Here is a 72,089-nt window from a genome sequence, read left to right as displayed (position 1 = left end):
TGTTTTGGGTCGCCCTCCCAGGGCTGTGGCGTACTCGGTACCGAGCCAGTGTCAGGGCGATGTGTCACAGCAGCGGTGACCCGGTCCGTGGCCCTGGGCGCCCAAGTAATAGGGGAATGTAATGGTGGTATGTAATTAGATGAATCGTTCGTGACGCCACCTGTGGTGTTCGGCAAGTGAGATGTTAAGCCGACGCTGCATGCAGATCCGCTGGGACTGGTGGTATGGCACAGCAAAGATGTAAAAGCTCCCCACAGGTGAAGCTGTAGTCCCAGGGCAGTGTAGATGTGGCTGGAACGAGGATGTAGCAGTGCCGGAAAAGTAGGAAGCAGACAAGACACAGCGGGGTGCAATTTCTGTACCTTTACTTGATAACTGCAGTCCAGGATCCTGTTTACAGATGGTATTGGAGCAGGCTAGCCTGGAAGCAACTCAGTGATTCTCTCTCAGCAGATGGGCTGTGCAGTCTCCTTCCTAGCGCTTGTTTGAATGAAGTACTCCTAGTACTGAGTTACACTGAAGTTCCTCCTGTCAGATGTTCCCAAGAACCTTACTTGCACGGCAGACAGCTGTAGTCTATCTCGGGGACTCCTCTCTTCCTGAATCCCGGCTCTCTATCCAAGCTGCTGTTGTGCCTCAAGTCTTAGATGGGAGTAGGGCATTTACAGCCTCCTACCCCTCTGGTATCTGTTGTAAGATCATTAGTATCCATACAACCGTGGAGACCAAGCTCCAGTTCATGCGCTCTCTGAGGGAGCTCTCCTTTCCTAGCTCAACCTCCAGCTTCTCTCTCCACGTCTGTACACTTCACCCTACGCAGACTGACCACCCCTTTCTCTTGGCCCTCCGTGAGCACTCCTCCTCTTAATCCTGGTTCAGAGTTCCCCCTGCTGGCTTGGAGTGGAACTGTGTTGCATGAATGGATTGACTGCGAGAGAGACCCATCATTGCCTCCATGCCTGGCATTATCCTCCCCTGGAGGAAGGCAAAGCCAGTGTGGCGACCATACTCCTGGGGGTGCCACAGTTTCATGCTCTCTGCAAATGGCAATCGCCCTGCATGGTGTTGGGCTGTAAGCTCAACACCCACTTCTGGACGTCGGGCCCTCATACCATCCTCATGGAGTCTGTTTCTGACAGTATAAGTAGACACATGGATGTTAGTGGCCTGCTGGAGGCCATTTTGCAGGGCTCTGGCACAGCTCTCCCTGTTCCTCCTTGCACAAAGGAAGAGGTAGCGGTCCTGCTGTTGGGCTGTAGCGCTCCTACAGCCACCTCCACGTCTCCTGGTGTACTGGTCCTGTCTCCTGGTATCTTCTCCATGCTCTGGACACTATGCTGACAGACACAGCTACCCTTGTTGTCACAGCTCACATTGATCCACAGAGAACAACAAATAATTTCAGCGGATTCTTCCTACTTGGCAATTTATATCCATTTTATTGTTCCATCTTTAAAATGATACATTTGGCAGAAATCCTTATTATACACAGGGGGATTGAACAAAGGGCACACTGCTGCTATATGCGTGCAGACAACGTGTTTCGACCTTCTTAGGTCATCTTCTTGGTATCAAGACTGGGTGAGCTGGCTATAACTTTACTTATTTGGAGCTCACATTGATGTGCCATCCTGGATGAGCTGCACCGCCTGTGCAACTTCTGTGGGTTGTAGACACTGCCTTATGCTACTGTACAGTACATCTAAGTGTGAGAGCAATGACAAAATGCAAAAGTGACCAAAACAATAGCCAAAAAGCATGAAAACAGAGAAATGGTCTGTGGTCACCCCCTGCAGAACGTCTCCTTTATAGGGGTTGTCATGCTAAATGCCTATAATATCTATCTGTTGTTTGTTCCACTTGCACAAGAGCAGGATAAATTGATTCACAATCATATATAATTTAGGGGGGAATACAGACTACCCCCCTGGGGCCCTAATGATTTCTATGTATGACTGCAGGATCTGACTATAGAAGGCTTGTAGTCTATAACCATGGAGATACTACATAGGTCCTTATAGCAGCTGTATACATAAAATGACAGACTTCAGGCTTAGCAAGCATAATAAATTCAATGGCAAAGGTAATTCAATAAAAAAACTAACATAATGGAAAACACATTTTGAATTTCATTTTTATTAAAGAGACAAGGGAAATATAAAACATGTAATTCACGCAATGTGATATAATTTTTTTTCTCGATTTACCCAATATAGTAATTTCATTTTTCAGGTTCGCTTCCCATCTAGTTCCCTTATTCTCAATGAGCTATGTCAAATCCAGAGAAAATTACAATTTTAAGGTTAATTTTTTGTCTGAATTATAAATCACTTTTTTTTAATAGATTTTTAATTTACTGTTTTTTTTTTAATTAAAAGTAATTCAGAATATTTTTTTTTTTAAATGCAAAAAATATGACATTTAGAAACATACTCTTGGATAAAATATTCCAGATTTTGTCACTGGCCTCATTTTTTTTTTTTTTTTTTTTTTTTTAAGAAAAATAAGCATGAATACCAATATATCAGATTTCATGGGTGAAAAACACAAAGGAATGAAGAATCTATTTACTATCTGAGTGATCTGGATATAGTTATTGGAAGTATTAATGTACCTTATCTAGCAGAGTGTGGCATAGCGACAGTCTCGGCTGAATCCTCTGCAGATATGTAAATGCGCATTAGCAGCTGAATATCAGATTATGGAAATTCTTAGAAGAAAATTAAGGCTCGGAAAAGGAAAAGAAAAAAAAAAAAAAAAAAAAAGGACCCTTGTCGCTAAATCAGTTTTTGCTTTGAAGCTATCATTTTTTGACAACCGGTTGAGTGTAAAAATGTATAAATTAAATCTGTAAAGTTGGACAAGATGTAATTATTAAAATGATTTGTATTGCGAAAAAGAGAATTTAATATATGTAATCCCAAAGAGAGGTTATGAGCGGAGGTTTACAAGATGGTCTCTTGGGACAATAATATTGGGATGACTTGACTTTGCAAATGTTACTATTCATTGTACACCTATCAGACCCATATGATGAAATATGCGGTGAACAGTGGCGGCGGGCTTGTCAGCCGCCAATGTAATATTGCAAATGTAATCCCAGCTGCTCTCCCACTGATTGATGTAATAGTGTGTCAAGGTGTCTCAAGTACCAAAGACCCTTGAAATACTTTTACATGAAGGTGGAAACGGGGGGGGGGGGGGGGTAAAAGGCTATTCCCAACATTATAGGTTATCACCACTCAAAAAAGAGAGGTGAACACTAGTGGATATTTGGAGTTTGACTGCTAGTACTTCCATCAATCCTGAGAGAGGGACTGTGAAATGCTCCTTCAGAAAGGAGTGCTGGCCATCCATGTGCATCACTGCTCCACTAATTATTTGTATGGGTATGTAGGAGAACTCTACTTGATGATTTCCAGCAGTACCATAGAACTGGAGCAAGTTCAGAGAAGAGCTACCAGGATGGTGAGCGGACTGTAAACTATGTCCTACAAGGATCGGTTAAAGGATCTGGGAATGTTTAGCTGCAAAAAAGAAAGCTAAGAGGAGACTTAGTAGATGTCTACAAATATCTGAAGAGATGTCACAGTGTAGAGGGATCATCGTTATTCTCATTTGCACATGGAAACAGGAGGAGAAACGGAATGAAACTGAAAGGGAGAAGATACAGATTAGATATTAGAAAAAAACTTTTTGCCAGTGAGGGAGATCAATGAGTGGAACAGGTGGCCACAAGAGTTGGTAAGTTCTCCTTCAATGGAAGTCTTCAAACAGAGGCTGGACAGACATCTGTTTGAGCTGGGTTAGTGACTCCTGCATTGAGCAGTCCCTAAAAAAATTTCCCACACAGCAATGGCATAAAGTGAGACTAGGGACTTTTTTTTTTTTAAGTGGCGGAGGAATACAGTGCGGAAGGATACCTACCTTCCGTCATTGGATTCCTGCAGCCCGTAGAGAACGGCAGCATCATCTGATGCTGCAGTTCTCTACCCAAGATCGTCGTGGGACACACTCGTGGACTGCTTCGGATCGTGGGTGAGTATTTTTGTGGTTTGTTATGTTAATATTTATTCCGGAAAAGACAATGGCTTCGGGGAACAATGTGACAAGTATTGGTAAGTATGTTACTCTATGTTATATGTACTGTATGTCTATGTATGTATTGTATGAATGTATTGTATGTATGTAGTATATATGTGGTATGTATGTAGCATGTAGTATGTATGTAGTATGTATGTAGCATGCATGTAGCATGTAGTATGTATGTAGCATGCATGTAGTATGTATGTAGTATGTATGTAGCATGCATGTAGTATATATGTAGCATGTATGTAGTATGTATGTGGTATGTATGTAGCATGTAGTATGTATGTAGCATGTATGTAGTATATATGTAGTATGTATGTAGCATGTAGTATGTATGTAGTATGTATGTAGTATGTATGTGGTATGTATGTAGCATGTAGTATGTATGTAGCATGCATGTAGTATATATGTAGTATGTATGTAGCATGTAGTATGTATGTAGTATGTATGTAGTATGTATGTGGTATGTATGTAGCATGTAGTATGTATGTAGCATGCATGTAGTATATATGTAGTATGTAGTATGTATGTAGTATGTATGTGGTATGTATGTAGCATGTAGTATGTATGTAGCATGCATGTAGTATATATGTAGTATGTATGTAGCATGTAGTATGTATGTAGTATGTATGTAGTATGTATGTGGTATGTATGTAGCATGTAGTATGTATGTAGCATGCATGTAGTATATATGTAGTATGTAGTATGTATGTAGTATGTATGTGGTATGTATGTAGCATGTAGTATGTATGTAGCATGCATGTAGCATGCATGTAGTATGTATGTAGCATGCATGTAGTATGTAGCATGCATGTAGTATGTATGTAGTATGTATGTAGTATGTATGTAGCATGCAGTATGTATGTAGCATGTATGTAGTATGTATGTAGTATATATGTAGTATGTATGTAGCATATAGTATGTATGTAGCATGCATGTAGTATATATGTAGTATGTATGTAGCATGCATGTAGTATGTATGTAGTATGTATGTAGTATGTATGTAGCATGCAGTATGTATGTAGCATGTATGTAGTATATATGTAGTATGTATGTAGCATGCATGTAGTATGTATGTAGCATGTAGTATGTATGTAGCATGCATGTAGTATGTATGTAGCATGTATGTAGTATGTATGTAGTATATATGTAGTATATATGTAGTATGTATGTAGCATGTAGTATGTATGTAGCATGCATGTAGCATGCATGTAGTATGTATGTAGCATGCATGTAGTATGTATGTAGCATGCATGTAGTATGTATGTAGTATGTATGTAGTATGTATGTAGCATGCATGTAGTATATATGTAGCATGTATGTAGTATGTATGTGGTATGTATGTAGCATGTAGTATGTATGTAGCATGTATGTAGTATATATGTAGTATGTATGTAGCATGTAGTATGTATGTAGTATGTATGTAGTATGTATGTGGTATGTATGTAGCATGTAGTATGTATGTAGCATGCATGTAGTATATATGTAGTATGTATGTAGCATGTAGTATGTATGTAGTATGTATGTAGTATGTATGTGGTATGTATGTAGCATGTAGTATGTATGTAGCATGCATGTAGTATATATGTAGTATGTAGTATGTATGTAGTATGTATGTGGTATGTATGTAGCATGTAGTATGTATGTAGCATGCATGTAGCATGCATGTAGTATGTATGTAGCATGCATGTAGTATGTATGTAGCATGCATGTAGTATGTATGTAGTATGTATGTAGTATGTATGTAGCATGCATGTAGTATATATGTAGCATGTATGTAGTATGTATGTGGTATGTATGTAGCATGTAGTATGTATGTAGCATGTATGTAGTATATATGTAGTATGTATGTAGCATGTAGTATGTATGTAGTATGTATGTAGTATGTATGTGGTATGTATGTAGCATGTAGTATGTATGTAGCATGCATGTAGTATATATGTAGTATGTATGTAGCATGTAGTATGTATGTAGTATGTATGTAGTATGTATGTGGTATGTATGTAGCATGTAGTATGTATGTAGCATGCATGTAGTATATATGTAGTATGTAGTATGTATGTAGTATGTATGTGGTATGTATGTAGCATGTAGTATGTATGTAGCATGCATGTAGCATGCATGTAGTATGTATGTAGCATGCATGTAGTATGTATGTAGCATGCATGTAGTATGTATGTAGTATGTATGTAGTATGTATGTAGCATGCATGTAGTATATATGTAGCATGTATGTAGTATGTATGTGGTATGTATGTAGCATGTAGTATGTATGTAGCATGTATGTAGTATATATGTAGTATGTATGTAGCATGTAGTATGTATGTAGTATGTATGTAGTATGTATGTGGTATGTATGTAGCATGTAGTATGTATGTAGCATGCATGTAGTATATATGTAGTATGTATGTAGCATGTAGTATGTATGTAGTATGTATGTAGTATGTATGTGGTATGTATGTAGCATGTAGTATGTATGTAGCATGCATGTAGTATATATGTAGTATGTAGTATGTATGTAGTATGTATGTGGTATGTATGTAGCATGTAGTATGTATGTAGCATGCATGTAGCATGCATGTAGTATGTATGTAGCATGCATGTAGTATGTAGCATGCATGTAGTATGTATGTAGTATGTATGTAGTATGTATGTAGCATGCAGTATGTATGTAGCATGTATGTAGTATGTATGTAGTATATATGTAGTATGTATGTAGCATATAGTATGTATGTAGCATGCATGTAGTATATATGTAGTATGTATGTAGCATGCATGTAGTATGTATGTAGTATGTATGTAGTATGTATGTAGCATGCAGTATGTATGTAGCATGTATGTAGTATATATGTAGTATGTATGTAGCATGCATGTAGTATGTATGTAGCATGTAGTATGTATGTAGCATGCATGTAGTATGTATGTAGCATGTATGTAGTATGTATGTAGTATATATGTAGTATATATGTAGTATGTATGTAGCATGTAGTATGTATGTAGCATGCATGTAGTATGTATGTAGTTTTTTTTTTTTTTTTTTTTAACATTTAACACATTAGCCGGATGATGGGACTACTACTGTCCCATCATTGGCTAATGTGTCAATCACTGTCATGGTAGCAGGCATCGCCCGATGGGACTTGTAGTCCCATCGGACGATGCTTGCACAGACCCCCGGACATCAGCACAGCCCCCCGGCAGGCCGGCACAGCCCCCCCGGCAGGCCGGTACAGACCCCCACAGGGTGCACAGACCACCGGCAGGCCGGCACAGCCCCCCGGCAGGCCGGTACAGACCCCGGGCAGTCCACACAGCCCCCCGGCAGGCCGGCACAGCCCCCCGGCAGGCCGGCAGAGACCCCCGGAAGGCCCGAAATGACGGCGCATCATGATGCGCACACACCGCGCATCATGATGACGTCAGGCCGTCAATCAACTGAACTTCCGATTCCGATGCCGAATTCCGATATTGAAAAAATATCGGAAGTCGGTATCGGAATTCCGATACAGCAAGTATCGGCCGATACCCGATACTTGCGGTATCGGAATGCTCAACACTAGTTATGACCAAATGTGTTCAGCAACGCTTGGGTAAAAATATGTCTTATGAGGAAAGGTTGCAGGATTTGGGAATGTTTAGTTTGCAGAAGAGAAGACTGAGAGGAGACTTAATAGCTGTCTACAAATATCTAAAGGGCTGTCACATTGTAGAAGGATCAACTTTATTCTCATTTGCACAAGGAAAGACTAGAAGCAATGGGATGAAACTGAATGGGAGGAGACACAGATTAGATATTAGAAAAAAACTTTTTGACAGTTAGAGTGATCAATGAGTGGAACAGGCTGCCACGAGAAGTGGTGAGTTCTTCAATGGAAGTCTTCAAACAGAGGCTGGACAGACATCTGACTGGAATGATTTAGCAATTCCTGCTTTGAGCAGGGGGTTGGACCAGATGGCCCAGGAGGTCCCTTCCAACTCTACGATTCTATGATTCAATGTGTCACTAGCATTGGACCTACAGTACATTCAGCTTCACAAGATGGATCTTTACTGATGACCACCCAATCCACCAAATAGGAGATAAGGAATACATGTTCTTCCAATGGATTCCAGAGGCTGGACCCCGAGGTATGAGACATATGACATATCCACAGAATGTGTCCTTTATGGGAAATTCTCAGATTTTACTTTGTACCTTTTTGTTTTACTTTACTTTTCTTTTATGTTCTTGCTACTTTGCTTCTTTCTCACATTCTCTATTTTATTCTTTAACCTTTTTTTTTGTAGATATTTAATATTTAAAGAAAAAGAATAAGTCAAAAACTTAAACAAGGAAAAAAAAAATCTCATGCAGTAATTGTTAAAACTCGGAAAGCTGGAGAACTATTGGACCAACAATTACCATAATCCCCAAAACTGCTGTTATCAACACTGTTTCGCTTTTAAAGTTATCCGCAATCCAGTTTTTAGAAAAGAGGGAGAAAATCAGTCTGACATTTGAAGGACAATGCTAAAGTTAAACCGGAATTAATCAAAGTGCTCGGGGCTATTGATAAACTACTCCTGCAAAGTACTCAGTTATTTAATGGATTACCCAAGTCCAGAAAACATCTTTAATGGAAAAAAAAATCACCTTCACTTTACTGATTTGTTTGAAAAAGAGCAATTTATTTACTTTCCTTTTTTTTTTTTTTCAATTTTCTTTTATAACTTTTTGGGAATATACACGACATTTAAAAATAAATAAATAAATAAAAAAATAATATACAGCTCTGGAATAACAATCATGGTTATTCCACAAAATATTGATTTCTGAACTCTTCCTGAGTTAAAACATTAGTATTGTTGTTTCTAAATGATTATGAACTTGTTTTCTTTTCTGATTTATTTTCCCCTTTTCCAGCACTTAGTCTCCGCCACTACCCCGGGTCTATGTTTGGCGCTGCAGTTGATCACTGCAGTCAAGAGCTTGTGCCACATTCATCAGCAGAACCAGTCAGTTCAATGATTGGTGGCAACGCTGTCTAAGTGCCATCACTGCTGCAACCAAAGAAAATGTGTTAGTGGCAGAAACACAGCGCTGGACTTAGGGAGTGAAATTTTTTAAAATTTTTTTTATCAGTAACTGAACCTACGGCAAATGTTTCTTGAAAGGGGATGAATCCTTTAAATAGGTATATTCTAATTTTTCCTATACAGAGAAAAGTTGGCCATACCCACCAAAGTTCATGGGGACTTTTAGGGTGAGCCTTCACGGTCCGGATTGTCGGCGCTTTGGACGGACCGGAAACCACGCTCCGCCCAAAGTGCCGCCCCCTTCTGTACGCGCGGTGATTCAGGATGTGCTCATTGAGCGTCTCCGCAAGGTAAAGAGACATGCTGCGTTCTAAAAAGACGCGCTGCATGTCCGGTTTCCCGGGTGTGTCACCCGCGTATTAGGACGCATAGTGGAGACGGGGTTTCCTAAAATCCCATCCACTATGCTGTAACATCTGGACGCTGCAGATTGAACGCTGCGGCTGTGCACAGCGTTCAACCCACAGCTAATCCGGATGTAATCCTGAACGTGGAAACTCACCCTCAGAATTTTAGGTCTTGATTAGTGATGAGCGAGCATGCTGAGACAAGGTGTTATTCGAGCACACAACATAAACACAGTATTCGAGAATGCATTAGCACGCTCGCTCATCACTACTCATGATAATTTTATTTTTCAGGGAGAGAAGCCATTACAAGACATGTCTGGCCGCAGGTCACTAACATGTGCACGCTGGGCCAAAAAGAAAATCAGTAGAGAGGACTATTCAACTTACATCTATCAAAGATGTACGGGCAGCTTAAATGGTATTCCAGTTTTATGAAAACCCCTTTTGTCTGGTTGTAGTTTGTTTTTGTTTTTTTAAAAAAAAACTCTTTTTTTTAAAAAAAAAAATCTAATTTTGCTATTTTCACTCTCCCCGGGTATGGCACTGAGCCTCCGTCGCTTCCGGCGTCTGTTACTGTCTGCAGCACTGAAGTCACGCTGGCAGCTCTGCAGCCAATCACTGAGCTCAGCTGCTTATGTGGCGCCCCTGAGGGTTCAGTCGCCACAGAGGTACTGCACCTCCTCCTGAGGTGTGGCACCCCACCATTCAGGTAAGGTGGAGACTCCTGACCACACTCCAACACCTGCAACCCACACAACATAGTAGTGTAGCAAAGCACCTTTGGTGGCTCCCTGCTTGGAACACGAAGAGTGCTGGGAGGTGGGTGGAGCTTAGTCTGCACAAAGAGAGACTAGATTAGTCTGACGAGGTCAGTCTGCGAGAGAAGATCCCCTGAGTGGGATGGAAGAAGGAGGTGCTGCAGCAGACCTCAGTGACCTGGGTCTGCTGGCACAGGAAGGAGAGATTCAGAAAGCCTAATTCTCCATAAGAAAGGATTTGTACGGCACGTAAGGAGAAGAAGAGAACTAAGGATTAGGGTTAGAGGAGAACCCTTCCCAAGTTCTCAGCGCATGGCCGGGGTCCGGTCCCCGAGGTTGTATGGATACTAATGGTCCTGCGACAGACACCGGAGGAATAGAAGATGTCACCACTTTATTCTCTCACAAGACTTGGGGGCACAACAGCAACGAAAGTGAGCCGGGACTTAGTAGCAAGGAGTCCCCGAAGCAGGCTACAGCTGTCTGCTGTACAAGTAGAGTTCTAAGAACATCAGAAAGGAGGAACTCCAGTGTAAGTACTGTGAGTACTTCACTTTGAGCGCTAAGGAGGGAGACGTTCAGAAAAGGCACATATGTTGGCGGAGTGTTGAAACGGAGTACTTCATCTTGCCTTGGGGTTGGCTGAGCCCCTGACCCGGAGGACACGGCACCGAGGCGGGCACCTGTATGCACAACAGACTGTGAGTAAAGCTTTGGAACTACATGCCCTGGTGTCCTCCGCTTATTCCTGCGCCAACACACTCAGCACTGCTACATCACTGTGCCTGACACTGCACCATCTACGTCTCTTCACTACCTCTCCATCACACTGCCCTGGGACTACAGCCCTGCCTGTGGAGGACCACAACATCATTGCTGCACCACACCATCTGTCCCAGAGGATCTGTCTGCAGCGTCGGCTTAACATCTTCATTGCCGAACACCACAGGTGGCGTCACGAATCATTCACTCATAAACTTTAATCATCTTCCACACGTTCAACATCTTCTCCTTTTACAATGGACGCCCAGGGCCACGGACCGGGTCACAGCTGCCGTGACATTTCCCATTGAAATCAACGGGCCCGGCTCAGAGTACCCCACCGCCCTGGGTGCGAGGGCGATCCATTTATGCCACTGTGTTCACAGCTCCCATGCAGATCTATGCGCCTCCATGATTACAGACCACAAACAAGCGAAATGTAACAAAGGCAATGTACCGTTTGTTTACCGGCAAGGTCAGACTACGCACAGTGTCTGTTTTCAGTCTGCATCAACCGAGGCACATAAGTCTGCACAGGAGCTGTGTACGCAAAATGGTAGGAGAATTTCAATCAATATTATTTGCAAAATTGCTTCATTATTTATTTTGGCTGCAAAAGGCAAAAAAAAAAAACAAACAATTCAAAAACCTTTCGGGAATATAGTGTGATAATTTACTACGGTAGTTACTGAATACCAAAAACCCTAAATGCTAAATTCATTAAATACTCTCAATAACACTCTGGAAAAATGCAGTTGAATCGTCTCGTGCGGCCCTCTCGAGGAATAAAGCCAGAGAACAAATGGAAGAAAAATAGAAGGAGGGAAAAAAAATGATAAATGTTCAAATTATGCAGAATTTGCCTTTTTGCGGTGCCATTCCCCCATTGCGCTTGCTGGAATTTTATAGAGAGATAAATCACAAAGAAATAAGAAAGCAGTAATGAGATAGAACTAGGTTTGAAATATGGATGCAAATCCCTACCACCTGCTGATCGAATCTAGTCTGCCGAGACCGTCCTGGGAGCTGTATTACCATTAACATGTTGTAAGTGCTAAATTCGAAAGGAGAGGATGGTGGAATTATATGTCTGTAAAATGCCAGAGTCGTCACTGATTTATCCCGCACCAGAATGTTCCAGCCACATCTACATAAATATTTTAATAGGGATTTAATTTTAACATTAGTCTTGTTTTAAATCTTTTTCCCTACTGCCATCTGGGTGTGGACATGAGCTTCAACTAATGGTCTGCATTGATAACACTGGCACTAATGCAACAAGATCAATGAATGGAACAGGCTGCCATGAAAGGTGGTGAGTTCTCCTCCAATGGAAGTCTTCAAACAGAGGTTGGACAGACATCTGTCCGAGATGGTTTAGTGAACTGAGCAGGAGGTTGGACACGATGACCCTGGAGGTCCTTTCCAACTCTGACATTCTATGATTCTATGATGGACTCTGCCATCTCGGAAAATTTGAGAAGAACTACAAGAAGTGATGCGGCCCACAAAAAGGACCTCTGGAAATGTTGAATCATAGCCATCCTGCCTCAACGTGTATTCTCCCACCCATTCTCTGTCTTTGAAAATTGTCTTCACGAATTCCTGGGCTACAAGAAACTTTAGAACTTCTTGCTTTTAGGAGGTTTCAACAGATCAAGTGAAACTTGACAGCTTTTTAGTGAGACCGAGAGGTCTCCCATTTTTCTTAGATGTTTCAAAAGAGTTGCCGAGTGTGGTCAGATGCTTTGGAGTTTTGTTTTTTTTAACTGATCCTCTTGAAAATCTCACCTCAATACCTGCTTCAAAAACTCTTTTCTATGGCAAATCCACTTTGCTGTGCGTATGAGGTTTTTAAGCATTTTTTTTTTCCTAAAGAGGTTTTGAAAATATTTTGAAGAGGACTCAAGAAGAAATCTTTCCAGACTAGGCACTGAGAATTAAAAGGCTGTGATGAATGCTTCAGGTAAAAAAAAACCCTTCCAAAAATTTTTCAGGAAATGCATCAGGAAAAGAAAAGCTCCTCGATGCAGGAGTTTCTTGAAGCTTCCTGCTTCGAATACTCTTGTTTTTGAACTCCTATAAAAAACTTTGTGTGCACCTAACAGGACTTCTTTTGCTTCACTCAACATTTATAAGGCTACTTGCACATAATGCCTTTTTGCGAAATTTTAGGAGCAGAAACCTAATGGTAATACAAAGTTTTTAAGGAGTTTTGAGAGCTGGAGGAGGATTTGTAGAGTTTCCGCTCAGTTTTTGCTTTAAAACGCCTCAAAATTTACTGTACTACTGCTTTGACACTTGTACCTTCTCATGGCCAATCCGTGAGTCAGAATGGTCAAGGAGTCCAAGGTCAGAAACCAGGAGAGAACGTCATAAACAGAAGGAAGAGACAAAAGCTTAGTCAGGTAATGTTCCGAGGTCAGAGTATAACTGATCAGAGAAGAAGGGGTTAAACAAGCGGATGGTCAGAACGAAGTCCAAGGTCAGGCAACAGATCAAGCTTACAGAACTGAAGGCACAAGAGAACAAACCTCACAAGCTGAATGTACGTCTCGCAGAGTTCTGGGAGACACAGCTAAGTTAAGAAGCAAGGCAACTACCTTGAATAATGAACACTATGATACAGCCGACGCCTCACAGTCTCAGATTGGATAGTCGAGCTGTCAGTCAACACATTGACAGCTCAGCACGCCCCTGTACCAGATTGGATGGCTGAGTTGTCAGTAACTGCATCCCAGACACACTGAGGGGTGGAACTGCGACAACTGCTACTTCTAATGGTGCAGATGAACATTTTGATTACCTCCAGGCTCCAGAACTTGCATTCCACCCATACTATCGGGATGTTATACGCTCGCCTACAATTACTCACCGAGGACTGACCCATTTTAGGGTGCGATTTACACAAAACCACCTGAGACAGCCCTAAATTTGCTGGACTTGTATCTGAAAAATTAGGACAGTTCTGGCAATATTAGAACTGTTTGTTACTATAGCTGCACCTCCGTCCGATACTCAACGTTGTGCACTCTTGATCTTCATGTACTCCACTGTTCTAGATTTCTATTCATCTTGAAACATTAAGACAAGCAATATTTTTGGCAAACCAAGAGGCACAAAGTCAACATTGAGACCTACAGAAGTTCTATATGTCCATATTACAGAGCAATGGGCACTCTACATGTCTGACAGTTCCATACTATGGAGACATTTTCTGACAAGGAAATATACACTCACTGGCCACTTTATTAGGTACACCTGTCCAACTGTGTGTTAAGACTTAATTTCTAATCAGCCAATCACATGGCGGCAACTCAGTGCATTTAGGCATGTAGACATGGTCAAGACAATCTCCTGCAGTTCAAACCGAGCATCAGTATGGGGAAGAAAGGTGATTTGAGTGCCTTTGAACGTGGCATGATTGTTGGTGCCAGAAGGGCTGGTCTGAGAATTTCAGAAACTGCTGATCTACTGGGATTTTCACGCACAACCATCTCTAGGGTTTACAGAGAATGGTCCGAAAAAGAAAAAAAATCCAGTGAGCGGCAGTTCTGTGGCCGGAAATGCCATGTTGATGCCAGAGGTCAGAGGAGAATGGGCAGACTGGTTCGAGCTGATAGAAAGGCAACAGTGACTCAAATTGCCACCCGTTACAACCAAGGTAGGCAGAAGAGCATCTCTGAACGCACAGTGCGTCGAACTTTGAGGCAGATGGGCTACAGCAGCAGAAGACCACACTGGGTACCACTCCTCTCAGCTAAGAACAGGAAACTGAGGCTACAATTTGCACAAGCTCATCGAAATTGGACAGTAGAAGATTGGAAAAACGTTGCCTGGTCTGATGAGTCTCGATTTCTGCTGCGACATTCGGATGGTAGGGTCAGAATTTGGCGTAAACAACATGAAAGCATGGATCCATCCTGCCTTGTATCAACGGTTCAGGCTGGTGGTGGTGGTGTCATGGTGTGGGGAATTTTTTCTGGGCACTCTTTGGGCCCCTTGGTACCAATTGAGCATCGTTGCAACGCCACAGCCTACCTGAGTATTGTTGCTGACCATGTCCATCCCTTTATGACCACAATGTACCCAACATCTGATGGCTACTTTCAGCAGGATAATGCGCCATGTCATAAAGCTCGAATCATCTCAGATTGGTTTCTTGAACATGACAATGAGTTTACTGTACTCAAATGGCCTCCTCAGTCACCAGATCTCAATCCAATAGAGCATCTTTGGGATGTGGTGGAACGGGAGATTCGCATCAGGGATGTGCAGCCGACAAATCTGCGCCAACTGTGTGATGCCATCATGTCAATATGGTCCAAAATCTCTGAGGAATGTTTCCAGCACCTTGTTGAATCTCTGCCACGAAGAATTGAGGCAGTTCTGAAGGCAAAAGGGAGTCCAACCCCTTACTAGCATGGTGTACCTAATAAAGTGGCCAGTGAGTGTATCTGAACTATGTGTAATAATACGGTCGGGGGGTAGCCTCATCAGCACATCCCGTACTCACTGTGCTGGCAGCTGCTTCATCCCTGGTGCGTCCCACATTCCTCCTGGAGTTCAAAGGATTGGAGGTAGAGCCCAGGATAACTTCAAACAAGAAAGATTTATTTTCTTCAGGCCACAGCACATCCAATACATTTTTAGCACACTTGACACGGTACCAGCAATACATCTTCTTCTGCTTTCCTTAGATTCTTCAGCTACACCAGAATGGACCACAAAGTAGCAGCGGGACGAGGAGCCCGGTGAAAACGGCACTTCGATCTTTCTCCCTGGAACCGACTTCAGTCCAGACACGGAAATATTCATCTACTAGGTAGTCCACCCCTTTTTGGTTATCCTGCCCGTGCACTCGCTGGTGGCCCACTCGACTACTTCATCAGCACCCAGACTTTTGCTGACTCTTCATCAGTGACTCCTCCACTGACGTCTTCACTAAGTTGCTGCAGATAGGATACTCCACTTCACACGTTTGTGTGGAAGCTCTGCGGCTCAGGAACAATACCTTATGAGCAGCACCAGGAGCTACCCCCGACTGACTATATCCAGGAAACCTCACAGAGCTAATTCCCAGCTACTACTCCTACAATTTAACCCCTAAAGTGTACTACAACTAAAGTATCCTACAAATGTGCTCTATTATGAGGTGTACTCAGTGCCCCTATGTAGTGCCCTTTTTACTAACTGCACTGTCCCTAACCTATACATTACGATATGGCAATAAACACATATATACAGCTTACACATAATGCACAAATACTGGACATTCAAATATGGCAAAACATGTACAAGCAAACAGTGGTACCAAATATTTACAGGGCTAGGCCCTGACCCTCTTACATATGATCAAAATTAACACTAGACAACAGCAATTTAGGAGAGCACATAGAGGAAAAAAGTGACAGAAATACCTCTGTGGATATCAGGGGTTGTGTTGAGTAGTAAGATGGTAGGACACAGATATGATCAGTGTATAGTGTTTGGTTGACTTGTCTAGTGGAAATCAAGAGAAGTCTGAAATCCACCATTGGTCTCAGAGGCTGAGGGTGTTGCTCTGTTGATCCCTCAAGCTGTACACTTCAGTTTTCCTAAATAAGATTTAGTGCTTTGTATATCTGTACCTAACTCTTCACGAATTTTGAGCACCAGTTTGTGATTCTCTATGGCTTTTCTGGTGTTGTAGTCGTTAGGTTCTTTATCCCTACACTACTGCTTGTAACAATTCACAAACATCTTAGGGGTAATCAGTGGTATAGGCTGGTTCCCATTCCTGGTGGTCAGTGTTATAGGCTAGTTCTCATTCCTAGCAATCAGTGGTATAGGCAGGTTCACGTCTCTCGTGGTCAGTGGAATAGGCCAATTTCTATCCCTTGTTGTCAGTTGTAGAGGTAGACTCACATCACTGGTGGTCTGTAGTATAAGAAGGCTCAAATTTCTGGTGGTCAGTGGTATAGGCAGGTTCCCATTCATGGTGTAAGTGGTATAGCCTGGTACTTGGTGGTCAAGGATTTAGGCTACTTCCATTCGTGGAGGTCAGTGGTATAGGCTGGTTCTCATTTCTGGTGATCAGTGGCATAGGCAAATTCTTATCCCTGGTTATCATTGGTAGAGTTAGGTTCTCATTCCTGGTGTTCAGTGGTATAGACAGGTTCACTTCCCTAGCGGTCAGTGGCATAGGAAGATTCTTATCCCTGGTGGTTAATGGTATAGACAGGTTCATGTACTTTGTTGCCAATGTTACTTTACATCTAGTATATAAAAGTGCTGAGTACCAAGACCCAATCTTTGACATTACTAGAAAACCTTGGGTTGCCTAGTGGTAACTTTTGCTCATCTCTGGTGATTAAGTGGTGGAGCCTCAGTTTATTGAGTAGCTGTCATGGTAGTTTATACTCCCTGGTTGCTTCAGGTTGAGGAGTAGGAGGCACCGTTTGTGTTTTATGGAAGGTTTTTGGTTTGCAAGTGGAATATTAACTTTGTGTCCTCTCCGTTTGAAGTAAGGTACATGAGCTGCTTTAGGTTTTGAGCCTTGTTTTCCAGACGGGAAGAAATGGGTCAATGAACTCAAATCGCTAGAGTAAAATCAAAAGAGAAAAAGAAAACGCAACATATACTAGGGGTTGTCTGATTTGTGGTGATGGAGTGAAAACCTCTTTTCAGGGCTCTCACCTATTAACCAGAACAGCTAGAAGAATAAAGTTTCTGGAGGACCATAAGCATTAATGTGTTACAGGAATACTGTGTAATACTTCATCTCTCCTGTGGAGGTGCTGTAGGCTTACTTCCAGGTTCTAATACAATTTCTACTTGATATCTTATGGTCAGAAAACCCTTTTTTTTTTTAAAAAAAAAATATTTTTCTAAAGCTGTCAACCCCTATTAGAGAACAATTGCAGTAATTTTGCATGAATTGTGAAATGAATTCTAATATAAAAAAATCACTATGACGTGCGTAGAATATCTCCAGCCGTCCAGTGCGTTATTGTCTATGCAGTTTGCTGTGCCTCTAGGATAAACCTGTGTCCTTTAAAATTCTAATCCCTCGATCAATAAACATATTCCCTCCTGCAAAATCAGTTTTCAAAGGAGCGATGGCCCGTTGTGAGTCACACCTGTACAGTGCAAGCAGCGCTCCGTGCTTAAGAATTTTATCTTTATAAATGATGTTGCCATGCAACCTAAACTCGACATCCAATAAAAAACACAGTCTAACATTCTATAAAACGCCATCGGTTAATTCTGTTCTCAGAGGGGAAAACACTTTGTGCATTTTGTGCACGCACAGTCAAGAGAGAGAAAGTGACTGTCGTCTTCTGAAGGAAGTTCACGTGTGCACGGGCTGTCAATATGGCTATCATCTGACTCATGCTTCTCCGGGGAGAATTCACACACTGCATGAAGTATACGGCTCCCCAGATGCAGCTCCGCACTTAGGACACCTCTATCCTATTCCCTGTGATGGGAATGAGCTGCAATACCAGTCACAACCTGATGGGGAGCTGTGCTGTGACTAGTAAACAATGGATCCGATGCACCACCCAATACAGTGACGTTATCCCTTCTGAAAGTCAGTCCTCCACTGATCTGATATTTATTGGCCTGTCCCAAGGATAGACTACCAACTTTCAGTCTGTTCCATAAATATATTGCCACCTATGGATAATCCTTTATTTTCAGTAGGCTCCCAAGAGGATGAACCAACCACAAAGTGTTCCTGGAATCACTAGTGATCATCTTTATTCTGTGCTGGATTCTGGTAGGAAGTGTGCAATTTCACCGCAGTGCCCCCGCAGGGGAAATGAAGCCTTACACAGTTCCTATTGAAACCGATGGATTGGTCATGTAACACAAGGATATGCTGGGTCCTCCAGTGGACGAGACACTCAGATTTTCACAAATCCTACATACTTGCTGATCTTTGACATCTGCCAATGTTGGTCTGGCATAAGGACCTGACTATGGGCAGTGTAATAGGGTAATCAAGTCTTAAAGGGTTTTTTCTGCAAAAGTAAAATGGAATAACTTGCTGACTGGTCCTGAAAGTGGGAGAGGAGTGGAGGAGCTCATGCTCGGCTTCTACTCCATTCATCGTCAATGGGAATGCTGGGAATAGTCGATCACTGTACTTCATCTTATCCATTAAAGTAAATGGCTGCCCACTCTCCCCAGTCCCACAAGCTCGCTGCCTCGGGGTAACCCTTGACGCTGATCTCACCTTCAAACCGCATATCCAAGCCCTTTCCACTTCCTGCCGACTTCAACTCAAAAATATTTCACGAATCCATTCATTCCTCAACCAAAAATCTGCAAAAACCCTAGTCCATGCCCTCATCATCTCCTGTTGTGAGTTCATTTTCCCCTTCACTACTGAGGCCCGAGGAACTCCCTCTTCTGGTGAAGAAAGGTAGTGAGCCTGATTGTCAGACACCTGGGGCTGATGATGATGACTGGCTGAGTGGAGTTAATGACTGGATATAAGGCTGCCGACGCCCTTCTGTCCTGCGGGTGATTTCTCTGTGGACTTCTAGGAAACCAGTCTGATTCCTGCTCATCTAAAGCTAAGATTTCTGCTTTGCCTTTTTGCATTAGTGTTTTGTTTTCCTTGCTTTTCTGGATTCTGCCATTCCCTGCTGGGTTGAGCTGTATCTCCTTTTGCCTGTTGCTCTGTCTTCAGAATATTCCTGAGTACTGTCATAGCCTTTTTTGAAGCCTAGCGTCTTCAGGGCCTTTTTACTGTCAGTTTGTTGGCTCTTATTTTCATAGGTTTTTTCACGGATTGCAGACAGCAGCCTTCCTGTCCTTTCCTATTTAAGCTAGCTTGGGCCCCATCTTTGCTCAGTCTATCTTTCTGTCTGTGTTTTGTTCTTTCTTCTTGCTTCACCATCATTATATGTGGGGGGCTGCCTTTTGCTTTGGGGTCTGCTCTGGGGCAGTTTAGATTTCCCTTTCTGTCTTTAGGCTATGTAGTCCTCCGGCTGTGATCGAGGGGCCTAGGGCATTGTAGGAGCCCCCCACGGCTACTGCTAGTTGTGTTGATAGGTTCAGGGGTCTGCAATCCGATAGCTGCCAACTTCTCTGGTTTTCTGGACTTAGCTAGCATTTCTATTTTTGCCTCCTACGGTGACTCAATCATAACAATCTCCCGCCTTGACTACTGCAACCTCCTGCTCTGTTGCCTCCCCTCGAACACTCTCGCACCCCTCCAATCTATTCTAAACTCTGCTGCCCGACTAATCCACCTGTCCCCCCGCTATTCCCCAGCTTCTCCCCTCTGTCAATCCCTTCACTGGCTCCCCATTGCCCAGAGACTCCAGTACAAAACCCTAACCATGACATTCAAAGCCATCCACAACCTGTCTCCTCCATACATCTGTGACCTCGTCTCCCGGTACTTTCCTGCACGCAACCTCCGATCCTCACAAGATCTCCTTCTCTACTCCCCTCTTATCTCCTCTTCCCACAATCGCATACAAGATTTCTCTCGTGCATCACCCCTACTCTGGAACTCTCTACCACAACATATCAGACTCTCACCTACCATCGAAACCTTCAAAAAGAGCCTGAAGACCCACCTCTTCCGACAAGCCTACAACCTGCAGTAACCACCGATCCACCAAACCACTGCACGACCAGCTCTACCCTCGCCTACTGTTTCCTCACCCATCCCTTGTAGATTGTGAGCCTTCGCGGGCAGGGTCCTCTCTCCTCCTGGACCAGTTATGACTTTTGATGGCAATTTGTTTTATTTTTTCCTCTTTGGATTCCTGTCGTCATAACATTTTATTTTTATCTGTTCTTCACGCCTATAGACAGTTAGTTCTTTGTGTGAAGAATTGTAATTTTATGCATGTGCCATGTTTTCTCACGTACACGTTGTACATCAGAGATTATTTTATCTGAATTTTACTTTAGGAAAATAGCAGAAAATCAGCAAATTCCACTGCGAGGGTTTGTTTTTACGCTATACACACAGACTTTACACCTTTATAAATCAGGTTATATTTTTTGTACAGGTTGTTAGTGTAGTGACGATTCTTGTCCATTTCATTTTATCCCTTGTGACTTACTTTTGTACACTAAGTAGACATTATTTAATACGGTATGTTTGCGAGTTTTTTCCCCCATTTTTTAAGGATTTGCGTTATCTTTTTATATCATTAACTTTGTATTTAGATACTAAAAGTTTATTTTTTACTGTAAAATACTGCCACATATCTGTAGGTAAGCACAATACTCTTTGAGTTCAAAGGGGAAAGACAGTTGTAAGGAAATTGGGCATATTTATTAAAGGCAATGTACCAGAATTGCTACTGAAAAAAAGTTGCGCATTTGGGCCAACACTTTTTTTTCTTTTCCGATTCTCCAGGCTTTTGACATTTTTCTAAGAATAAAGTGGGACTTCGCGAAAGTGGTGGTGTCTCTGGGTTGTAAAGCTGAGAGAAGTTACAAAAATATAGATTTGACCTTCTGACCCAATGCCAGCCAGAAACGCGCCAAAATGTATTGTGCCTGTTATTGAAGCGCATTTTACCGCAGTACACCTTAGATGAAGACTATAGTAAAACACGCCTGTTTTAATACATTTTCTCCATAGTATAGAACATATTTAATAAATGTGAGTTTAACAGTCCCTGGGTCCAATGGATGCGATTAAAGACGCTCCCTCTGTATAGCACCATGGGCGTTGTTTAAGGCATCTCCATACTCCAAAATGGGATGTTCTCCGGCACCAAAGGAAAGTAGTTAGTCCTTAATCATACAGGTTAAAAAAAAGGCAGAATGCGGACATAGTTTAAAGCTAAGATTTTGCTACCCGAAACGCGTCAGCATTAGGTTTTGTTTTTTTGTAATGTGTGCATATTGTGATAATTTTCTTTATTCTATATGATTAAAGGTATTAGCTACCTTCCTTTGGTGCATACTGAGTGCACCTTGCCAAAACTTCAGAATGTCTACCCTGGAAGTCTCCTGGGATACTTTTGTCTATGGGAAGAGTCAGACAGCCATACAACTCGGATGAGAATCGCAACACAATGCTTGGACTGGCCGTCGGCACTCCCGACCCAAGCAGGACAGCATGCATTTCCTTGCAGCTGTCACGCTCGAATTGGGAGAGCCAATGGCCAGACCAAACATTGTGTTGCCTGAGACAAGAATGGTGAGTAGCGATGAGCGAACATGCTCTGATAAGATATTATCCGAGCATGCTCGGGTGCTAGCCGAGTGAGTTCGGCATACTCAAAAAATATGTTTGAGTCCTTGCTCCTGCATGTCTCACGGCCATTTGACAGCAACACATGCAGCCTGTTTGTTAGGTGTCGAAACGCGCGTCGGGGTGAGGGGATGCTGAACAAACCTTGCTGTGGCTCTGGGAAATCGTCCACAAACAGGTACATCTGGTTTCATCCTAGGTAATCCCTACACATATTTTTTGAGCATGCCGAAGCACCCGAACATGCTCTGATAACACTTTATCTGAGCACATTCGCTCATCACTAGTGGTGAGCTGAATTGACACTTTTTCTAATTCTTTAAAGCATACTAAGGGACAAATGGAGGGGATCATAGATTTGTCTGACCTCTGCCATCAGGTGGGTATTGCATTTCTCAGTATACACTTGCACAGTAGCAGTACCTCATGTTCATCGTGTCATAATGTGGCTAACTGCTCCTCATCACGGGCATACTCGTCGCAGGTCCTCCAGCAATTAAAACATTTGGATCTGTTCTTATGTTAGTAATATTTGACTCAAATGGGGCTAAGTTGCAATGCCAGACTTGGCCTGTGGAGAAGAGTGGCACTGTCTGAAAAAAAAAAAAAAGAAAAAGCTCAATTTCTACTTCAGCTGCAAGTTTGCACCTCAAGTAGAAGTTACAGATGAACCTAGATGCCTTATTAAATATTTTGTGCCGTGCGTAGACTGAAACAAATGCAAGTAGGAATCTGCCTGCATTTTTCCGTGCCGTCCACTTTACATGCGTAATACAAATATCTTCTGCTTTATCGCGCCACAAATTAAAATATCCACCTAATAAGAATGATTTAGTTCCAGGCTAATGGATTATAAGTGAGATGTGAAGGCATTTAAGGCAAATTGGAACACCGGAGGCTTCCTTGGTCTGGCAATTATTTGATACGTTCTACAGTTTAATGCTCTTCAAATACCTTCGAAGAAAGCTCCGGGTTGTAAAGCCGCGTTTGGGCATCGTGAGAACCTTCTCCCCCCCCCACGGTACAGCTCGGAACCTAACCTCAGTGATGAACTGGCGTCAGAGACCCCAACAGAACTTCTTCGGGAGCGTTAATGGAAGTACGAGAGGCTGTTAAGACTCCATAATGGCCGTTTTGCAAGAGACATTAATGGCTATCGCACCCTTGTGTCTCGATAAACCTTCAAACACGGAAACATTACAAAGTCTGACGAGCGCTTACAGTTTCTAGACAAATTGAATTCCGATTGAAAAGGTGGTTAATGTGTGTTAATTAAATGCCGCCTGATTGAGAGAAAACATCCTCATTGACATGAAACCGGCTATGAAAGAGATACATCAACACGCCATGTAATTAGCTCGGAATTATGTAACCGACGCATGATTGCCTTCTTCTGTACACTCAATTGTGTCTTCCACTCCTGTGCTAAAAACAGAGCGGAGTCAATGAGGTATCGCTATATCGGGAAGGTTTAACCCTCGGCAGCACAGATGTTGCGTGTGCTAAGGATTCTGTTATAGATGGAGGAAGTCGAGAGTTATGGAAGATGATGTAATAGTGGAAGGAAACCATCTCACCCCTGGTAAAGCGCATGTGACCATAGTCACGGAAGGAAGCTGCTCCTGCTAGTACTTGGCACTGCCCTAGATCCAAAGGAAAACTCCTCCTTATGTGTCTAGATAAAAAAAATAGAACTTTATTCCAGTATGATTAAAAAGGAAAACAACATCTCCAAATACATTCAACAGTAACATACAAATTTACTACGCGTTTAAGATTGGAATTTCCTGCGGGTTTCAGACTGTGAACCAGTCCTTTATCATGGAAACGTGTAGGAAATTCACGTATTACTGCTTGATGTCCTTGGATGAGACACAACAAGAAAACACAAAATAACAAATTTGAAAAAATACTCTGCAGTAAAAACATGACAGTAATCAGCAAGTGCTGTATAACAAATACAGGGTATTTAGTCGATATGTTTTTTGCAAAAAATGTATACCAAGCCGCTTCACCACGTCACGGTAACCCTTCACGAAGCAGTCCCTATCTAATGTATTTAAAACCTGAACATCTGAACAGTGTCTAAAATGAACAGGATTCGGACAGGCGCTTCCTAGTATATGGACTTGTGGTGCAGGACAGCTCATTTATGTGCATGTTACACAGGAGAGGGGTGGGGTCTCCCAAACCATGCTGAGCATGGAAAAAACGGATTAAAAACATATGTAACATGCACAAGTGTGAACAAGTCTGTAAGACAATGCTCACACCACCCAATGGCTGAGACACAACAAGAAAACACAAAATAACAAATTTGAAAAAATACTCTGTCTTTGATGTCTTTGGAGAAGTAATTTTCCTTTTTAATTATATTATTTTACCTGGACATATACAATAAAACAATATTTTATATATATAATATAATAATTTTATATATATATATATATATATATATATATATATATATATATATATACATATACACATAAACACACACACACATACATATACACACATGACTGGAGTTGTCTACCATTCGATCTAAGGAAGATGATGTGCTCCAATCATTGAACAATTTTTTTTTCCAATGTCGTTGTCACAAAGTGACTTGCCCTGTGTGACGCGACCAGCCGGTTGGTAACTGAAAACAACACAAACAAGGGAACACCGGGGACACAGTTACAACTTTGGGCCCTACAATAGGGTACGGGGATGTGGACACCTCCTGCACTCTCCTGAGGCCGCGTCCCTGAACACTCTTCACATTCCCTATACATGTTCTTTCAACCTGTCGCCGACCAGGATACCTCAGTCCCTCACTAGTCCTGCACCTATCGCTAGGGAACTGGCTAGTGTGGACACTGGTCCCACCGCTATACTAATATAACACCAGGAAAAACAACGAACAGGGAAAAAACAAACAACTTAGCTTTCTCTGTTGTCAATGTTGCCAATTCTCCTGAGGCAACAGAGTACGGCACCCGAACACAGCTTCAGCTGAAACACCAAGGCTCTCAGATGACCTGCACAGCACTGCTCCTGAGTAGCACCTCTCTCCTCCAAGGTTGGTTAGGAAATGACCAGCATCACCAACAGTGATCCAGAGCACCTGACACCCTTTTATAGGAAGGAGAGGAGGGTTAACACATGCTGGCTAATTTAAAGTGTAGCAACCCCAGCGGCCACCGGGGGCAAAAACCCATTAGCAGCACCTAAGGTTGTAATAACCCCAGCGGCCACTGGGGGCAAAAACCCACTAGCAGCAACTAAGGTTGTAATACCCCCATCCGCCACCGGGGGCAAAAACTAACATTAAGCCAGAAGCTTGAAAGAAAAAAAGGTTATATATGAGCCCGGATCTGCCACAGATCCAAACATGGATCGTGACAGTCATTATAGAAAATTCCTTTTCCCAATACTGTGGGCAAGGAAAGCCCTGGCATGATATTAGTGAACCGTGATCATTGTCCCACTCTAGCCCTGTTTCACAAAAGCGCAAGCGCAATATACCGGTAATACTGTGTATGCACAGTTGTAAACCAAAAAATAAAGGAAGTAAATAATTAATATATTGTATCATATTATACAGCACTGTGTACTTACAATTGCTCATTTTACCTTTCTACCCAGATAATTCTTCTTTTTTTCCATTAGGTCTGTGACATCCTGTGATTAAAAACAGACGAGCTGAATCCTTCTAAGCTCTATGTGGAAACTGGAGGTCAATTTTCTCTGCATGGGTCATCAATGCAAAAGTCCCTGGCAGGGGGAGGAGGGAAGAAAGGGTAGAAAGGCAAAATGAGCAATTGTAAATTCACAGTGCTGCATATTATGATGACTGCAATATAGTAGGAGAATAAGAACTTTGATAGGTAGTGCTTCTTTAAAATAAGTTACCGCTACTAGTTTTTCCCTGGTCCTAATTTAAACTCAAACCCAGTCTCTTAAAGGGATTGTCCAATGCTGAAATATTTTTGTTTTCAAGGCATGGATGGTTTTAAAACTAAACATGGAGCCATATTCCGCTTTAAGCAGCCCCTTGGATCAAGCTCAGACTGCACTGGCGGTCTTTACTGTCTTCGGAATTGATGTCTGCTCTGTTCTGCAGTCAGCAGGACTGCTGCGGCCTGTGATTGGCTGCAGTGGTTAGGAGACTAGATGAGCGCATCATTGGATTTTTCAATTATATAATGTCTATAACTGACAAAGATTTTTAAGTTAAGTTTTGATGACTATATAAGCAACGATGAGTTAAAAGGGCTTGTAAATATAATATGGTGACATTTTGTTTAAACCTGTAATAGGGCGACCATAGAAGTCTATGACGCCTCTACTGTATGAATTTACACCGGCAGTATGACTTTTTTCACTGCCATCACATGTGAATTGGCCCTAACGCCCGCAGACATATTACAAGTCAAAAATCTAAAAGACAGCAGCAAACAATTTCGGGTAAACCGCAGCGCTGACGGAGAAGCTCATTCATTCCATTGCTTTTTTTGCTATTTCCTGAGCTCACAGCTGGAGTTATAGCATTACAAATGACAACCATTCACATAATATATCTCAGCATATTATAGGAACAGTCGTGTTAAGTACACAGGAAAGTGACTGTAATAATACAGTCCAAGAATAAATGGTAAGTGTAATGCGTCTGATACATCATCGCATCATCGGCTCAAATACAGAGTCAATCGGCATTTTTCCAAATTGATAAATAGGGTCTTATAAACCAGAAGTGTATGAAGCTTACCACGCTCCGAACAGCCGGAAAAATGTGCCGTTATGTTTGGTACGTACAGTGTCCCTCTCCTGCATCTCTGCACACAATCCCTATGCTAGGGGCAGTATTATAGTGGTTATATTCTTGTACATAGGAGCAGTATTATAGTAGTTATATTCTTGTACATAGGGGCAGTATTATAGTAGTTATATTCTTGTACATAGGAGCAGTATTATAGTAGTTATATTCTTGTACATAGGAGCAGTATTATAGTAGTTATATTCTTGTACATAGGGGCGGTATTATAGTAGTTATATTCTTGTACATAGGAGCAGTATTATAGTAGTTATATTCTTGTACATAGGAGCAGTATTATAGTAGTTATATTCTTGTACATAGGAGCAGTATTATAGTAGTTATATTCTTGTACATAGGGGCGGTATTATAGTAGTTATATTCTTGTACATAGGAGCAGTATTATAGTAGTTATATTCTTGTACATAGGAGCAGTATTATAGTAGTTATATTCTTGTACATAGGAGCAGTATTATAGTAGTTATATTCTTGTACATAGGGGCGGTATTATAGTAGTTATATTCTTGTACATAGGAGCAGTATTATAGTAGTTATATTCTTGTACATAGGAGCAGTATTATAGTAGTTATATTCTTGTACATAGGGAGCAGTATTATAGTAGTTATATTCTTGTACATAGGAGCAGTATTATAGTAGTTATATTCTTGTACATAGGGAGCAGTATTATAGTAGTTATATTCTGGTACATAGGAGCAGTATTATAGTAGTTATATTCTTGTACATAGGAGCAGTATTATAGTAGTTATATTCTTGTACATAGGGGCGGTATTATAGTAGTTATATTCTTGTACATAGGAGCAGTATTATAGTAGTTATATTCTTGTACATAGGAGCAGTATTATAGTAGTTATATTCTTGTACATAGGGAGCAGTATTATAGTAGTTATATTCTTGTACATAGGAGCAGTATTATAGTAGTTATATTCTTGTACATAGGGAGCAGTATTATAGTAGTTATATTCTGGTACATAGGAGCAGTATTATAGTAGTTATATTCTTATACATAGGGGCAGCATTATAGTAGTTATATTCTTGTACATAGGGGCAGTATTATAGTAGTTATTTTCTTGTATATAGGGGCAGTATTATAGTAGTTATATTCTTGTACATAGGAGCAGTATTATAGTAGTTATATTCTGGTACATAGGAGCAGTATTATAGTAGTTATATTCTTATACATAGGGGCAGCATTATAGTAGTTATATTCTTATACATAGGACCAGTATTATAGTAGTTATATTCTTGTACATAGGAGCAGTATTATAGTAGTTATAGTCTTGTACATAGGGGCAGTATTATAGTAGATATATTCTTGTATATAGGGGCAGTATTATAGTAGTTATATTCTTGTACACAGGGGCAGTATTATAGTAGTTATATTCTTGTATATGGGGGCAGTATTATAGTAGTTATATTCTTGTACATAGGAGCAGTATTATAGTAGTTATATTCTTGTACATAGGAGCAGTATTATAGTTATATTCTTGTACATAGGAGCAGTATTATAGTAGTTATATTCTTGTATATAGGAGCAATATTATAGTAGTTATATTCTTGTGCATAGGGGCAGTATTATAGTAGTTATATTCTTGTACATAGGGGCAGTATTATAGTAGTTATATTCTTGTATATAGGAGCAGTATTATAGTTATATTCTTGTACATAGGAGCAGTATTATAGTAGTTATATTCTTGTATATAGGAGCAATATTATAGTAGTTATATTCTTGTGCATAGGGGCAGTATTATAGTAGTTATATCCTTGTACATAGGGGCAGTATTATAGTAGTTATATTCTTGTATATAGGAGCAATATTATAGTAGTTATATTCTTGTGCATAGGAGCAGTATTATAGTAGTTATATTCTTGACCATAGGAGCAGTGTTATAGTAGTTATATTCTTGTATATAGGAGCAATATTATAGTAGTTATATTCTTGTATATAGGAGCAATATTATAGTAGTTATATTCTTGTGCATAGGAGCAGTATTATAGTAGTTATATTCTTGTACATAGGAGCAGTATTATAGTAGTTATATTCTTGTGCATAGAGGCAGTTTTATAGTAGTTATATTCTTGTACATAGGAGCAGTATTATAGTAGTTATATTCTTGTACATAGGAGCAGTATTATAGTAGTTATATTCTTGTACATAGGGGCAGTATTATAGTAGTTATATTCTTGTACATAGGAGCAGTATTATAGTAGTTATATTCTTGTGCATAGGGGCAGTATTATAGTAGTTATATTCTTGTGCATAGGGGCAGTATTATAGTAGTTATATTCTTGTACATAGGAGCAGTATTATAGTAGTTATATTCTTGTACATAGGGGACAGTATTATAGTAGTTATATTCTTGTACATAGGAGGCAGTATTATAGTAGCTATATTCTTGTACATAGGAGGCAGTACTATAGTAGTTATATTCTTGTACATAGGGGGCAGTATTATAGTAGTTATATTCTTGTACATAGGAGCAGCATTATAGTAGTTATATTCTTATACATAGGAGCAGTATTATAGTAGTTATATTCTTGTACATAGGAGCAGTATTATAGTAGTTATATTCTTGTACATAGGGGGCAGTATTAGAGTAGTTATATTCTTGTACATAGGGGGCAGTATTAGAGTAGTTATATTCTTGTACATAGGGGGCAGTATTAGAGTAGTTATATTCTTGTACATAGGGGCAGTATTATAGTAGTTATATTCTTGTACATAGGAGCAGCATTATAGTAGTTATATTCTTGTACATAGGGGGCAGTATTATAGTAGTTATACTCTTGTACATAGGGGCAGTATTATAGTAGTTATATTCTTGTATATAGTGGCAGTATTATAGTAGTTATATTCTTGTACATAGGAGCAGTATTATAGTAGTTATATTCTTGTACATAGGAGCAGTATTATAGTAGTTATATTCTTGTACATAGGGGGCAGTATTATGTATAGTAGTTATATTTTAGTATGTAGAGGCAGTATGGTAAGGAAAGATATCAGTCAAACAAAGGGTATAAATTGACAAATCATTTCTGAAGTTAGGAAAGTTTGCTTTGCTGCTGATGGTACAAATTGTTTAGTGCAGTTATTCTGTTTTTTCTCTTAAGCTCTATTATTAGAAACATAAGTTCGCCTCATATGGTTTCAGAAAAATTAAATAAAGAACAGAAAATTGTGTTGCACATCAGATTGATAAAGTTGGTAAATTATACTTTGGTAATTATTTTCAATTATAGCTGATACACAGTGTCGGTGACTATGGTTACTTACATAAAAATACTGCCGCCACCTGCACTTTGTAAACCCCCCATTGTGTGATTATACTTACAATGCACAATAGCAAAATTTAAGGGACATTAATGAGAGGCCTTAGTGTCCTTCTCCTGTGGTATAGTTTAACACCTTATTGACCTGTGATGTACACTTTCCTCAGAAATTGCTGTGGGACGCATGAAATGGACTCAGGGTCACATAGCAACGTCTAACTGTAGAAGAAGCATCCAAAGTGAGTTCTGATTGCTGCTGTTAACTGCTTATATGCTGCATCAGGGATCTCCAGCACATGCTATGAAGCTCCTCTTGACCAGCATTAACCCCTTTCTGACGTTGGGCGTGATAGTACGCCCACGTCGGAATCCCTCCTTTTGATATGGGCTCCGGCGAAGCCCACATATTTCCCGGCACATGTCAGTGGTTTTGAACAGCTGACATGTGCCTCTAACAGCCGCGGGTGGAATTTCAATCCTCCCACAGCTGTTAACTAGTTAAATGCCGCTGTCAATCTCTGACAGCGGCATTTAACTTGCAATTTCCGGTAATCCTGCCCATTGGTCACCGATGGGTTGGCATGACAACCTGATGTCTCCAGCAGACCTCAATGGTTGTGAGCGTCACCCGGTGGTCGGCAGTGAACATTTCTACTACATACAGGCGATCTGATCATTGCCTGTGTGTAGCAGATCCGATCAAAGCACTGCATCTTCTAGTCTCCCATGGAGACTATTGAAGCATGCAAAAAGTAAAAAAAAATGTTTTTAAAATTAAAAAATAAAAATATAAAAGTTCAAATCACCCCCCCTTTCGCCCAATTCAAAATAAAACGATAAAAAAATCAAACATACACATGTTTTGTACCACTGCGTTCAGAATCACCCAATCACTTAATTGCCTTCTATCACTTAATCTCCCCTCAATTCAGCAATGATGACATCACTCTGCTAACTCTGTCCCAGTCTACACAGCAAAGCTGAAAGGTGAGCTGCATAAAATCGGATACATCAGCCTATTGTGTACCCCTCAGTGTGCAAACTAGAATATTTTAAGATTTTTATATGATCAATAAAAGTCACATTAAAAAGAAAATTTTGCAATTTTTCAACCTACATTTCTTAATATTTCAGAATTTTACAAAGCATTATTGGGAAAAAAAATTGTCTTCAGCTTTATGACAAGTGTCAAAAAAATGAACAAAACTTAGCGCAAATATTTTGTGACTTTTTGCCCTTTCGAAAGATGCGGGGGTTCAGAAGAAAAAGGTGTGTCCAATTGCCCCCCCCAAGAAAACAAAAATCTATACTATAAACCAGAAAACTGCAATCTATGGCTGAACTCTTCTCCGGGCCATAGCGGTCGTAAATTTCATTTTTGGAGCATGTTGCTCTTTCGTAATAAATTTGCTGCACTCCAGCGGACTTTTGTTGCAACAATGGCGCGTAAAGAAGAGGAAATGAGAATATAGCCCAGTTTACCAATTGTTGGCCATTGTTGCTTTGCTATTTATGTGCAACAGTTTCTTCCAGCCTCCCCAGTTGATATTGCTTATGCTGGGAGTTGTAGTTCCCTACAGTTGCAGAGCATGACCTAGAGACCACTAATAAACAGAGAATAAATAGAGATATTTTATCTATAATTATACATTTGCCTTTACAAACACTCTACACTTCCAGGCCGTGATATCACGTATATGCTGATTAGGAGTAAAGCCGGTAATGAGAATATATATCTGAGCCCGCTAGACTCATTTCATTGTACGTGGCTCTAAGAAAGAATTACGCTGTTTTTTTACCTTAATAAATTTGTCAGCAGCGCGAATGTCGTGAACAACAAAGATGAAATATGAAAGCCACGGGTAATTTGTAAAATGTAAACACTTTAAAGCCGACATTTTTTTTTTCATCCGCTGCTTAAAAGGGACTTGATTGTGAATGATGTCTTATGTAGCCGCATAAATAATAGTAGGTAGAGGCGAATACAAAAATGTGTCATGATGGAGTAGCCGGCGAAAGTAATGGCTGATTGCTTGGAAAAGGAGAGAATCGTGTATGGGAAAACTTTGAAACTTTTCCAGAAAGTCCAAGAGGCTCCTGGAAAAATGAGAGACTTTTGGAACTCTTGCAAGAGTTGTAAATGCTTCCGGTTCCCCCGATACCCACTCAAAACTGTCACACTGCAGTACTGCAGGTAAATGTGATCTTCACTTGATGGCAGCAGAGTGGAGAAAGGGCTGAAATCCTGGTGTCATGATCCGTGCTGGATCAGGACTGATAAAAAGCACAGGTAACCTTTTTTTTCTTAAGCTGTGCTTAGGTTTGTTTTTTTGCCCCCGGTGGCCATTAGGATTATTGCACTGTGGTGTCATTTGTTCTAAGTTTGCCCCCGGTGGTAGTGAGCGTCATTGCACTCTTGTTTCTTTAGTTTAGTGCACATGATTATAATGCAGGTGTGGCTCTGCTATAAAAGAGTCACAGGTGTTGCAATCAGTGTTGGTGATAGTGTTCATTTCAACCATCCTTGGTGGAGGAAGGAGCTGGAGAGCGTTCCTTGCAGCACTGTCTTAGCCCTGGTGTGGAAGGAATCATAGGGGATTTCCTTGTAGCTCTGACAGAGCTTGGTGGCGATTCAGGAGGAGAGCTGCCTTCTGGTGGTGGACTCTGTTGCCAGGAGCAAGTACAACAGAGTAAAGCTAAGTGGTGTTTCCCTGTTTTTGTTTTTCCTTAGTGTGTATTAGTACAGCGGTGGGGCCAGTGCCTGCGCCACCCAGCTCTCTAGCAAGGGATAGGTGTAGGGTGTGCTAGGGCGACAGGTTCCTGATCGGCACCCGGTGCGGAATCGGCATAGGGAACGTTAGGAGCGTTAGGGACACTGACTCAGGGGAGTGCAGGAGGTCTCCAAGTCCCCTTACCCTATCGCAGGGCCCACCATTGTAACTGTTTCCCCTTTCCCCGTGTCTTGTTGTTTTAGTTACTGGCCTGTGGGCCGTGTCACACAGGACAGTATCACGTGCCGTGTCTTGTTGTTTTAGTTACCGGCCTGCGGGTCGCGTCACACAGGACGGGTCATCGTGACACTATCACCAACCGACAACTTTTTTTTTCCTGCTGAGCCATGGACCCAATACAGCCCTTTGCCCAAATGCTGCAGACCCTTACTAACGAGATTAGGGGGGCTGCGCGGAGGGTTGGTGCGGCAGCTGCGGCTGTTGGTGGGCTCTGGGGGCTTGGTTCAGGAACAGGCTCAGCCAGAACCCAAGATATCCCTCCCTGACAGATTTTCTGGAGGGAGAGATCAATTCTTGGTGTTTCAACAAGCCTGCAAATTATATTTCAGGCTGCGCCCTCGTTCATCGGGAGTGAAGAGCAACGGGTGGGAATCATTATGTCCCTTCTTAAAAGGGAACCCCAATCCTGGGCCTTCTCCCTACCGGACGATTCTCCATCATTGGTGTCCGTGGACGAGCTTTTTGCGGCTTTGGCGCTTGTGTATGGGGATCCTGATGGCGTTGCCCTGGCAGAATCTCAAATCCGTAGGTGTAAACAGGGTGCCCGGGTTGCTGAGGAGTACTGCTCAGAGTTTAGGAGATGGGCCACTAACACTCAGTGGAATGACCCTGCACTTAGGAGTCAATTTGTGCAGGGTTTGTCTCCAAAGTTGCAGGATACTCTGGTGCAGTACGCCACCCCCAGGTCGCTGGAGGCCGCCATGTCCCTTGCTATCCGGGTGGATAGACGCCTTAGGAAAAGACATATACAAAAAGTGCCCCCTGATGTCCTCGCTAGGGAGGAGGACCCACCTGTGCGGACGGGGGAACCCAGACAGCCCGGTGTTGTTGATACAAAAAAGGGGGTGTCTGCGGCTCGTCGTGGTGGGGGGTATGCTTTTCCTGTGGGAAGCCTGGCCATTTTATGAGAGCCTGCCCAGTTCATGCCAAGTCTCCTGACGAACCCATGCAAGTAGGAGGAGCTAGTTTGTATTCGGAGCTGCCTACGGTTCAGGGAGTGGTGTCAGCATGTTTGTACTGTGGGCAGACTGGTCATGTCCTGAAGGCTTGCCCATTACGCACCAAATTATCTGTGCCATCTGAGAAACCGCATTCCCCTGGTCGCTTGGAGGGAGGCGACCAGGGAGTATACATTTCCTCCATTTTGCCCTCCCAAGGTACCATGTCAGCAGAGGTCTTGGCTGGCGGGGTACCGGAGGTGATACCGGTGCTTGTGGACAGCGGAGCAGGAGTCAGTCTGGTGGATGCTCGCTTTGTCCATACTCATGGTCTGAAGTGTAGGATGCTAGCCCAGCCTATAAGCGTCCAGGCCATAAACTCTGTTCCACTGAGCCAGGGGAGCTTGACCAAAGTCGTAGAAAATATCCATCTGCGTATAGGACATCATGAGGAGTCCTTGTCATGCTACGTCTTGGAGGGAATGCCAGTACCTATTGTTTTAGGCCTCCCTTGGCTGAAAAGACACAACCCAGTAATAGATTGGCGGGTGAGGGAAGTGGTCGGCTGGGGGCACTCGTGTGAGGGCTGCTGCCTAGGAACTACTGTCTCTGCCGTCTCTCTTCAACGGACCCCTTCCTCTCCGGTGAAAGCAGCAGATGTGCTGCAGGAGAGTAGGGGCAAGTCTCAGCCCTCGCCATTGGCCAACCCTGGGAGGTGCAGACCTCGTGGTGGAAGGGTTTGGAGGGTGGTGTACCCCTTGGTGAAGTGCGGGGGTGTGAGTGTGGTGACACAGGGGGATGCCTCTGTTGTCAATCCCAGAAAGAGTTCTCCAAATGGTGACAAACAAACGAGTGGCAATAAACGTTCAGGTCCGGGCCTGTGTGTGAGCGAGCGTGTATGGGTGGCCACCAAAAAACATCCAGTGAAAGTGTGTTGTGGAGTGTTACCAGCTCATACCAAACATACACATACACAACTCGTTCCCCAGGTCAGCGCTTCGAAGATGTGTGGTGCCTCCAGAACATACGTTGCCAATACCAGCGGGTTCGTTTGTCATCAACCTGAAGTGCAGGTGGTTGCTGGGGTGAACTCTGCGTCTGGGCATCCCCGCTGTAGGTGGTTTCCTGATGAGGAGCGGTTTTGAGGGTCCAGAGGCCCCTCATTAAGGGGAGGGTACTGTCATGATCCGTGCTGGATCAGGACTGATAAAAAGCACAGGTAACCTTTTTTTTCCTTAAGCTGTGCTTAGGTTTGGTTTTTGCCCCCGGTGGCCATTAGGATTATTGCACTGTGGTGTCGTTTGTTCTACGTTTGCCCCCGGTTGTGGTGAGTGTCATTGCACTCTTGTTTCTTTAGTTTAGTGCACATGATTATAATACAGGTGTGGCTCTGCTATAAAAGAGTCACAGGTGTTGCAATCAGTGTTGGTGATAGTGTTCATTTCAACCATCCTTGGTGGAGGAAGGAGCTGGAGAGCATTCCTTGCAGTACTGTCTTAGCCCTGGTGTGGAAGGAATCATAGGGGATTTCCTTGTAGCTCTGACAGAGCTTGGTGGCAGCGGTTCAGGAGGAGAGCTGCATTCTGGTGGTGGACTTTGTTGCCAGGAGCAAGTGCAACAGAGAAAAGCTAAGTGGTGTTCCCCTGTTTGTGTTTTTCCTTAGTGTGTATTAGTACAGTGGTGGGGCCAGTGCCTGCGCCACCCAGCTCCCTAGCAAGGGATAGGTGTAGGGTGTGCTAAGGCGACAGGTTCCTGATCGGAGCCCGGTGTGGAACCGGCATAGGGAACGTTAGGAGCGTTAGGGACACTGACTCAGGGGAGTGCAGGAGGTCTCCAAGTCCCCTTTCCCTATCACAGGGCCCACCGTTGTAACTGTTTCCCCTTTCTCTGTGTCTTGTTGTTTTAGTTGCCGGCCTGCGGGCCGTGTCACACAGGACAGTATCATGTGCCGCGTCTTGTTGTTTTAGTTACCGGCCTGCGGGTCGCGTCACACAGGACAGTATCACGTGCCGCGTCTTGTTGTTTTAGTTACCGGCCGGCGGGTCACGTCACACAGGACGGGTCATCGTGACACCTGGTCAGAGCAGACCAGCAGAACTGCAACGAGGCTACCACCAGGTGGCAGCAGAATAGTCAGACAAGCCGGGTCGATACCAGATAGTAGCGTAGTACCAATGGGAATCCCAAACACAGAGTCAGAGGAGCACCAAATGGTTAGTACCGGTCCATAGCAGAAGTACAAGAAGGACGAGACAGAATCAGGTCAGAGGCAAAGCAGAGTCGAGTACCAGGGAATCCAAACACACAGGGACATACAGAGTCGGGGCAGGAAGAGAGGAATGAACAGACACGAGCAAAGACAGCTAAACACAGCAGGACAAATCAGGGTTTCACCAGAGCCAGCTACAGACGCCATAGGCAGGAAATATAACTGGCACTGCCTGCAGGATGCAGCGCAGAGAAATAGCAGACCTGACACCGGAACGAGGCAGAAAAAGTTAACCCCTGACATGACCAGACCAGGAAAGGAGAGACAAGACCCAAAACCCGGTCGGGATCATGACAAAAACTTCACCGAAAATCAGTAATTCTGGGAAATTTCTTGTGCTCCTGCATTATACTGGAAAATGATCAAGTCATGTGGAAAAAAAGATAATCATGATACCAGGAACCAAGGCTAGGGAATGTCAACTGTCCAAAGTTGGAAAGTATCTAACTAGAGATGAAAAAAATGATTTAAAAGAAATCAAATTCACTCTGAATTTTACAAACCGTTCAAATTAAACAGAATTTTGTAAGTTCGAGTCACCAAATCCAGAAAAATGTTCGCCACCATGTTTCTGGATTCTTTTTAGTGCCCTGGAAGAGCCTCACCTGCCTTGCCACCAAACACCCTCCAATCTAATTATCTTACAAAGGGAATTTATCGCATTTTTATTAACACAAGACATGGCTACATGTTCTTTTTTTCTACTCAGACTTTTTTATGCTTTTTTTTCACATGATTGGGGAACGGCCGTCTTGCTTGAAATACTTCTCTGTTACCAGCAATTGCCTTATGACAGCCGCATGGATCATAGATGACCATATTCTTGGCAGCCAAGTTTGAATGAATTTTTTTTTCCGTAAGGGGGAACATCTATCCCACGGCACCAAATCCAGTCTGTACTTATGGAAGCTTTTGTGTCAGCCTGCTCCCTCCGGGGGGCTGCCTGCCCTCACTTTCAAGTTGACAATCCGTTACGCCGCCGACAATCTGCACGTTCGGTGCTGTCTGCACCATTCCATTAATGAGTTCTCATTTCAAGCCATTACCGAATGTCCTTGCGAGATTGTCATTATTAGCTGCCAGTATAAAATATTATATAATGTTCTTCTCCCATAACATCTGTTATTTCATCATTACCAGCGACTCCAACATGCACGTCACAGATTTAAATACATCGTCCGCTACAAGGAGGAAAATGTAACCAAATTAGAGTGGATAATGAGATTGTGTATAGTATGGTATCGGCCTAAAAAAAAAGGCATAAAAAAATCAACTTTTTAACAGCACCCAATGGAACAAAGTCATCATTTGCATATTTGTTAAAGTCACCTTTATTTTTCTTTCGTGGTCTTCGTTGATTTTTTTTGCTTGTCAGATTCTTCAAAATGGCAAATTGGTTCATGAATTCTGAACAAGACCAAAAATTTTATTTCTTATTTATTGCATTTTTTATTGTTTTTTTTAGTTAAAAAAGTTACAAATTCCTCAAATATTTGGTATCTCCTTGAAACATCACAATTGATGAAAGCCCAAAACATCTGGAAACCCCCAAACCTGCCCATAGTGACCAACAAAAAAACCCCCAAAAAACAAAGAAAAAACAAGCAAATGCATAAAACAGGTTTAAAAAAAAGATCCTATTCCTAATTCAATTAAGAATATGCCGATACAGTTGAAAGTACTGAGGAGACAGGGAGCGTTATGCTCCCAGTCCCATCATTCCCCCTCTGTGTCTGACGCCCATGACGAAGACACTGACAGCTGATGTGATGACATCACTACTTGGCGCCCCCTGTCCTGAGATGAGCGGGATGCTCAGAGCAGTGTAAGAATGAGAAGGAGAAATAAGTATTGTATTTTTTATGGGGAGTGCATTATACTATATAGAGTCTGCCTATGGGGGTGTATTATACTATATAGAGTCTGCCTATGGGAGTGCATTATACTATATAGAGTCTGTCTATGGGTGTGCTTAATACTGTAGAGGACTATAGGGGTTCATTATAACATATAGAGGCCTATGGGGAGAGCATTATACTATATAGAGTCTGCCTATTTGGAGTGCATTATACAATATAGAGTCTGCCTATGGGGGTGCATTATACTTTATAGAGTCTGCCTATGGGGGTGCATTATACTATATAGAGTCTGCCTAAGGGGGTGCTTAATACTGTAGAGATTATAGGGGTGCCTTATAACACATAGAGGCCTATGGGGAGAGCATTATACTATATAGAGTCTGCCTATAGGAAGTACATTATACTATATAGAGTCTGCCTATGGGGGTGCTTCATACTGTAGAGGCCTATGGGGAGTGCATTATACAATATAGGGTCTGCATATGTGGATGCATTATGCTATATGGAGTCTGCCTATGGGGAGCGCATTATACAATATAGAGTCTGCCTAAGGGGGTGCATTATACTATATAGAGTCTGCCTATAGGGGTGCATTATACTATATAGAGTCTGCCTATGGGGGTGTATTATACTATATAGAGTCTGACTATGGGGGTGTATTATACTATATAAAGTCTGAATATAGGGGTGTATTATGCTATATACTGTAGAGTCTGCCTATGGGGGGTGGATTATAGTATACAGAGTCTGCCTATGGGGGTGTATTATACTATATACTGTAGAGTCTGCCTATGGGGGGTGGATTATACTATAAAGGACTATGGGGAGTGCATTATAACATATGGAGGCCTATGGGGAGTGCATTATACTATATAGAGGACTATCTGGTGCATTATACTATATGAAGGCTATCTAGGGGGCTATCATACAGTGTGGAGATTACAGTGAGAGGGCCATCATACAGTGTGGGAGATAATGTGGAGTCATTGTATAGTGTGGGGGCCATCATACAGTTTGGGGACTACTTAGGGGCCAGTATACTGTGTGGGTGGTACTAGACAGTGAGGGGACATTAGACTGTGTATAAGAGAGCATCATACTGTGTATAGGGGAGCTGTACAGGGGGGAGACTTGGGACACTTAAATGTAAAGTGGGCACTTATTGTTATAGGGGAACTCAGGTTACTGTGACTGTCAAAGAGGGGGCAAAATGTGGGCCCTGTTTTCTAGGGCACTTGCACCCGGCATTACTATATTCTAGAGGGTTGTTTTACCATTTAGAAGACACACAGAACCACACAGCAGGTGCAGTAATAGGGACACATACGACAGCAGCGGCTCAATATTGGGGTATCAGCAGGATGAGGGTTTTTTGCAGGTTGGGAACAGATGGGGACGGTGCAGGAAATGTGAACAAATGTGTCTTTGTTGTAAACTCTGCAGCCGAGTCCTGGCTGGAGAAGTTGTCGTGTCGGTCTGGGCCAGATGGAAAAGACAGCTAAAGTGAACAACTCCACCAGAAAGAACGGCACCGGTAAGTCACCATTTGTAAATGTACTGTGATCTATTACATGTTCTGCAGGACTGGTATCGACCACTATATTGTCACCATATGGCGGTAATATCAGTGCTGGTCTTTGTATATAGATTTATTTTTTAGTAACAGCTCTGTCATCTGCTGAGGTTCCCCTGGCCTGTACCTACATTTAGGATGCACCACCACAGTTGTAATCAGGGTTACTTGGCTAGGTGCCCACTCAGAAGCTTGCCCCCCCAAACCAAAACACTATCTATGCCTCTGCGAGAAGCACAACGGAGTCTAGCGGACCAGGGTGAAGGGAGCAAAGCCCGGATCCAACGCAGATAACAATTCCGTCATACATAAAAAATTCAGTATGTGCGTATACTTTTTCCTATCTTGCACATTTCCTGGGATGCAGTAGATTTAATTACGTAAAAACTTATAGGCCGAATATGTCCCAAAGGCAAAGGCATGTGAATCCATCACATTTTTTTCCCTATGAAAAACTTAGTAAAGATGGATAAACAGCTCCCCCATAATAATACTTCTGTTGACGGCTTCATATACAATGGGGAGACAGCTATGTAACCAGTAGTGACCAGTTGGTCCTATGTCTGTAGGCATCTGTGACCAATTGCTGCATGGTCCATGGTTATTCCCATTATGATGGCCAGGAATAAAGATTTGCATTCTCTTATCCTAAAGGGGCTGTCCGGCTGATAAAAACCTTTTAAAAGATGGTCAGATTGGCTTAAAATTATATAATTAGTCATACTCACTCCCCTATCATTTCCATTCCAACTCTTCCTGGTCCTCCACCAGTCTCAGCATCTCTGGCTCTGTCTGTCACTCTGGGTAATGGATAAGTAAGTGCAAAACAAAGGGTAAAAGGGAGGGGGGAGCACAAACACTAGGGAAGTGGGGAGTGGAGACCCCTAGGCCGATCTAAAATCACCCTGACTGACCTAACCGTCCCTATATAGGTTATGCACTTATCTCCAAGCAGGAACCTAATCCCTGCCTGACCCTAGCGATAGGCCCTGGTTAGGGAGGGGATGGGGTAGGCACTGGTCAGTCCCCACTACAACTAAAGACAAAGAGGGAAGCCAATCAAGGGGACGCTTAGCTTGAGAGGACAACCAAGATGTTAAACCAGCAATCCACCAAGAGTCTTCTGAGAGGGAACTACCGACTGTTAGTATATCCAACTAGACACAGACATCTAGCAACCTGCTGCAGCCAAGGAATGAATCTAAACCTTCAGCACAGGTGTCTTAATTAGCAGCAGAAGGTGGAAGTAACCTTTGGGTCCTAAAGGAGGAAGGATATCGCTCCACAACAGAGATACAGAAATCAAGAAGGTGCTTGCGTTAGGAATGGACATCACCACTGGAACAGGGAGTGCAAAGACCAGTGGGGGACCAAAACGCAATGGAACAAGAAAAGCAGACGATCAATAATCACTTTTTTTTAAAGCCACTCTGACGGACTGGACAAACTTTGTAAATAACCGGAACACTGGATTTCTGTCTGTCTCCTGTTGGCTTCACACTAATCTAAGACCAAATTGTATATTCTGCCTCAATCACTAAACTCCAAGATGACGTTAGAGTTGGAAATAAGGACATCATGACCTCTATACTATAGTTAACCCATCTTTTGTCAACTCATGTCCAAGATCTTGTTTTTGGCATGGCTCAAATTTAGCCTATTTCCACTCAGATGGTATAGAGAACCTTTCACCAGTTTAAGTATTTTAAACTGGTCACAACATGTAATTGTGGCTGCAGAGCTGAATGAAACAAAGTTTTTTTTCTCCATTGTTGAGATATTAGTAAGTAAAGTCTCCCCATAGAAAACACAGACATGGTTTATTCCCATATCTGCATTCTTGATTGCTGTTTACACAGCTGAACGAGTGCTGTGTATACAGATTAGGAAACACTGACAGTACTTTCTTCTCCGGACCCTGGAATCACGTGACCTCTGGGTAAAGGGAGGGACCAGAAGCTGTTGGGTATTAGGAGACACTTCAGGAAAATGCCATGTAAATGGGATTAATATACAAGCCCCAGTTACAGAGGAAATCATCAATGAAAAGAAGGCATTAATGTGAAAATCTCCCTCAAAAGGTCATTTAAGAATAAATGAAAAAATAAAAATAAAAGGCAAAAAAAAATAAAAAAAGCATAAAACAAAGACACAGCCAGTGGTCCTTTGTGGTCAAAGGAAAAAAAAATAAAAACTGAAAAATAAACACATATATCCCATTTTTCTTTACAGTTTCCTACAGTATCAACAAAAATAAAAAAGAAAAAGCACTGTACCAGTCCATTTAGTTGTTATGAGCTATAAGTCCACACTTGACAGACTTGACATTTTGGACTATATTTTTTTTTCCACTCACTTAAGCATTCCCTACTCAACCTCTGTCATCGTCTCCTGACTTTAGCACGGAGCAAAATTTTTTACCTTTGAAGATAATTTCAAGATGCCCTATTATAAATGGATGACATCTGTCCTGGGGAACGGCTTAGTAAAAGAACAAATCATCCTGTTAAAACAAATTCCAACATCATGTAGAAAAATGTCAAACTAAAATTTGAAAATGGAAAAACCCAAAAATATTCATGAACAAATATAATGAAATTCGACAGATTTGCTTAAATTTTGCCAGGAAATTTGGTTTGAGCCAAATTTATTCTATGCAAATCGAATCGCTGGTAAAAGTACGGTAGTTTTTTTAAAAAATTTTCTGAAGTTTCTCCAGATCCCAAATCAAAATAAAAAATAAAGAAAAATAATTATTTTACTCCCCTCAACCTTCCCCTGTTTTGGCTCCGCAGCTCCCACTCCTCCATTGGCTTGCTTCCTCCCTGTGGCTCCAGTCTTGTTTTTGGTCTTCAGTCTACTTTACTCCAAGGCCTCATTCAGACATCTTTGATTTTCACATATGAGAAAAACGGGCATAGTCAGGCACTCGCTAGGTGTGGCAACACGAGACGCCATGAAAGCCGATGTATTCAGTGCCGGACGTGCCGAAGAATGAAGAACACTGATGACCAGAAACAACCCGGAACCAGAGGGAGGAAGTGGAAGACTTGGACAGAGACCTTCGGTGCCAAGACTGGCGAGAGGTTATGGTAAAACAATATATTTTTTTAAATCCTTAACCCCTTTCCAAACATAAAAAAAAAAAAAAATCAAGCAAAATGACGGCCAGTAAGATGCCATTTTTGCTTTTTTTCCAAAGCTAATTGAATTGGAAAAATGTTGTTTCTGTCGAATCAAGGTTTTTTTTGTCTGTGAAATTCAAGGCTAAATTTTAGGTCTTACACGCCTCTCCCAGGCATCCCTGGCTCCGCTTCCTTCCCCTGTGTCCGTTGCCGTCTGTCGTGCTTCACGTCAGCTTTTACAAGTTGTCCGGTGTGGATCAGTGACAGCTCTCACTTATTCAAGGCCCATAAGACACACACCTGTGTCTTGGAATTGAGACCTAGACATCTAGGCTTGCTCCACCACCTCCCTTCCATTTCATCCGTTCTGCTGCTCCCGGCAATGGAATGGAACTGAAAGGGAGAAGATATAGATTAGATGTTAGAAAGACATTGAGGGTGATCAATGAGTGGAACAGGCGGCCACGAGAGGCGGCGAGTTCTCCTTCAATGGAAGTCTTCCAACAGAGGCTGGACAGACATCTGTCTGAGATGGCTTCGTGAATCCTACATTGAGCAGGTGACACATTGACCCTTGAAGTCCTTTCCAACATTCCAGGATTCTATGACTCCTAAGATTTCTGTTTGTGCCAAGTCCTCGCTGCTCACATGCCATCCTCCTTGCTGCATCAACGCCCCCCTGGACCTGAGGCTTAGAGGGTCCACCTCACCTGGTGCGCCTAAGAATTGGCTTTGAATTAATTTGCTTATCTCGGCTGAAAATTAAAAAAAATTGAGTAAAAAAAAAATTTGAAAAACAAATCTGACGTCTAATAACATAAAATTTTTCTATTAAGAAGGAATTTTTCAATGAACCCGGTAGACGCACCGCAGCCCTGGAAGCGCCCAACATCCGCCCGCCTTGATTTTGTCGTCTTCTTCAGCCTTCGTCTCCGGTTCTGTCATTACTTGGAGGACGGGTGACCTCTTGGTAGAGTATGTAAACTAATCTAGTTAGTTTTCCGGGGTAAACATACGGTATGCGATGTCTGCTTCCCTGAAGGGACAATCCCCCCTGTCAAAACATGACAAGCTACATTAAGAGCCCATAATCCAGTCTTGTAGATGAGTGACCTTTTGGAGAATTGTAGTTATTACCTAACAATATCCACTCATCTATTACCTCCTGCCTCGCTGCAGAATTCCAACGTCTTTAAAAAAGCAGAAATATAGATGCTTGGCTTAGAAATTGAGAAATATGATTTAACTAGTGAAAAGGCCTTGGGCACTCCAACCTAATTCAATTTTTTTTCTCATTACTTGGGTGATGGTTGTAACCAGATGAGGCAGCGGAGCTAAGAGACCAGAATGAGTTTAATGTCTTAGAGCCGAGATAACTCAGGACGAGGAATCCTATCAGGCTTCGCGATGCTGCATTAATACGACCAGATCACCCTTTTAGGGCGACAATGGGGAAATATGCCTTCATGCATCCAAAATTACCTTTCCGCTGAATTTCATTAAGGACTCCGATTTTTCACCCTATATATGAACTATATTATAGGGACAGGATAGAAAATTCTTGACAGGCTGCAACTCACATGACAACCACTGGGTAGAGACATATATCGTAAACGTCTCTTGACAGAGTATCAATAATTCATCATTTACTAAAACCTAAATATCTTAGGATATATAAAGCAGAGAGGAAAGTTAAGGTAGGACATATCTACACAGTCCTCCAGGGGGCGCTGCAAGAACAGGTGAAGCCACCATGATTTCTCAATTCTAGAAGTCTTCTTGATGTAGCGTAAAAGACAACAATAGGAGTGCACCGTGTCGGACTGAGAATCCCTGAGATGACCAGAGTAAATTGTTGTGATGGCTCGGGCATTGTCAACAGTATCCAAGTTGTGAAAGGATATCAGTAATACCAACCCAAAAATAGAGAAATAGACATTTCTGAGTTTCTGGGGGCATAAGCTGAAAGCAAAATGTGGTAATTCCCTATTTCCTTTTAGGAGAAGGTGAGCTGTGACATCAGCTATTGTGAATGGTGGATCCTGTGTTATCTACTGTATATAGAGGTGCTATCAGTCATTGTAGAGGAGGGGGAGGAGGTGAGCTGTGACATCACCTATTGTGAATGGTGGATCCTGTGTTATCTACTGTATATAGAGGTGCTATCAGTCATTGTACAGGAGGAGGAGGTGAGCTGTGACATCAGCTATTGTGAATGGTGGATCCTGTGTTATCTACTGTATATAGAGGTGCTATCAGTCATTGTAGAGGAGGGGGAGGAGGTGAGCTGTGACATCACCTATTGTGAATGGTGGATCCTGTTAACACCTCTATATACAGTAGATAACAGGATCCACCATTCACAATAGGTGATGTCACAGCTCACCTCCTCCCCCTCCTCTACAATGACTGATAGCACCTCTATATACAGTAGATAACACAGGATCCACCATTCACAATAGCTGATGTCACAGCTCACCTCCTCCTCCTGTACAATGACTGATAACACCTCTATATACAGTAGATATCACAGGATCCACCATTCACAATAGCTGATGTCATAGCTCACCTCCTCCTCCTGTACAATGACTGATATCTACTGTATATAGAGGTGTTATCAGTCATTGTACAGGAGGAGGAGGTGAGCTATGACATCAGCTATTGTGAATGGTGGATCCTGTGTTATCTACTGTATATAGAGGTGTTATCAGTCATTGTAGAGGAGGGGAGGAGGTGAGCTGTGACATCACCTATTGTGAATGGTGGATCCTGTGTTATCTACTGTATGTAGAGGTGTTATCAGTCATTGTACAGGAGGAGGAGGTGAGCTTTGACATCACCTATTGTGAATGGTGGGTCCTGTGTTATCTACTGCATATAGAGGTGTTATCAGACATTGTACAGGAGGAGGAGGAGGTGAGCTGTGACATCACCTATTGTGAATGGTGGATCCTGTGTTATCTACTGTATATAGAGGTGTTATCAGTCATTGTACAGGAGGAGGAGGTGAGCTGTGACATCACCTATCATGAATAGTAGATCCTGATATCTACTGTATATAGAGGTGTTATCAGTCATTGTACAGGAGGAGGAGGTGAGCTGTGACATCACCTATCATGAATAGTAGATCCTGATATCTACTGTATATAGAGGTGTTATCAGACATTGTACAGAAGGAGGAGGAGGTGAGCTGTGACATCACCTATTGTGAATGGTGGATCCTGTGTTATCTACTGTATATAGAGGTGTTATCAGTCATTGTACAGGAGGGGAAGGAGGTGAGCTGTGACATCACCTATTGTGAATGGTGGATCCTGTGTTATCTACTGCATATAGAGGTGTTATCAGTCATTGTACAGGAGGAGGAGGTGAGCTGTGACATCACCTATTGTGAATGGTGGGTCCTGTGTTATCTACTGTATATAGAGGTGTTATCAGTCATTGTACAGGAGGAGGAGGAGGTGAGCTGTGACATCACCTATTGTGAATGGTGGATCCTGTGTTATCTACTCTATATAGAGGTGTTATCAGTCATTGTACAGGAGGAGGAGGTGAGCTGTGACATCACCTATTATGAATACTAGATCCTGATATCTACTGTATATAAAGATGTTATCAGACATTGTACAGAAGGAGGAGTAGGTGAGCTGTGACATCACCTATTGTGAATGGTGGATCCTGTGTTATCTACTGTATATAAAGGTGTTATCAGTCATTGTACAGGAGGAGGTGAGCTGTGACATCACCTTTTGTGAATGGTGGATCCTGTGTTATCTACTGTATATAGAGGTGTTATCAGTCATTGTACAGGAGGAGGAGGTGAGCTGTGACATCACCTATTATGAATAGTAGATCCTGATATCTACTGTATATAAAGGTGTTATCAGACATTGTACAGAAGGAGGAGGAGGTGAGCTGTGACATCACCTATTGTGAATGGTGGATCCTGTGTTATCTACTGTATATAGAGGTGTTATCAGTCATTGTACAGGAGGAGGAGGTGAGCTTTGACATCACTTATTATGAATAGTAGATCCTGATATCTACTGTATATAAAGGTGTTATCAGACATTGTACAGAAGGAGGAGGAGGTGAGCTGTGACATCACGTATTGTGAATAGTGGATCCAGAGTTATCATCTGTATAGAGAAGGGTTACCTGTCATTGCAATCCTGCCTCTGTTGATAATGAGACTCCTGAAAACTCTTACTGAAAAGACAAGGAAGTATAAGCCTAAAAAAAATTCCAAGTGGCCAGTGAGAAAATTGCTAATTTTGATTTATTTATAAGAAAAGTCAAATATTATTTTAAAAAATAATCTGCAACACAAAAACCTATTTTAAACAATCAGTAATTTTACAATAATTGCTGCCCTTTAAGTCAGTGTCTGGGGACCCCCATCATAAGTGGCTCCTTGTGCCTTAGTCACTTACTGCACCTTCTAGTATTTAATTTTCAGGAATTGCAACCCCACACTTCCAGCAAAAAAAAGGTGAAATGTGCATTTTAAATGCTATTTATTAACCCAAACCAAGTAGATTATTGCAGTAGAGGTTAGTAGGGGGCCTGTGACCTTTAATGACCCTCCTGGGTTTAGATAATGCTCAGTCCATCCTTATTTAGGGGATTTCGGCCCCTTGTGTTGAGTAGGCTTCACGTGAATGCATGGCGTCGATGACATATCACGACATTTGAAGTTTTCCCAGGGTGGAGTGGGGCGAACATTCCAGGAATCGGCAGGAGATGAAGCTCGAAGGCTGGACACAGAGCACAGAAGGGCTGTGTGGCTGGACAGGTGACGACTGAGCATAGGGAGTATAGTTATAGTGTGGTGGGAGCCCGGATTGGGGGGTGGACCACTGCTTACCACGACCGGACGTGGCAAAGACGAGACGGAGGCAGAATTCAGTTGTAAGAGATCCGGGTTTATTGGCCGTCCTCCTGACGACCTTAGCCATGCACTGCAGTTCCTTTACAGCTCTCCGTTTCCAGGCCCGGGTACTTTTCCCCTTTCCTTTAGTCGTGATGACGTCCCTCGCGGATCTTTCGCTGGGGCTGTCCTAGACCAATCTACCGCCAGCGCTTCACCTGCCCGAGGTCGTCGTCCAGTCGGTACTCCCGGGGCCTCGTCTGTCCTGCGGTACGTCGTGTCAGGGCCACCCCCCTGACTGTCTTCTCTTGTCAGTCCCCTGGTCGAGCTCTTTACCGTTCTTCATCTTCTGTCCTTCTCTGCTGAGCTCCTCCAGGGACTAGCCTAGCCTCTGGAACCCCAACCAGTCCTATTTATCCCCTCTCTCACTGGGAATTTCCCTCCTGGGTTCCTATCTCCCCGCCCCCCATGACTAAGCAGTTTCTATAGTGGTAAGCTGATGTTAAGTCCTGAACTACACTCCCCCCTGCCATCTTGTGGTCAAATTTCGGTACTGCACTCCCTTTTCTGTCTCTCCCTGCTGTTACCTTTCTGTCATTGCCAATCTCCGTCTGCAGTGCACAAATCGTCCCCTCCTACTTCCAGTCAAGTCTGTCCGTCAAGTCACCTTCCCCACAATAGTATAAGAACTAAATTTGCAAAAAAGTGAAAAACAAAATCAACAATTCAAAATGGCATTAGAAAAATCCGTTGTATTATTCATCCGAGGAAATGTGAAACGCGGAGTGAAGAAAAAAAAATCTCTCCGGTGCTGAGATTTCACTTTCATTCCTCAAGGGCGATATATTAATCAAGGTCGTATCTACTAGATGAATGCGACAAATGTAATTTGTTGAAGCCCAAATTCATCAAGGTGTTTTCAATTAAAAGTTAACATCTATTTGGGAAGGATTCCTGAACAGTCGCTACATGATTGCTGATCTATTTTTTATATATTTAAACTGATCAGGGTTTCTCATATAATCATGGCTCAGATTACATTACCAGCCCCGCTCCGTAGTGCGTGCGCAGGTTAATTTTAGTTCATTGAATAGCTCAATGTGATTTGTACTAGCATAAATGCCTTTTAAGATAAGATAAAGCAAGCCTGGTGTTTGCTGAAAGTCTGGCCTGCTTTTTGCTTTGTTGGAGAATTTTAACTTTTTATTGAAAAATTTTCAATGAGGCCAAGTGCAAACAGATTGAATCAGTATTTGAAGTCTTGGTTTTTAAGCCAGGGTTTCGGCACCTTTGTCAGAGGCTTGGCAAAGAACTGCATGTAGAAAGTGTGCCAGATCAGGAGCTATGAACCTTTCCCAAAGTAAAAAAAAAAAAAAATATCAAATAGGATATGCTTATTTATTTAAAAGGTTTTATCACCATAGACACTGGAGTTGGAAAGGTTAACTTTGGAATTCTCAGCTATCGAAAAATCTAAGGTCTCCTGGAAAACTCAGAGTTAAAGGGAACCTGTCACCACTTTTTTGGCCTACTAGGTAAAAATATCATTTAATTAAGTGTCAGCTATGCGTCCCACAACTAGTTCTGAAACCCACTGACTCCCCATGTATTACCCATAAAAACCTTTTTTATTTGTTCCACGCTATATGTTAATCTGTTCGGTCCGGTCCGAAGGGAGATGCCTCTGTTCCGTCACTCCACCCCTCCTTGGCTTGCTGTACGCATTTTTCGCTGTGAATATCGCAGATTGCGTACATATATCGCGCGTGCATTGAAATGTGACCTCGCACATGCGCAGTATGCTTTACTGAGGGCCAAGCCGTGCGTATGGCCGCGAAATACTTCCGGGACATAAGAAACAACTGCGTATGCCGGCGCACGCACGCTACTGATTTTCAGCTTTGCCTTCAGTTGGGCAAAGCGTACTGCGCACACGCGAGGCCACATTTCTATGAGCATGCGCATACTATGTACGTGATCTATGATCTTCACAGCAAAGAATGCGTACAACAAGTTGAGGAGGGGTGAAGTGACGGAACAGAGGCAACTCCTATCGGACTGGACCGAACAGATTAACATACAGCGCGGGACAAAAAAAAAAGGTTTTTATGGGTGATACATGGGGAGTTAGGGGGTTTCAGAACTAGTTGTGGAACGCATAGCTGACACTCAAATGATATTTTTACCTAGTAGGCCAAAAAAGTGGTGACAGGTTCCCTTAACTATTGGACTCTCGTTGTCTACTACTCAAGCTTTGGGATCCCATTATTGTCTCAGAGTCTGGAACCACAAGAAGTTTTCTTGGTGCTCTGATGGGTCACATGGACCCTGTTCTTTAAAGGTTCCATTAGACATTGAAGTTGATGAAACCACTTACTGTGGAAGACTTAGCTGACCATCTAATTCATCAGGGAAGAGAACGATCTGATGTTTTGATTTTAAAATGATCAATCCTTTTTATTTCCAGACAGATATGCCACTGGAAGAAGAGTCTGGCAGCAAACTAACTCCGATCCCCACATAACGAACACATGAACTCTCGACCGAGCAGAGAGTTCACATATATCCGAGAGTCATAAGAGTTAGCCGTTGACCAAATGATAGTATAAGGTAGGGGTCCCTAACTTATAGCTCGGGAGCCACATGTGGCTCGCAATCCCATGAATTGTGGCTGGCAGCTCTCTGCCAGCTTGGTGCATTAGCTCCATGTCTAGCCAACAGGTATGAAGAACATATCTCAATATGGTGAATTTTGTGAGTAGCCTTGCACAGAAGAGAAGACCTGGATGCACATATACTGGTCTTGGGGGTTTAGAGAAAATTTAGGTATGGTACACTGGAGACAGGATGATACTACTGGTCAGAGGAGGTGCTTGAAGCTGGATGTGACATTGTGATGGGAGTGCTTGAAGGGAGGGTGCTGAATAGAAGTATGGTGAGAATTCGTGAATCTTGGTATACTGCTTCAGGGTGTTTCTGTTGAAAAGCTTTGGTTATAGTCATTATTCCTATAATGAGGGCTTTGGTTGCATTACTGTGATTAGGGCAGGAGCTGGATGTGGTTCACAACCCACTCTCGGAGCTATATGTGGCTCACGGCCTTATCACTGAACTGAATGTGGCTCTCAAGATCAGAAAGGTTGAGGACACTACTGGTTTAAGGTGTATAGCCATCAGTAGTCTTTGGCGGCGAGACAGGTGCCTTAAATTTCATAGGCTTCAGTGAAAAGAGTGGTCCACATTCGGGACCAGTCCACCATTGAGTCTTCACCTTCTTGTCACCAATGATAAGTGTTCTTCTAAATAGATTGAGGTCCCAAATCAGGAACTCTTAAGGCTCAGATTTTTGGGGCAGTCCTCTGCTACCTAACACATGTTTCTATAATTTTGGAAAATATTAAAATTAATCATAAACATCAAAAACGGAATTTCAAAATTTTAGGGGTGGAATTCTTCTTTGTAACTTGACAGCATCTATTACATTTTTTTTGCAATTTTTCTAAGAAGCCCAAGGCGAGCACAGGCGGGTGCTGAGGCGTCAGTATATTGTTTTAGGAAATAAGAAATGAATAAAAAAAAATGTAAGTCCAGAGGCCAAGACCACACATCCTTTGTCTTGTTTCTGCTCAATATAAATACTATTATAGAGAAATGGACTTTTAACTTCCTCGAGCTCTGGGTGAAAATAATGGCCCTGGAGTTTCATTTTGAACAAAGTTTTAAGTGATTTCACAGCAGATATTTCATCACTTTGTTTGCGGAGAAAGAAATGATTCGAGCATTGAAGTGGCTTCAGGAATTAATATTGTTTCAGCTGTATTGAATTGTCATTGGTCGTCATACCCTTTATCAAAGAATTATTGTCCTGAGATATTATTCATAGCTACCAACATTTTTTTTAAGAAAGTCCTAATTTTTTTTTAACTGTGCACAAAATTGCTATCTGGGTGTTACCAAGGTAGATCGTTGATATGAACAAGGTAACTCATGGGTGTGTTCACGATAGAGTGTGGGCGTGAACAAGGTAGCTCATGGGTGTGACCAGAGCAGAGTACTATTATGAACATAGTAGCACATGGTCATCACCAAGGCGGAGTAAGCGAAGGGCGAGTCATAAATTTATAATGAATGGAAAGCAGTAACTACTAAAAAGGAAATACCACAACATAAATTAAATGTAATTCTGGGTATTTAGTGGGACACTTTTTTGCAAGAACGGTGACACACTTGACCACAGTTTTGTATGTGGTATAGTAGCTGAGCCTCATTCAGTGCAAAGTTCTCCCCCTTCTTCCCATCTGCACGTCTGATCTCCACTGATACGAAAAGCAGAAAAAGTTCCTGCTGCCTATCATTTCTAGAGAATCATAAAGAATTTCTAAATCTGACCACCAGTCACCATGTAACTCAGTGACCAGCAAATCAGCTGAAAGGCACAGCACAAACCATTTATGAGTGGCACCTCAGACTACACCACTGCTGCTCAGTGACCTCCTGACCAGGTATTTCTTCACCTGGTGCTTAGCTCTTATATTATGCATTGGCTCCAATGTCATCATTCTCATCATTCATGCGGCAACTTTTGAGCTGCAATGCACAGACTGGCCGCGGCTGTCCCAACTTGAGCGTGACAGCCTCATAGAAATACATGAAGTCGTCACACTCTGGTCAACAGACCCGCGGCTAGCTGGTGAGTTAACGGTTCGATCTTTACCTGATGTGCACGGACGTCTGGATGCGCTCTTACTCTGAGCTCCTTGCAACCAAACGGAGGGTCAAATCAATTACACATGAAATATATGCCATGAAGTTTGGAAATACATCTTCTTGATGCCAAAATTTTTGACCATTAGGGGTTGACAGTGTATTGATGCTCACTTACCAAAAGATCGGCATGTTGGCCAAATTCACGCATAACGTGACCCTTCCCCTGGACACTAAATAACACCAGCTAAACCCAGACTGTTCAAGTTTAAAGCGTACACTGTAGGATGTGGTGCCGGCCTTAATCTGTTGTGAACTCATTTTCTGGTTTACCTCTGGCTTCTGGTGAGGGTGGTGGAGATGGCTGTGTTGACAGAGGAGTCGTGAGTTCTCCATCCGGACTCCCTCTGGTGGTGACAGCAGGTAATGAAGCTGATCTAAATTGCAGAGACCTGCCACCTGAGGAGGAGGACTGTGAGTGGACATCAGGAGTCTCTGACTGGATTTAAGACAGCCGATTCCCTAATTTTGTGCAGGTGATTTTCTCCTGCCCTGAGGTTCTGGTTTCCAGTTCTGTTCCTGCCTTCTCAAGCTAAGTGTGCTCTGCTATTTTTCACATGAGATTTGGTCTGGTTTACTCAGTTTTTGTGGTCAGCCAGCCCCTGCTGGGGCTGTGCTGAATTTCTATTCCTATGTCTCTTTTTATGCCAGTTTGCTTTTTGTCCCTGATTAGATTGGTCTCTTTTTGCTCTGTCTTCAGAATATACCAGAGTGCTGATATAGGGAATTGAAGTCTAGCGACTTCAGGGTTTTTGTTATCAGAAAATGATGGACTTTTTTTGGCAGGGTTTTTTGCGTGATTGCAGACAGCATCTTTCCTTTCCTGTCCTTTCTAGTTAGTGTGGGCCCCATCGTTTGCTCAGCCTATTTTTCTATCTGCGTTTGTGTTTTCATCTTGTCTCACAGACAATACATGTTTGGGGCTGTCTATTGCTTTGGGGTCTGCTCTGGGGCAGTTTAGACTTCCCCTTTTCTTGCTTTAGGCTTATTTAGTTCTCCGGCTGTGACGAGGCATCTAGGATCATCATAGGTACACTCCACGGCTACTGCTAGTTGTGTGGGTAGTATCAGGGGTCTGCAATCCGCTTAGTTACCAACCTCTCTGGTTTTCTGGGGCTTAGCTTGTTTTTGTTTTTCCTCCTCGGTGACTCATTCATAACATTAATCTACATTTGCAAATCCAACGTTCATGAACAATCTTCTTGTAAGTGCGAATAGTATCCTAAAGTCTCGAGCACACGCAGTGATGACAAGCCCTGGTTGTGCCATACTTTGATGAACAATGGAACCTTCAACATGCAAGGGCCAAAGTTGAAGTTCCAAGTCCAGTCCAGGTTCTTCAGCAAAATGAAGCTATCCAACCCTTTGGGCATAAACTTCATTAATTTATTAGTACAGCTTGAAAGGTTCCAGGTGCACTAAAAATATTGTATCAAGGAAAAACTGATGTATTTTGGATGTAGAGCCATCGTTTGCATGATGTCTGAAATGCGTTAGTTTTTCCTTGATGCAATATTATTAATGTACCGAAAGCCTTTTAAACTGTGCTTCTAAATTAATTATGTTTGATACCCAAATGACTGGATACCTTTATTTTCTTTTTCAGCATGTTAAGCCAAGCAGGTATGGAAATTACAACTTTATATCCGAAACGCGTCAGATTATGCCGTGATGCAATAATTTTAATGTACATGGAACCTTATAAATTGTACTTAGAATTGAATGATGTTTTTGTATCCAAATTGCTAGATACCTTAGTTTTCTTTTTCTGCGTCTAAACTTCGCCTTTCCATGCCAAGGATCTTCACAGCCAATCTACGGGAGCTGGTAAACTTTATGCTTTTTGCTTATCTTCAGCAGAGGCACCAACTTCAACTGGTCCTAGGTTTTCCCCATCTTCGGCCTTCCCCATCCCTTGGGTCATCCCTTTCTCCTTCGAACAATCTAAACCAAACATCTCAGGTGGCATCATCACTTCATTTTGCTAAGAGGGTGGCCTATTTTTTAACCCTTTTACAAACACACATCGACAAGGCATGGTAGCACAGGCTCTGATTGGACTATGCAGGACTCTTCTCCTTGTATTCACCCCCCAGGATTCAACATAACAATTTTCTTCAATTCTGATCCACAATGTTAAAAAAAAAAATATGTATACAGGATGTGAAGTTAATTAAAGCGGCTCATATATCAGATTACAGCCGCATTTACATGAGCAAAGTTGTAAATCCTGATTGTGACAGCGCTGCACAGGAGAATGTCCCTGGAGCTGCCACAGGTATGACATATATCCCAAGGCTTTTACACGATGTCATTTCAGCAGCTGCAGCCGGGCCTATGAGTAATGCATCGAGCTAATTAAGCGGCATAAGCAGCAGCGATACCTTGTTTATGACCAGTAGGCCGAGTGCTGGAAGGATACAAGCGTTCTCCTCGTGAGGAATCGTCACTTGAAATGCTAAGAAATGCGAAGAAACAAAGGCTCCTTGGTCTTAGGAGAAGGATATTCCCCTTAGAGGCCCATTAACGTTTCCGTATACACATATAAAGGCATACTAACATTACAGAAAACAACCTACAGGTCAGAGACATGTAAACCGAGCAGTCACGGAAGGACAGGAAAAAAGGGAGACGGTCCTCTATTTATCATTTCAATGCATGGAAAATATACTTTACTGTTTTCCTGTTATTTTATGCGTTGTTCTTCACATACGTCCTAAATTGCATTTAAAGGGAACCCATCGTGACGATTTTTCTACTTTAGTTAGTGGCGCGGCTGCGTAGGTCCTAGCGAAGCAATAAAAATGGTACCTGTCTTGTAATAATCCGATGTACTGGTGATGAGATATTGATCTTTGAAGACACATACAAATCACTCCGGAAGTGCATAGAGGGGGGCGTGTCGGTGCACTCAGTTCATCGATACACCTAAAATGCACTTCAAACTTGGAATGCAGCTTTTGATGTGAGTGGAGTACACAGAATTAAAATATTATGTAAATTAGTACATCGAAGGATCCTTAAAAGTAGACTTTACCCACTTTATGTAGGAATTACCTGATGTATACAAACCATGTATGGCTAGGAATGCTCACAACGTTGTTGGGTCCAGGTCGACAATACGCAGAAGACACACAAGTACGGCTATGAAAGCCTTGAATTTTGCCAAATTCTCACTGTCAGTCTAAATAAATTCTGCTTAAGTTAATAGTACAATTGCATGTAAGGAACTTTAGAATATACCTTAAGGAATCAGCCAGCTTTTTATCCACTTATGAGTCATTTCTTCTCCTCCTTCCATTTTCTAAATTCATCATTCATTGTGAAAATAATGGCTAAATTAGTTTTGGTCACACAAACTGCCAGCTCACTGATGGATGAGATTACAGCAGCCTATTAAACTCTATAGAGAGGGGAGGGGGAGAAACAGACTGTGCTTCTGCTGAATCTACTACCTTAGTGCTGGATTCACAGCAACACAGCTTAGCACTGCTTCATAATGTCATCTATGCTTCTGCTGCTTCTGAAAATGTAAATTTACCTTACAGAGACAGGAAAGCAGGGATATATCAAGCTTTGTGCAGTATATTTGAGACATCATAACAGGTAGTTTCTACCAGGTATCTTGGAATACTGAAAGCTAAAGAGCCTACAGATTGGAAAACGGGTGACAAATGGCTAGAAAATGTGTTAGTTCTTATGTACATACACCAGCTTATTCTGAAAGTCACCTGAAATGACAAATTTAATACAGATGGGCTGTAATTCACAATCATTGTGTAGCCACATATAGACACATGTAACAAACATCTACTGATAGCGTAACAAGAAATCATATTTATTTTCTTCTTTTGAAGCTGGTCATCTTGTGCCACTCATCTCAGGTCATATTGAGCCAAGAACAAATTTAAGGAATGACATGTATTTAACTTCAGAACATAGACGTAGTGAAGAAGGGTCACTCCACAGTGGTTTGAACTCTTACTTTATGGCACTTTGATCCGGTGTCTACATTAGTCCAAGGTTAAGAATAATCAATATCTGAGCTGCTTTTGTATACAGCTATACTAAACATCGACTTATACAGTTCAGAATGTGGAATATACATTTCAGAAATAGCCAATCTGCCCGTCAGAAGAATACATATTCACACTATGTGTGGTACATCATTGATTAGCTTGAGCTCTCACTCTGATGAACTTCCGTCAAGTCCAACAAAACGACCAGTCAATGATAATCATTTTCTGGAGGTTCCAGGAGGCGTCTTTCAGCTGATGGGTGTTGCATGACACTTGGGACATTTTTATGGATTATGTCTCTATTTCCTTTACCATCTCCCCATAAGGAATTTTCTTTTACAAAACTCTAACTTCAAAGTTTTTTATCTAAAGTTAAAAATGAATGATGAGCTACTGTGCTTGGATAAGGTGTTATCTGAGCATGCTCATGTGCTATCTGAGTGACTTCAGCGTACCTCGGAAAAATATTTTCGAATTCCCTCGCCTGCATGTTTCATGGCTGTTTGACAACCACAACATATGCAGGGATTGCCTGTTTGTTAGGCATCGCCCCCCCGGAAGAAGCTGATGGCAAAACGCGCGTCGGGGTGAGAAGATGCTGAACGGACCTTGCTGTGGCTCGAGGGAATTGTCTACAATCAGGTATATCTGGTTTCATCCTAGGCAATCCCTGACTGCATGTCTCGCAGATGTTCGACAGCCACAATACATGCATGGATTCCCTGTTTGTTAGTCAATTCCTGCATGTATTGTGGCTGTCGAACAGCCGCTAGACATGCAGCTGTGGGGACTCGAACATATTATTAGAGTACGCTGAAGATACTAGGTTTGCACCTGAGCATGCTCAGATTAGAAATTATCAGAAAACGTTCGCTCATCACTTTTAAAAATCTTAAACTTTAATCCAAATTTCAGAATTTTTGCCTCTATTGATTTGGATGTGGCAAACAAAATTCTGTAAATTCTACAGCCATTATTAATTCATGTCTAATTAGTCGTGCCATTGGAACAACCTTTGTCCAAATGCCCTAAAGAGTGGGAGACTCAGAATGTTCAGCCAAACTAATTTTCACAAATTGCCTGATAGCCATTCTGTAGTCACAGGTCCCCTCACTTGAGATATTGGAGGCTACAATAAACCCACAATCCTGTATTTTAGCTTCAAACTATATATACACATGGTGAAAATCTAAGCAAATACCATGATAATGTTGCCTTGTTCAGATTTATTTTTATGGAAAGTGTTGCCTTGGTAAGATTTATTTTCATGGAAAGTGTTGCCTTGGTAGGATTTATATTTATGGAAAGTGTTGCCTTGGTAGGATTTAATTCCCTGGTACTTTTGCTATCTTCATTTAGTTTCCTACCAAGTGCCAAAAACATTGGTATTTCACAGATACATACATTTTGTATTGCGAAGTCTTTGTTTTTTCTACCAATGAAAGCTGAAAAATGGATCCACATTCCAAAATTTCAGAGTCCATTAACCTAAATGGCCAAATATGGATAAAAAAAATTGTCATTTCTTCAATATCTGATTAGTTTAGAATTCTTAGGACATATGGATATCATTGACAGAAGCTCTATGCTCAGAGCCACCATCTATAAGCTAGGAAGACACGCTGCCGACAAACATCGGAATTCTTCCAGTGGCCAAAGCCTTCCATGTATCCTTCAAACAACATAGATGATGGCTACTTTCTGCATCTCCTAGGTATACAGCTGATATAATTAATCCTTTTCTACCTGCTTCTTATGAAACAGATCCTAGCCTGTCAGCGTCAGACGCATAGTAAATTACTTTGTGACCCCTTTGGGATCAGACACTCTTGTAAACTATGGGAGAAAAAATACATAATCCATAAGTAATTCATTTTTCTATCATGGTACGTCTCATCATTTCTCCTTAGTGAAGTGGATTACTTTTTGTTTTAAGGAATAACCTCAAAATCTTTTTCGCCTTAGTACTTGATGATAACTGCCTGAGACTGATGATAGTTTAAGATGTGACAAATAATAGCAAGAAGATGAGTTTACGCTGGAAATTCTTTTAAATCTCTCTTTTAGGGTTGAAATTTCTTAAAAACAGAAATTAAGTTTGAAGCGTCAGCGTGAAAAGTAGTTGACTTTGTACCAGCGCGAAGATCTAATTTGTCAATACGCACTGGCAGCCGAATGAAGTCCTCATTTTCTTTTTTTTTTTTTAGCCAGTAGGTTCTAACTGCGTCTGCATAATTGTGCGTCTGGTTAATTTACAGAACGTTAGAGCCCATTACTGTTTTTCCCAACGTCGGTTATTGAAGCCACGTACTATGACTTTCGTTTTTTTTTCGATTTCGCTTTTTTAACTTCGGCAGAGCAGCTAATTGAGCTCTTACTTCACAGCGAGCTGTGTGATCTCACAGAACTGGGAGGATGTTACAGATGTCTGATCGAATAGAGAATGATCTTCCAACTTTTCCGAACGATATCTGTTTGAAATGTAGACGTGAAGATCCAGAATTGGAGTCTTCAAGAGATTAGATGCAACGTACCCTAAGAACACCCGGTTTAAGTTTTAATTGCGTTTTTCGTTCACCGTGGCTCGCCGGGCTGTGAGCATTGTGAATACCTCCCTGATCTGCATGACTAAACAGGACAAGGCCTTTTCATTTTATCTCCAAGACGAGGGCAGAGAGAACTTGAGAAGGAGCACAAATTATTCATGGATTGATTTTTTTGTTTAAACTGGCAGCCTTCCACATATATTTTGCATAACGACTCCGGAGAATGTCCACGCAATTTCTTCAAATGTTTATATATGTTTTGCCTAACAGTCTCATGCTGTTGACTATCTGGAATGAGATCTAACTGTTTTAGAGAAATATGAGTACATTTTACTCGAAAGCTGGGCTAACGAAATGCCAAGTCAACGATGAGTTCAACGACTGTGCCATTCCTAAGTGTCTGCTTACACTGCCTAGCAATCTCAGTCTATCGTGACAAGTCCAACTTGGAATATAGGAAACTGGTCGCATTGGCCCAAAACTTTTGAGAATGGGAAATAAAGTTCAAAGGACTTAAAAGTGTATATACCTCAGTGAAGATGTTGGTAGCACTGATGTTAGACAAAGAGGTGCATACTAGACTCATATTGATGACCTACAGTACTTTAGAAATGGTAATTGTCTACCTCCAACTTTTACTCTACTTGGATGCCACGTTCCACTGCCTTAGGACATCCACTAACTTGTCATCAACTCAATACACAGATATCTAGTTTGACAGCAGCATAGGCCCTCACTGGACTTTAAGATTTGGATAGGGTTGGCTCTGTCAAAGTGGATGGTAGCTCAGTCAGTCTATACAGTAGATTTTCTATCTCTAGCTAGGTAGATGCCACCACCAACACTTGGAGAAGTGGCTACAAGTTACAATGCTATTACAGACAAAAACTTGTAATTGTCAACTGCATACAGTATACCATTTTTTCTTTGCACTATGCCCTTTTTCAGACCATACCCATTACCCTTTCATACTACCTCCATGCCCCATTTCCTCCTGTCTTTTCAAGGTACAGTTGGACATCACATGCCATTTTGCACAAGAATCTTTCCAGAAGTTCAGCTTTCTGGAAGGTCTTTGCAGCACAGATAAAATTTGCCAAATCTTACGAGAGTCTACCCTTATATCAGACGCGTATTGGACTCTAGGACCGGCAAATCGTGATAAGACAGGTCTCAATGACAAATCCAGCGATCAGTGCTAGGGACAACATTGTCATCCTATTAATATTTATTTTGGAGAAGACAATGACTTTGATGCAAAAAATGGCACTATGTCTTGTTACTTTTGGGAAACCTGGTTTCAGCACCAAACTTACCATAACAAAACCCTCAATGGACTCACAATAGACTCGATTACAAGTAGGGACCCATTTTATGACGGATCTTGTGAAGTGCCAATGGGAATAGAGTCAAGTCTAGATGATCTTGATTATGTTGCATCTCCGATATCTCGCGTAAGAGACCACCTAGAACATCATATTCTTTTGTTAAATTGGGTGTTAGGAATTTCAGAAAGACCAGTAAAAACGATACGTGTTCGATGGCAACCCAATACCTCCAGTTCCTATGGAATGCATAGACCAGATAGAAGAATGAAATGGAATCTATGTTGCCAGTTCCTGGCCACATTCTCACCACTAATGTATGCGGTATGTATATATTTAGATAAAGCAGTATTTTCTTCCAACTAAGAGGCATAGTAAAAGTATACTGTATTTTGCTAGCTCCCCTTCAAGCTTCAATCTGTTCACATAAAAAGTCAGAGTTTCCCACTGTAATCAGTTTTGTATTGAGCACTCTCCATGGGAGGAAAAGTGCTTAAGTTTAATTGTAACTTCTCAGTAGTGCAGTTGGGAAAAGAGGTTCTCTCTCAGCCAGACTAATTGGTGTTTTGGGCTAAACCAAGAACACAAGCACTTGACAGAGCAAGGGAAGAAATATAGGTTGAAAAGCATTTTTTTTCTACTTCTGAAAAAGTAACCTGCAGATGGAAATATATGAGGTCATATGAGGACATGAGGAGCGTGGATATGAATTACCTAATTGCTGCTTTATGATGGGGGCAGTAATATAAGCTGTGCAATAGGGCGAATGTACTTGGTGATACTCGGATATCACTCGAGTATCTGCGTGCTCAGCACTCAACAAGCATTGGCTGCTGCTCGGGTTTGAACCCAATAAGGATGTGGGGATTGCCTGCCAGTCAGTGTAATGCCGTAGCCATCTTGGTAGTTGCGTTACTTAATCAGAGGTCATAAAAGGACTGGTGCCATCACACTCCGCTCACTGACGCCATTGTACAGCTCAAGGACTGTTCTGATTGGAGAGAGAGAGAGCAGTTATTCTGCCCTGTGGGTGCACAGTTTAACTAATCAGAGTCCTTTAGTGTTGATACTGGTACTGAAGCTGAACCATTATACTAACAGTCCATCTAAGGACTAATCTTGTCCTTTGCCATTTCTATCAGATACATTCCACATTTTGCCTAGGGACAGTTGCAGGAGCAGGGAGAGTGGAAGAATACAGCCTCTAGGCAGGGCTTACTCTGAAGTCCACTGGTCAATATATAGCTGCTACATGTGACCACATTCTTATTTTTTTGGGGGGAAGGGGGTAGTTTTAAAAAAATGGATTATGTTGTCATGCATAGGGTATTATGTGCTTTGTGTTACATTTTGATGGTATATAACACTCCAAAAAAGCTAACTTTTTTTTATCTGGATTGAATTATTAATCCATACCCTAATGTGCTTAATGGGCCACAAGGCAGCAGGAAAAGCAAAGTGAGACCAAACTGGCACAACAACAGAGGTGACAGGAGCCTGTGGTCTGGAAACAACCGCTTTCCTGTAACCACCAAGGCCAGAACCTGCAACCTTCACCGCTGGGATTCTTGCAGACTGTGGATGGGAGAGCCAGGATGCGGCCACTAGTGAGCAGACTGCCAGACCTAGGCTGGTTGGAAGAGAGGAGGCAAGCCAGGACCAGGGCTGGAGACATGCTATCAGGCCCGCTAGTCACAAGGTACCGAGAGTTGGCACCTCGGGGGGAAGTCATTATGTACAACTGGCAGTGGAAATGGAGGTCCATAGAATAGTTGGGGACCCATCATCACATCTTGCTCAGCTATTGGGCAGTAGAGATGGAACACTTGCCTTGAATGCTGCAAGAGCTGATGGCTGGAACAAGGGTCACGTTTCTCATAATGGAGGAGCAACACTGCTGGCATGTGGTGGGTATGATCCAAGAAGGAAGGGGGCAGGATGAACACTTCTTGCAAAATTAATGGGCCTGGAAGAGGCTTCTGGAGGCAGACCACCCTCGAGATCATACTGTCACTGGGCGATGATGCAGGTGACACATCTATGTGTCGGGGGGGGCACTGTCACTACCCCAATCCAGGTCACTTACAGCCCAGGCACATGGGAATTGGGCTCCAGGAAGCAGGCGGAGGTAGTCCCCCTCAGCCTCCCAAGGAAGGAGAATAAGAAATGTACACCTGAAGAGGATTACTGTATTACCCTCCATTTAATATTTTCCTGATTTTTAATTTTGTGCAAAGCCTTTATGATTGTGGGAGTACATCAACCACACTTTCAAAATATTTGAATGAGTCTCCCCAGTTATTGTTTTCAAGGGTCTATAGATGACTGGATGACTATCCTTATACTTTTTCTGGCTTTGCACTGTTTTATGTGAATATAGAAGTGCCACAATTACACTTTCTTATTTTTTTTAAGAGGCACTTCATTTGGTGCCTTCAGTGGTGTATAGATGACCCTCCTTATCATTTTGTTCTGGCTTTGCACTGTGTGCAGAGCCTTTATGAGTTTATGAGTAAAACAACTAAACTTTGTTTACAATATTTGGTACAGTTGGTACCTTCAAAAGGTGTATGGATGACCTTGCTTGTAATTTTTGTCAGGCTTTGCCCTGTGTGAAAAGCTTTTATGAGTATAGGAGTACATCAATTACACTTTGCTCACAATATTTGAAAAAAGCACTACAGTTGGTGCCTTCAAGGGTGTATCGATGACCGCGCTTGTAATTCTCTCCTGGATTTGCACTGTGTGCAGAGCTTTTATGAGTGTAGTAGTACATCAACTACACTTTGTTCATCTGAAGCTCCAAGGCTTCTCATTTTCTACATCGCAGCCTGCCTAACGTGATTGCCATCATTCTGGTTAAAGCTGTCTAAGGTGTAACACATTCTGATTTGTTTCATACATGTTTCTTTACTCCTTGTTTTCATGTGCTCTGCCATGGTTTTACTGCCTTCAGTCTGAATCTACAATGGTTCAAGCAGAAACGGACATATACAGTGGGTATGGAAAGTATTCAGACACATTTAAATTTTTCACTCTTTGTTTCATTGCAGCCATTTGGTAAATTTAAAAAAAGTTCATTGTTTTTCCTCATTAATGTACACTCTGCACCCCAACTTGACTGAACAAAACAGAAATGTAGAAATTTTTGCAAATTTATTAAATAAGAAAAACTGAAATATCACATGGTCATAAGTATTCAGACCCTTTGCTCAGACACTCATATTTAAGTCACATTCTGTCCATTTCCTTGTGATCCTTCTTGAGATGGTTCTACTCCTTCTTTGGAGTCCAGCTGTGTTTAATTAAACTGATAGGACTTGATTTGTAATGGCACACACCTGTCTATATAAGACCTCACAGCTCACAGTGCATGTCAGGCAAAATGAGAATCATGAGGTCAAAGGAACTGGTCAAGGAGCTCAGAGACAGAATTGTGGCAAGGCACAGATCTGTCCAAGGTTACAAAAGAATTTCTGCAGCACTCAAGGTTCCTAAGAGCACAGTGGCCTCCATAATCCTTAAATGGAAGAAGTTTAGGACCACCAGAAGTCTTCCTAGACCTGGCCGTCCAGCCAAACAGAGCAATTGTGGGAAAAGAGCCTTGGTGAGAGAGGTAAGAAGAACCCCAAGATCACTGTGGCTGAGCTCCACAGCAGTAGGGAGATGGGAGAAAGTCCCACAAAGTCAACTATCACTGCAGCCCTCCACCTGTCAGGCCTTTATGGCAGAGTGGCACGACAGAAGCCTTTCCTCAGTGCCGATCATATGAAAGCCTGCATAGAGTTTGCTAAAAAACACATGAAGGACTCCCAGACTAAAAGAAATAAGATTCTCCGGTCTGATGAGACGAAGATAGAACTATTGGTGATAATTCTAAGTGGTATGTGTGGCAAAAACCAGGCACTGCTCATCACCTGCCCAATACAATCCCAACAGTGAAGCATGGTGGTGGCAGCATCATGATAGGGGGGGTGTATTTCAGCTGCAGGGACAGGACGACTGGTTGCAATTGAAGGAAACATGAAGGCGGCCAAGTACAGAGATACCCTGGATGAAAACCTCTTCCAGAATGCTCTGGACTGCAGACTTGGCCGAAGGTTCACCTTCCAACAAGACAATGACCCTAAGCACACAGCTAAAATTACAAAGGAGTGGATTCAGAACAACTCTGTGACCATTCTTGACTGGCCCAGCCAGAGCCCTGACCTAAACCCAATTGAGCATCTCTGGAGAGACCTGAAAATGGCTGTCCACCAATGTTCACAATCCAACCTGACGGAACTGGAGAGGATCTACAAGGAAGAATGGCAGAGGATCCCCAAATCCAGGGGTGAAAAACTTGTTGCATCATTCCCAAGAAGACTCATGGCTGTACTAGCTCAAGGGTGTTTCTACTCAATACTGAGCAAACAGTCTGAATACTTATGACTATCAAATCAAAACCAAATCAAATTTATTATCGCCAAGTACATATTACATATATACAAGGAATTCTTTGTGGCAAAGAGGCAACATAATATATAACAACAGATACAACAAGTAACATCTAACAAGACAGATACAGTATATAGTCTACACATGATGATTTAATTGTTGAACAGAGAGTGGATAGAAGCTGTTCATATGGCGGTTGGTGCTGCATTTGGGGACTCTGAAGCGACGTCCTGAAGGGAGTAGTTGGAATGAGGAGTGTCCCGGGTGAGAGGGATCGGATGAAATTTTCAATGCGTGGGATCGAATACTCTTATCATAAAGATCCTGGATTTTAGGCAGGGGGGAACCTATAATTCTCTCTGCTGTTCTGAAAGTCCTTTGTAAGCGGAGTTTGTCATGCGCAGTGGCTCCCCCATACCAGACTATCAGAGAGGAACAAATCACAGATCTGATGACAGCATTAAAGAATAAGATCAGCAGATTCTTAGACAAACCATATCTTTTCAGCTGACGCAGGAAGAACATCCTCTGTTGTGCTTTTCTTATAACAGCATCCACGTTTTTCCCCCATTTAAGATCATGAGAGATGATAACACCAAGGAATTTGGTCTCTGTGACCCTAAGAACCACTTCGTCATGGATGTAGATTGGAAGTATCTCATGTTGATCTTTCCTAAAATCCACAACCATCTCAGCAGTTTTTTTAGTGTTGAGTACAAGATTATTGGCTTTACACCAGTCACATATTCTTTCCACCTCACTCCGATACAAGTCTTCAGCATTTCCCCTGATGAGACCAATCAGTGTCATATCATCGGCAAATTTCAAGATTTTTACTGAGTCTGCTGAAGAGATGCAATCATTCGTATAGAGAGAAAACAGTAACGGGGACAAAACACACCCCTGAGGTGCCCCGATGTTTGTGACCAAGGTGTCCGAAGTGAATGGTCCAACTTTTACACTCTGTATCCTGGCTGTCAGGAAGTTATAAATCCACAAGCATAAGTTAAGAGGGACTCCAAGAGCTACCATTTTCTTATGAAGTAAATTCGGATCAATGGTATTGAACGCTGAGCTAAAGTCCATGAAAAGAATCCGGACATATGAGTGCAGTTCATCTGTATGATCCAAAATGTACTTCAGTGCCAGATTGACAGTGTCGTTTGCCGAACGATTCTCCTTATAGGCAAACTGAAGCGGGTCCCATAGCTTCTGCGTGAATTTTATCAGGTGGGACATCATAATTCTTTCGAAGACTTTCATAGCTACAGATGTGAGTGCTACTGGTCTTTAGTCGTTCAACTCAGAGGATCCCACTTTCTTGGGGACAGGGATAATTGTGGAATTTTTCCAACACTGAGGTACAACGCACTCTTTCAGTGACACATTGTATATATTTGTCAGTATAGGGGCAAGCTGGGTAGCACATACTTTCAGACACATTGGAGATACACCATCAGGGCCAGGTGCCTTTTTGACCTTAAGTCCCTTCAGGATGCGTATCACCTCTGCCTCGGAGATCACTACTTGGGTGTTGCACAATGAATGATCTTTATATGAACAGACTGAGGAGCTTAGAGATGAATAGCCACTGTGTGTAGAGCTTGCCTCAAATCTGCAGTAGAATTCATTTAACTCTGCTGCCAGACTTCTGCTGGGGTTCACTATAGTGGGGTGGCTTTTATAATTGGTGACCTCTCTTAATCCTCTCCATGCAGATCTAGTATCTTTTGATGAGAACCTTTCCGCCAGAATCTTTGCATACTCGTGTTTGGCTAACTTGATCTCTTTAGATAGCGAGTTCCTAAGTTTCTTGAATTCAGTAATATCGCCTGCTTTATAAGCCTCCTCTTTTCTCTTACGGATCAACCTGACTTTATTTGTAAACCACGGCTTGTTGTTTCCCCGAAAGTGGACAGATTTGGATGGAATAAACGTGTCTTCACAAAAACGGATATATGAGGACACTGCATCAACCCATTCATCCAGACCCGAGCATGTTTCCTGGAATACCTCCCAGTCCGTGCATTCAAAGCATGCTTGTAGTTGCAATTTTGCCTCCTCAGACCATGTCTTCTTTGTATAAACTGTAGGTTTGGATGTTTTCAACCTTTGCCTGTAGGCTGGAATTAAATGAATTAGACAATGATCTGAAAAGCTATGTAATATTTCATTTTTTCTTTTTTAATAAATTTGCAAAAATTTCTACATTTCTGTTTTTTCCAGTAAATATGGGGTGCAGAGTGTACATTAATGAGAAAAAAAAATGAACTTTTTGGAATTTACCAAATGGCTGCAATGAAACAAAGAGTGAAAAATTTAAAGGGGTCTGTGTTATGAATGAGTCACCGTAGGAGGCAAAAGCAGAAATACAGGCTAAGTCCAGAAAACCAGAGAAGTTGGCAACTATCAGATTGCAGACCCCTGAACCTATCAACACAACTAGCAGTAGCCGTGGGGGGTTCCTACGATGCCCTAGACCCCTCGATCACAGCCGGAGAAATACATAGGCCTAAAGAAAGAAAGGGGAAATCTAAACTGCCCCAGAGCAGACCCCAAAGCAATAGGCAGCCCCAAACATATAATGACGGTGAAGCAAGATGAAAATAGTAACACAGACAGAAAGATAGACTGAGCAAAGACTGGGCCCCAAAACTATCTAGATAGGAAAGGACAGGAAGGCTGCTGTCTGCAATCTGCCAAAACCCTATCAAAGACATAAGCCAACCAGCTGATATGAAAAAGGCCCTGAAGCAGCTAGGCTTCAAAAACTGAATCAGCACTCAGGTATTTTCAGAAGACAGAGCTAAATGAATTCAGCACACCCCAGCAGGGAATGGCAAAATCCAGAAAAACAAAGCAAAAACAAAGTCAAAGCACAAAAGCAAAAGGCCGAGCAGCAAACTTAGCTTTGGAGGAGCAGGAATTCAGACTGGTCTCCAAGGATCCCACAGAGAAATCACCCGCAGGGCAGAAGGGCGTCGGCAGCATTATATCCAGTCCGTAACTCCACTCAGCCAGTCACAATCATCAGCCTCAGGTGTTTGACAATCAGGCTCACTACCTTTCTTTACCAGAAGAGGGAGTTCCTCGGGCCTCAGTAATGAAGGGGAAAATGAACTCACAACAGGACCTCCCCCTTGAGGAGGGGTCACCGAACCCTCAACTATGCCACCAGGGCGATCAGGGTGAGCCCGATGAAAGGCATGCACCAATCGTTTGGCATGAATATCCGAGGCGGAGACCCAGGAATTATCCTCCTGACCATAACCCTTCCACTTAACCAAATACTGGAGTCTCCGTCTAGCCAGACGGGAATCCAGTGCTTTCTCTACCTCATACTCCATGTTACCTTCAACCAATACAGGGTCTGGAGGTGCCACCCCCGGAACAACAGGTTCAACAAACCTCTTCAACAAAGATTTATTGAACACATTATGGATTTTAAATGTGACAGGAAGAGCCAAACGAAAAGAGACCGGATTAATAATCTCCACAATCTTGTAAGGTCCAATAAATCTAGGCTTAAACTTAGGAGAAGCCACCTTCATAGCAATATTTTTTGATGATAACCACACCATATCACCAACCTTAAACTGGGGACCAATGGTCCTATGTCGGTTGGAAAACCGCTGGGCCTTCTCCTGGGAGAGAGATAACTTATCCACCACTTGGTCCCAGATCTGGTGCATTCTCTCCACCACAGTGTCAACACCTGGGCAGGCAGAGGGCTCCACCTGCCCTGAAGAAAATCGAGGATGAAACCCAAAGTTACAAAAAAAAGGTGACATCAAAGTGGCAGAACTAGCTCTATTATTCAAAGCAAATTCGGCCAAGTGCAAAAATGAAACCCAATCATCCTGATCAGCAGAAATAAAACATCTCAAATATGACTCCAAGGTCTGGTTTGTTCTCTCTGTCTGCCCATTGGTCTGAGGGTGAAAAGCAGAGGAGAAGGACAACTGAATTCCCAGCCTGGAACAGAAAGTTCTCCAAAATCTAGACACAAACTGCACTCCTCTGTCAGATACAATGTTCTCAGGAATCCCGTGCAAACGAACCACCTGTTGTAAAAACAGGGGCACCAACTCAGAGGAAGACGGCAACTTAGGGAGTGGTACAAGATGAACCATCTTAGAGAACCTATCACAAATCACCCAAATAACAGTCATCCTCTGAGAGACAGGCATATCAGAGATGAAATCCATTGAAATATGGGTCCATGGCCTCTTGGGGACAGGCAAAGGCATCAACAACCCACTAGAGCGAGAACACGATTTAGACCGGGAGCACGTCCCACAGGACTGCACAAAATTCCTGACATCACGAGACAAGGAGGGCCACCAAAAAAACCGACTCACCAGATCTCTAGTACCAAAAATACCTGGATGACCAGCCAAAGCAGAGCAATGAACTTCAGACATCACTCTCCTCTTCCACTGGTCAGGAACATACAACTTTCCACTGGGACAATGCTCAGGTTTGTCCTCCTGGAACTCTTCCAGAGCACGTCTCAAATCGGGCGAGATGGCAGAAAGAACTACCCCTTCGTCTAAGATGGTAGCAGGCTTGGTCACCACAGGAGAATCAGCAAGGAAGCTCCTAGAGAGGGCGTCTGCCTTGACATTCTTTGTTCCAGGAAGCAAAGAAACCACAAAATCAAAACGTGTAAAAAACAAGGCCCACCTAGCCTGTCTAGGGTTCAAGCGCTTAGCCGACTCTAGGTAAATTAAATTCTTGTGGTCAGTGAGGACCACGACTTGATGCTTAGCTCCATCCAACCAATGTCTCCACTCCTCAAGTGCCCATTTCATGGCCAACAGTTCCCTATTCCCCACATCATAGTTACGTTCAGATGGAGAAAACTTTCGGGAAAAGAAAGCACAGGGATTCATTTTAGATGTTACAGGATTAGAGTTGAGCGAAACAGGTCGAACAATTTCAAAAGTCGCCGACTTTTGGCAAAGTCGGGTTTCATGAAACGAAACCCGACCCTAGGATGAGGTCGGCCACGAGGTCGGCGACTTACGCGCCAAAGTCGCGTTTCAAAAGTTTGTTTAGCGCTCTTTTTCAGCCAATCAGGATCCACGGACACTGTGGGCAATGTGATGACATAGGCAGGGGTCGCCACCATCTTTCAGAAGGACATGCAAGTGATTGGCTTGCTTTGGTGGGCATCACAGGGGTTATAAAAGGGCGTGCACGCCGACCGCCATCTTACTTCTGCCGATCTTAGCATAGGGAGAGGTTGCTGATTCTGTAGGGAGAGCGTTAGGCAGGGAAGAAGACAAAAAAACTGCTTCTGCTGCTAGCGATTTTGCCTGTGCAACACACCAGTCACTGTGTGTGCAGTGCAAGGGGAGGCTATATTGTGGTGGATCAGCGGTGTTGGTTGTTAGGCTGCCTTCTAAGGCTTCCTGACAGCTGCATTGCTGTTTCCCCACTGCTCTGCAAGCTGCTTTTTTAAAAGCAATCCCAATTTTTTTTTTGTCCTGCTAAGGTACTGAGCGTGCATTTATTCACACCATACAGCGGTGTACGCTCCTCACACAGTACCGTGTAACGGCTGTTATCACAGCCACAGTGAAGCTATCTGTGTGTCACTGTGGAAGGATAAGTGGAGGACTTGTTCCGTTCTTACAGACCTACACTCTAGGGAGATTCCTATTCTGCCCAATTCTACAATTCACTTTTTTCACACCTGTGCCATCGAGCCTGTGACATAGCGCTCTGATATTCAGTGGGCCTCACACAATCCAAAAGTGTCCAGTGTCTGCAGAAATTCAAAATCTCCCTTATCCTGTAGTCACTTTTTTCACACCTGCTGCATCGAGTCTGTGACATAGCGCTCTGATATTCATTGGGCCTCACACAATCCAAAAGTGTCCAGTGTCCACAAGTGTCTGCAGAAATTCAAAATCTCCCTTATCCTGTAGTCACTTTTTTCACACCTGTGCCATCGAGCCTGTGACATAGCGCTGTGATATTCAGTGGGCCTCACGCAATCCAAGTGTCCAGTGTCCACAAGTGTCTGCAGAAATTCAAAATCTCCAAGAAATTCAAAATCTCCCTTATCCTGTAGTCACTTTTTTCACACCTGTGCCATTGAGCCTGTGACATAGCACTGTGATATTCAGTGGGCCTCACACAATCCAAGTGTCCAGTGTCCACAAGTGTCTGCAGAAATTCAAAATCTCCCTTATCCTGTAGTCACTTTTTTCACACCTGTGCCATCGAGCCTGTGACATAGCACTGTGATATTCAGTGGGCCTCACACAATCCAAGTGTCCAGTGTCCACAAGTGTCTGCAGAAATTCAAAATCTCCCTTATCCTGTAGTCACTTTTTTCACACCTGCTGCATCGAGCCTGTGACATAGCGCTGTGATATTCAGTGGGCCTCACACAATCCAAGTGTCCAGTGTCCACAAGTGTCTGCAGAAATTCAAAATCTCCCAGAAATTCAAAATCTCCCTTATCCTGTAGTCACTTTTTTCACACCTGTGCCATCGAGCCTGTGACATAGCGCTGTGATATTCCGTGGGCCTCACACAATCCAAGTGTCCATTGTCCACAAGTGTCTGCAGAAATTCAAAATCTCCCAGAAATTCAAAATCTCCCTTATCCTGTAGTCACTTTTTTCACACCTGTGCCATCGAGCCTGTGACATAGCACTGTGATATTCAGTGGGCCTCACACAATCCAAGTGTCCAGTGTCCACAAGTGTCTGCAGAAATTCAAAATCTCCCTTATCCTGTAGTCACTTTTTTCACACCTGTGCCATCGAGCCTGTGACATAGCACTGTGATATTCAGTGGGCCTCACACAATCCAAGTGTCCAGTGTCCACAAGTGTCTGCAGAAATTCAAAATCTCCCTTATCCTGTAGTCACTTTTTTCACACCTGTGCCATCGAGCCCGTGACATAGCACTGTGATATTCAGTGGGCCTCACACAATTCAAGTGTCCAGTGTCCACAAGTGTCTGCAGAAATTCAAAATCTTCCAGAAAT

Source organism: Dendrobates tinctorius, unplaced genomic scaffold (assembly GCF_039654945.1).
Source record: "Dendrobates tinctorius isolate UK_male_01 unplaced genomic scaffold, ASM3965494v1 ptg000059l, whole genome shotgun sequence".
Classification (NCBI taxonomy): domain Eukaryota; kingdom Metazoa; phylum Chordata; class Amphibia; order Anura; family Dendrobatidae; genus Dendrobates; species Dendrobates tinctorius.
Note: the sequence above shows the minus strand (reverse complement) of the source record.